We start from the raw sequence: 70,151 nt of genomic DNA, 5'->3' as shown, positions 1-70,151 counted from the left end.
ATTCAGGTTCACATAGGGCCAAACATAAAAATGCAATAGCTCAAAGAAAATTGAGATAAAATTAGATCACGGAGGTCAGGTTCGGGTCTGGTCAGGTTGCCAAGGCCTCAACCCTAACCCAACCCGATTTTCGGGTTGGCTTTTCCAAATCCTAACCCAACCCAATGTGTAGAAATGCCAACCCAACCCAACCCAACCCAACCCAACCCGAGCCAAAATCAGGTTGAATGGGTTGAGCCCGACCCAAGTTACACTACAAGGGGGTGGTCCAGGGAAGAAAAACAGGAGAATATTTTATTTCCCGAAGAATAATACTTCAGTACTTTACGTTTTCTCAAAAAAAAAGCAAAGAAATCGCGCTTACGCTATCTCCCACTCGAACATTTCCACTCGAATATTTCCTTAGAATATTATCTCTCCCTCCATATCTCGCCTATAAAACCAAGGCCATCTTTTGTTACATTACAGGCCTTCTTAACCTTCATTTTTCGGACACAGACCATAAAAACGAGACAGAGATTAAAAACAAAACACTGAAAAATAAATCAATGGAAAAATAGTTCCCCGGAAAAAAAACAGAATGTCCTCATCGGAGTTTCTGTTGTGTTTCTTTGTTGTCATCATCATTTCTCTGTTTTCTAACGTCAATTTATTCGCCGACGGGAAGATTCCGACCACATTAGACGGGCCATTTATTCCGGTGACCGTACCGTTCGACGAGAGCTTACGAGGTCACGCAGAGGATTTGCCATCAAATGATCCGCGCGTGCAAAGACGTGTTAATGGTTTTGAGCCTGAACAGATCTCCGTTTCTCTCTCCGTTAATCATGACTCCGTTTGGATTTCTTGGATCACAGGTTTTCATTTCTTTTCTCTCTCGTTTTGTCTTATTATTCTTTCTTCTTCTTATTTAGGCACTGTTTGGATTGCAAGAAAAACATTTCTCATAGAAAATTTTTTCCTCCGAAAATCTTTTTGGTTTCACAATTTAGAGTGAATTGATATGATTATAGTTAATTTAGAGGGATATTATCATAAAATGATTAGGGTTGGTTCAACTTATCTTTTTTTTATTAGTTAAAAATTTTAAAATGTTATAAGTTAGAATTTTAAAAAATGTTTTCCTTTCCAAACTTTTCCTTGTGAAATTGGAGATGGGATTCAGACGTTGGATTTTTCCTGAATTTTTTATCTTCTTTACAGTATTTATTTGATGTTTACAGGGTTTGGTGAATTTATGGATTTTTTTATTTTAAGGAAAATTCTGTCCAAATGATTCTGATTATTCATCTTGTCCGTTCATTGAGTCGGCCCCACTGTGGATTGATGGTTCTCATAGTTTTTGTCTGATCGGACGATCCTAGTCGACGCATTCATTTGTTTTGATAGTCCATTTGTGGGCCCCCAGTTTGGATTAGCTAAGTTGATAAGGAATAAAAATGTCATGGGAAGAAAAAGTATTGATCAATGTAGCCCTGGTTTATTAGTGAAGTAATCCATTTACTCTGTTTTTGTTGATCTTCTCCATGTGAATTGCTTTGTTAATAGAAGAATTTAAATGTAGAAAATATTGATGTAAAGTGTAGTACTAATACTAATTTAAATGGGTTCTTATTGGCAAAACCTGGAAGCTGTGTTTTGTTTTGAAAAATGTAGTAGTGAGTTTGAAATTATGGATTGTATAAAACTTGGGGGGTCTTTGAATCATTAATGATTCTGCATTGGTCTTCAATTACAGGGGAATTCCAAATTGGGTATGACATTAAGCCCTTGAGTCCTGGAACTGTCTCTAGTGTTGTTCACTATGGAAGGGTACGACAATCGTTGGCTCATGCGGCTACTGGTCATTCACTTGTTTACAGTCAGCTTTACCCGTTTGAAGGACTACAGAATTATACTTCTGGAATCATTCATCATGTTCGTCTAACGGGTATGTTTTTATTTTGCTTGTTTATGGTTCGTTCATTAGCCGACCCCAACTAGTCTAGGACAAAGGCTTAGCTGAGTTGAGTTGACTATGGTTATATTGTGTTTTGTGTTAGTTTATATTGGATTTTTTGAGAATTGCTGAGAATGATATCTAATTTATCAGAAGTGAGAGAATGTATAGACTAGTATCTGCAGAGCTTCAAAGTGTCTTCTCTGTCTTTTGTTTTTCTCCTATAATATTTTCCTTATATTTTGGATTTTTCTTTTCCTTTTTTTCTTAATGCTATTGATAGAGGGAAAATATCTTAGAAAGGAACTGTTTATACTTTATATGTTGCGTGGGTCACTGAAATATTTTGGGTTCAAGATAACTAATTTTGTGTGATATATAAAACAGCTTTAATAAAAAATTCATCTAGTTCTTAACCAAGAGATCGTTTTTTCATTTATTCAATTTCGAATCTGAAGAAAGTGGCGTGATTCTGCTAGAAATTCATAGTATTTGCCAGTTCTTTTCAAAGCAAAATTCAATCCATAATATCAGAAGTAGAATAGCAGAATAGAAGTCTCTATTGTCATGCTCTCTGGATGTATTGTTTTGATATCATGTTCATGCCAAAATTATCATTGTGCTGCTAATTACGAAAAGGATTAAAGAAACTTCTTTTTGCAAACTTTCTAAAACATTTATATTTTTCATTTATGGGTAAGCAATGGCTTACAGACTAAGAGAGGACATTAGTTACTGTAAAACATGGACATTCTTGTTCAAAAATCTCATGGCATAACAATCTCTGTTTCCGAGGTAATCTGAGTGCCCATTGATGTTCTGTACTTTAATTGGATGAGAGTAATTCTATCCTCGAGAAATCAGATATCAAATTATCAATTTGAGAAAGTTTTAGGAAGAAGATGTATTTTCTGAAATTCAAAATCTTTCCTGGTTTTGCACTCCAAAATGCACAAATTTGTTGAGATTATTGACAGTAAGCGCATGTTCGGCAACACTTCTCATTCTCGCCTAAAGAATCGGGCGGAAACGGAGTGATGAGAAACTTTAGAAACGGTTATTTATCGCTTCAAGGAATCCTATTTTTTGATCGAAAAAGTAGCAGAAATTTAGGAAATGGACCTTAGCGGGTCACGCAGCCGAACAAGATTTTTGAGATTTTTTTGGCTTTCGTCATTCTCCACCCCTAAAAAAGGGGGAAATCCCGTAAAAGAATAGTTGCCGAACACGCCCTAAGAAATTTAGGCTTGTACGGAATTTTTCTCCTTGAGAATCCAGGTAATAACAACTTAGGAATTATCTTCAAATTTAAGAGCTACAAGGAGCCTAACGAGGTGGTAGTTGACCTCAACATTTTCAAAAGGATAATATTCAAAGTGATCTATCAAACACTTTGATTCTCAAAAAACGAGCTTCTTCAATCCTTCATAGCCACAACCAATTTCGTTAGTAAGTTGTTTTACCCATATAATTTCCCTCCTTGTAGATGCCATACTCCAGTATTCAAATTCAATACGAGATCTTGATATCATGTCTTGCTTCTTTCTTCTCCAGTGGATTAAGGTCTATGTAGATCAGGTAGCCTGTTGTTGACTTTTGAACTTTTCCGCAGCCAATTCAATCTGCACCATAGTATATTCAAAAAGAAATATAACTTTCAGATTTTTATAGACACTTATGTTTTTGTAAAATTTTATGCTTCTGTAAACATGGAAAACCATTCTCTTGGAGCTAGCTTTAGCCCATATACCTTCTTCATGCATCAACTCATCATCCAATTGCCAATAGTTTCCATGACTGGAGTGAGAGACATGAATTGTGAAGGAGGTATTTTTAGCATCATTCAGCTCAAAAGTTTGGCTTTTAAGTGAATCAGCATAGAGAATGGTTCAGATTGCTTCCTTATTGGCTACACTTGCAAAATTCTCATCAAAATCCACCCATATTCTTAACCATACCTCTAGATTACTATATGAGCTATGCGTTCTACATTTATATACACATGTATATCAATTTCATAGACAAAATCTACATTTATATACATATGTATTTCAATTTCATATTGACTCAACTTCACCTTGTCATCCCAAATATAAGTGGTAGATGTTTTTCCTTATATCCACTCAACAACCATTCATACATTATTTGTTTGTACTGTGTCAAATTAGTCCAGCATAGCTTCCTGTCAGAATAAGATAAATAGAAGCCTCGAAGAAGGAAACATCCATCCTTAAGGAATGAAGAGCCACTACAAAGGATTTATATAATATGTGAACCAACCGAAACAGAAATTTACTATACTCATGTAAGATGACTGGTTAAACTAATGATTTTGACACTCTAGAAAGTAGTAGCAGCTCATTATTTTTCAGACAAGCAATTGGTCAATCTCTACCCAAACGTGGGTCTGTCTGGGAAACAATGGAATGCTTCCTATGTCCTCCTACTACCACCCATTGACCTGGTTGTCGCTCAATCAGTATTGTATGTTTAACTGTTGTTTGGTTAATGCTCCTACAGTCATCGACAGACTCTCCTTAGAACAAAATTGATTAGGTTCTGCTATGGGCTATGACACAATCAGAAGTTTGAAATCACGTGATAAAGCTAAGCACTACACCCATTTTATCTGTATTACATGCTATTTTGTTCATATTTTTGTCAAGAAGAATTCTCAAGATCCATCGCACTGTGCCCTTAATATTTTGCTACTTGAGCATGTGAGATGGGCCCAGATTCTTCCACAACCCAGTCGCATCCCCTATTCAAAAAAATAAAATGTAAAAGATAGAACTTGAATCAACTACAAACACGCTAACTTCTTTCTCATTTTGAGCTCAATAGTTTGCCTATCTTTCAGATTATTTTGTAATCTTCTCCATTATTTCCTTTTGTAGGGCTCAAACCTGGGACAAAATATTATTATCGATGTGGAGATCCTTCTATACCAGCCATGAGCAGTATTCAATCATTCAAGACCATGCCACTCTCGGGCCCTCGGAGCTACCCAGGTCGCATTGCTGTTGTTGGAGATCTTGGTCTTACTTACAACACTACTTCCACAATCGATCATTTGAGAAGTAACAATCCTGATCTGGTTCTTTTGGTCGGTGATGTAACTTATGCAAATCTATATCTCACAAATGGAACTGGTGCTGACTGCTATTCGTGCGGGTTCCCGAACACTCCCATACATGAAACCTACCAGCCTCGTTGGGATTATTGGGGAAGGTGAAAATCCAGCCTTTCATGATTTACTAAAATTTGTTTTCCCTTTCAGTACATGGTTAAGGGGTTTTTTGTATAAAACACTGATAGCATTTTTCAAATTAGAATGTGAATTTTTTTCATACGAGAATTTTGTAGCACAATTTTCCAAGAAGTTTCTTTAGGTTTAACAAGCTCACTTGTTTTTTGAGTATCTAAGTGGCTCGTTTGCCATTTGACTATTATTCATATGTTTTCAGGTTTATGCAGCCTTTGGTATCACAAGTTCCAATAATGGTGGTAGAAGGAAACCATGAACTTGAAGAGCAGGCCGGAAACCAGACTTTTGTAGCATATAGCTCTAGATTCACATTCCCGTCTAAAGAAAGTGGATCTTCTTCAACATTTTATTATTCCTTCAATGCAGGGGGGATACATTTCATTATGCTTGGTGCATACATTTCTTATAATAAGTCTGGTAAATTCACTGCGTGCCACCCATTTTTTTCTTTATAGATTTTCCCTCCATTGCTTGACAGTGATCTATGGTGCTCACTATTTTCAATTTAATTTTACAAAAGTATCACAGTTATGCTTGTTTTTTCTCACCACAATCTTGGACTTGTTTTATATATTTTCTACAGCATTTTGACACCTTTATCTCTTGCACTCTAAATTTGAATTCTTTAAGATTTGTAGTTTTGGACTAAAATGGTATTTGACACTTTCAGATGTTTCAGTATCTTCTTTTTGAATGGATCATGGATGTATTTGGTCACCTTCAATCCCAAAGTTTATCCCTTACAACTTTGGAAGGATGGATTATTTGGGTATTAGTTTTGTAAACCATGGCTTCTGTACAAAAATAACATGATCCCATTTTATTGGTTTAGGTGATCAGTACAAATGGTTGGAGGAAGACTTGGCGAATGTAGACAGATCAGTGACTCCATGGTTGGTAGCTACATGGCACCCACCTTGGTACAACTCCTACCATGCCCATTATAGAGAAGTAGAGTGCATGCGGGTGCAAATGGAAGAATTACTCTACTCTTATGCCGTCGACATAGTCTTCAATGGACATGTAAGCATAATCACAAATAATTTGTCTCGGGAATTTCTCGGGAACGGTTTATCTCAGCAAAATTTATATTTTTTTGTCATTTTTTGGGTTTATATAGAGAAAAACTTCAAAAAATAAAATATATAAAAATATAAGATTTAAGGATAGAATTAAGACAACGACTGACTCGTGATATTTTTGCAGTAAAAATAAAAATATGAAGATATCTTGATAATTTTTCAAAATCTTGGGATTTTGTCGTTGTATCAAAAAATCGCAAAATATCGTGAAATATCAGAGATATTTGTTACTATGCCTGCACATAAATAAATCTAATTGTAAAAACTTATCATTAATTTTCTTTCTGATGTATCTTCATCCACTTGCGATGATTGTTTCTTATTATGATATGAAAGTGTTTATGGATGTTTTTATGCTTGTAAATTAGCTAAAACATCTCACTAATGACCAGCTTCTTTTGTTCTTGTTGGTTATAATTATCAGGTTCATGCCTATGAACGATCAAACCGGGTTTACAACTATACTTTAGATCCCTGTGGTCCTGTTTATATCACAGTGGGAGATGGGGGAAATCGTGAAAAGATGGCAATTAAGCATGCAGATGATCCTGGCAGCTGCCCGGATCCATCAAGCGCAATGGACGATATAGGTGGTTTTTGTGCCCTTAATTTCACGTCGGGCCCCGCAGCGGGTAAATTCTGCTGGGACCGACAACCTGATTTCAGTGCGTACCGAGAGAGCAGCTTTGGCCATGGAATTTTAGAGGTGCTAACACCTCAACCCTCCCCTCTCTTTGGTTAATTAAGTGGTAACACTGTAACACATGCTCATGGATTCTTCTAAATGGGCGACATACTCGTGTCTTACATGTGTCGAATTCCTATACTTTAGGATTTACTGTGACACTTCTATATCTCTTTTATCTATTTTTTTAATAAATACTACAATATATTTACAATTATCACATGCTTTGAGTTTTATCTATTGTAATATAGTAAGTATTTTATATGAAAATATAATATTTTATTTATGTAACGTACTAAAAATTCCCAATATTACATATTATAACCTTACTATCATGTAAAAATTAAAATTAGAACTGATTAAAATATATCAATGCCTTACTCATGCAACATAGAATGTAACTAATTCCAAAACGTGTAACGGTTATATGCAGGCAATGAATGAGACTTATGCTCTTTGGACGTGGCATCGGAACCAGGATCTGTACAACAGTCCCGGAGATCAGATTTACATTGTGAGGCAGCCTGATAAGTGCCCTGTCGAGCCCAAGCTGATTAAGCCTCGGAAAATGCGTTTCTTCAGTTAAGTAAACATGGTCAGAATTTGCATTGCTTAGAAATTTGCCTCTTCTTCATCCCGTCGATGATAATTGACATCATTAGCTCATGATTAACACAGAGAACATAGAGCAGGAATTCCCCAGAAGTATAGAAATAAGGAGAAAGGAGCACACAAATAGGGGTTTTTTGGAGTAAATGTGTATGTGCGGGGAGATTTAAAGGATAGAAGATATTGTATACAGAGAATAGGATGCTATTATAAGGGGCATTTACGTTGTTGTATTGCTTGCTGTTGTTGTAGATTAATTCTGTCTTCACATTAATGAAAATTACAGCAAAGAGTGAGAAAACACTACATTATAAAAATCAAAAGTGGGAAGAAATGCAACCCAAGTGTCCCACTTCTTTATTTATTTTTTGAATGGTAATTGCATTAAATAAAAAGGCAAAGTGATAAGTACAAGGAGACTGAGGGGATCTCTAGACAAAAGAAAGACACAACAATAAAAGTGAAGCATAAAGGAGAAAACTACAATGAGAGACAAATATTCCATGGAGGAAAAATGTAAAAAATTCTTTGTCAACTTGAGAATGAGTAAACCTATCAGCTTCACCTTTGGTAGATCGCCAAACATATTAGATTTTGTGTCCCATGCAGTGTTTCAAAACTCAGGTGAGTCAATGCTTGACAAGGTCGATTTTTGCATTATTTTGGATGATTTGAAAGAGTTTTGATTGACTTGGTAAGGCAAAACCCACCCAGACCTGGACAAAACCTTGGCCAAGTAAAAGAGAGTTGATTTGGTGGGTCGATATTCACCTCGGGGAGTTTCTAAGCAGTCATTCTGTGAAACAATCAATTACGCCAAAAGCTTAAGCTCATAGAGTTGGTGTTATTCAAGGATTTATACCTCAACGCTCCCCTTGAGGCGTAGCCCCTCTTTTTTGGGTTATCCACACATGTGATTTTTTAATATCAAGTAGTTGTTGGGTTTGGAACTCAGGAGTCAGGACCTGCCCCAAGGCAGCAATAACTCTGATACCATATGAAACAACCAATTACTCACTCCAAAATCTTAAGCTGTTAGATTTGGTGTTATTTAATCATTTATACCTAAACACATTCCATGACTTGTTAGGATTGATAATCTGGTGAGATTCAATTGTGTGAATGACCATGATCTAAAAGAGAACTTTTGGAACAGTACTTGTTTAAATTTATATGGGTGGGCCCGTACACGTGTATTGTCTCGGTAATTGATAAGGTCCATTGATGTTGTTGGGTCCCACGCTTCCTGCCCTACCATAATGGGATGATCCTTGCCTCTTGATTTACGAAGTTAAACCATTGACTTTGTAGGCCTTTATTTTTGGAGCATGGCCTGCTAAATGAATAGTCTGATCATAAAATTATAAGGCCCATCATTTTCAAAAAAAAATTGTAAGGCCCATTAATCTGAATTTTGTAGGATGGGGTCATATTCTCCGGCCCAGTTGGGGACATGGAAGTTGGGACAAGTGTTAGAAGTGGCTAAAAATCAGGAAACAAAAACCTCTACTCAAATTAGAATAAACTTTTTCCTTACTTTCACCCACTTTATCCTCGTCTCCACTTGGAAGTTGGGACAATGTTGGGATTCTTTTCCGAGGCTGCATCAAAGAAAAGAGTTGCAATGATTGGCATGGTAAACCATTTATAAAGTCCTCGGAGGAGTTTTTGATTGACACAAGAGGGAAAACTCAAAACTCAGATTGGAACTCGATCAAGATAAAACAGAGTCCACTCAGGCATGTTGATGATTTGAGTCAGGGAGTTTTTAAAAAGAAGTCCTTAAAAGAACACAATTAGGAGTCCTTGAAAGAAGGAAACTGCCTAATTTAAGAATCCCTAAAAACTAAACATGGAAATAAAATTCCATGGAAACGAATAAATTCTCTATTTCTAAATAACATGGAAATAAAAGCCTAGAAACTAAATAACATGGAAATAAATCATAATGGGCAAATATGCCACTTATTGGCCTATTATCTACATCATTCTCCCTCGCTTGAAGAGAACTCGCCTTCGAGTTCTAATCCGCCTAGATCACATATGTAGACGATCAACTGAAGCAGTAGCAGTCGTAATCCGTCAGAGGCACTCTAGATAGCTAAGGCTTGTGACAATCGTGAGAATCGTTTGAAATGCAGGTGGAGCGTCATGGAAGAAATCACCCAGGTAGAATCATAAAGAAACAAACCTCTCCTGGCAAGTAATGCAGCAGGAAATATTGCAATGTACTCCTCCTAGATTGGCATGAGAGCTGCAGCAAGTATCAATCCATGACCATCCTCCAAAAGGTCAACACCCACTGGTATCTCATTAGGCTCAATGGAATCATCAATACAATCATCTGAAAGGGGCGTATCTGGCTCAATGCTGTCGACCAGTGTGGTAAAATCCTCGGTTAGAATATCCATGAGAGACTCAACATTGCCACGATGTTCCTCTGTGTTAACACAAAGCCCGATAATCTGCTCAATCGACTCAAAGATAGGGCAATCCTCCGTAATACAATCTCGATCATCCGTCTCAGGTAATGGCTCAAAAGTCAGGTCACTCGACTGTGACTCAAGATGATGCTCGGGCAACTCAGTCAGTGGACCAGCCTCACGTGGGCCTGCCACAATATTTGTCGCGGAAGTGTGAAGCTGTCTATCTGGATGCTCATCAAATGGTGCTAGGAAAATCTCTGAATCGTCATGCTCGTCGACGTCGGCCTCAGCAATCACTGGACTCTCTGGCTCTAAATTGGACATCTCTAACTCAGTATCTGACATAATCAAGGACTCAACTATAATGATCTCATCAACACTAGGATCTTGTTCCTTAATAATATCATCAACAAGTGGTACTGGGAAGAAGTAGTGAAGTGACTCTGCAAATCTGGCTCACGCATACGACGCTCTTGATATCTGGTGGTTGCTGCAATTTTGGCTTCTAGTGCACGACGGGCTATAGCTTTGCTCTCACGGCGGGCTGCGGTTTCTTGTTCACGGTGTGCTGCCTCCTCGCGTACCAACCTCACCTCATAGCGATAAACAGGCACTGGTGCATAAGCTCTCAGAAAATCATAACGGACATCCTCCCATAGACTGAATGGAGGCTTGCCTGAGTACTTGCGCTCTAGCACAAAAAATCTCCATTACGACTTAGCTTCGCCGTACACTGTATCCTTAACACGGCGAATGGTGATCTGATTATCATAACTATAGTACTTATGGTATGCATCAAGAGCCTTGATCCATTCTAGACACACATCCTTCTAATAGCTATATGGAGTGAAACCATGAAAATATAGATCGTCATACCCATCAAAATATGGAACAACTAGTGGGGCCATTAGGTTCGGTGTCGATGGTGTGCTATTTCTGAAATCGTTGGATTGCTGATAGGCACCAACCTTCATTAATTATAATTCGTCTTTCTTCTTTTTCTTCTTCTAATTTTCTTTCCAACCCTACATCACTTTGTCTTATTCATTTAATTAATCTGAGTTGGCTGTTGCGAAATTGCCTAGCAAATCTCTTTATATGCACATGGAAATGATATTACCCGCATATGCAGTGAAAAGATATCCACAGTCCTTATCTTTACAACTGAATTCTAGTTTATTTACCCAATTTCTGATTGGCTATTGATTGGTAGCAAAACTGAATTCTGTTTCGTGAAAAAAAATATGGATCCTCCTCTATCCATATATGCATAAGAAAACAGGGGAGGTGATGGGCTTGAATCACTAGCAAATGCCAGAAATTTTAAAAATAACTAAATCAACTGTCTAAATCACTTCTTTATTTTCAGAACGGGTTCCTCTTTGGAAGTGTTTGTAAGATTTTTAATGGACTTGCATAACACATATTTTGGCTTCTATAAAAACTAGATTGTAGAGATATTTGATTATAGTAAAAACCAATCTAGATCGACTCATAAACGGTTAGTGATGAGCTGGGAACAACTTAGTCACATGTGTTCATGTTGGAAGCAATACGGTAATGAGTTACTAGTATATGTGTGGGTCCGATGTAAGCCCAATAAGGTAGATGTGCTTACTTGAGGTAATAAGTAGACTAAATTCTTTGTGAAGAGAGTAGAAGACCACACTTCGGGTTCTTTGTTTTGTAGAGGATCAGAATCATCCCAAGATCGAGTATGTTAAAATCACATGCTTATGACTTGATCACTGTTTTCCTTTAACATGTGTAAAGATGGAATGCCATTATTGAGAGAGAGAGAGAGAGAGAGAGAGAGAGATGTGTACTTTTTCCAGTCTAAAATACTTAGGAAAAGAAGGTATCAATAGTTAAGATTGATTCTAAGATTGAATTATTGATGGTTAGACGTCCAAACAACCATACCTTTTAAAGGAAGAGCAAGTAGAGACAGTTCATTACCAGTTCGGCATATTCTCATCACTTATTCTTGAGCACATGTTCCACTGTTTTGTTAGGGAAATGATATCTGCGCCAAGTGTTTTGATAAACATGCGCTCCACTTGTTTGTCGTGTAGTATTTAAAGGGATGTGAGAGGATATTACGGTTCTCAAAAAGCGCTTAAAACCCTTTAAATGCTAGACGACAAACAAGTGGAGCGCATGTTTATCAAAACACTTGGCGCAGATATCATTTCCCTTTTGTTATTGTCCATTGCCATTGTATATCACTTTATCTAAAAGAAGCTGAAGCAATGCCTTTGTTTTACTCTCCTACCTACCATTTCTTTCCTTCACTAATCTTCCCTCTGTCGTTTTATAATAAATGGTTGAACATGTCTGGGTCAAATACTAATTCATGCTCTACTTAAATAGGATCTGCTTATTCAATATTTTCCAAAGGGCAGTGATAAATCGAACCCCCCCCCCCCCCCCCCCTCCCCCCCCCCTCCCCCCCCCCTCTCTCTCTCTCTCTCTCTCTCTCTCTCTCTCTCTCTCTCAGCACTGCCCTATTGGGGGTCGATTTATCACTGCCCTTTCCAAATTAGATTTATGTAGATGTATTTTATGTCATTCCCTTTATCTTTATATAATAATTCATCTGAGGTGGCCATTTTTACGTCGAAAAGTACTCTTTTTTGGTAGCCCCGTGCATCGCACGGGTGTTCCACTAGTTAAAAAAGAAAAGTACAATTATTAAATCACGATAGTGTAAATACCAGTAGCCTGTTTTGTGTCATGGGTATTTTTCCTCCTAATTATATGGCTAGTGATATTACCAGAAGCTGTTTTTGGCTAGTCATAGATGCACTTCGGTGACATGCAATGCAACCAATGGTGGCGCCCTTTCGTCCGATCTTCGCAAGGGCGTCCTTGAGTTTAGCATCCTTATTTCTAATGTTCTTATGGGTGATGGGCATTTTACTCGATCAAAGGATGAGAGAAGATCCCTTACACAAATTATGTACTGGTGGGGCACCCGATTATGAAATGGGAGACAGACATAAATGAAGGTGAAAGAGCTCTTTTTAACATAACTATGTTTCCCTAGTAGCTCTTTAAAAAACCAATTTTTTACTGTGAAATTAATATCTCCTCCCAATTACTGCTCGTGGGTTCTTCAAAACTAACATAAATGTGCTTGTATTCTTATTTCAGGGTTTAGTAGGGTTGAGTTTCTCATAAAAAAAAATGGGGGAGATTTTTTATTTATCTGTTTGGTTGCACGGCATAGACCCGTAGAGTAGTAGAGTAGTGGAATAAGTACTCGACAGTGATAAGGTAGAATAGAAATCTCATCGCACAATGTTCATGAATAATAGTAGCTGCTGTTTGGTTGTCAACCTCGTAGAGTAATCGTACGGGGTGTCATTATTGATAGAGAGAGAGAGAGAGAGATCCAACCAAAATTCTACCCTTCTGTGAGGTTTGGTTTGGATTTCATAAGGTAGGGATAGACGGAGACATCTGTGGTAGCCTCACGCGTTTTCAATAAAATATTGGCAACCAAACAAAGAGTTTTGCTGATGTGGCACTCAAAAGCCAAGCAAAATCTCGAAGCCGTCCTGGCTTAAGAAAAAACTTTTCTATAAAAATAATTTTACCATACAATTTAGAAATTATTTTTTAGGGAAAAAATTCCAACAAATTTTTTTTTACCTATGTGGGCCACCACCTAACTGGCCCACCAAATCAATAGAGTTGCACCTTTGTGTAATATGTCCAGTTGAATACCCGTTAGGAAAAGTTAAAAGCCCGTCCCAATGGAGAAGATTTATGACACTTGGCTGACAAGATGTAGTGGTGAAAATTTTGGGACCACTTGAACATAGATGGTCATGCCCCACCCCCATCGGACGACTTGTACTTGTTACTTTTGCCATGAAATTCCTAAATTGAAAAATGGTCCCCACCAGTACTTTTACTTGACCTTTGTTTTTTGGGAAATGATATTTTCACCCCTCTGCAGTACGCATTCACCCCCTTTTAATGTGATTTGACATAAAAAAGAGTTAAAGTTGCACACTGTTCACGCTGTAAAGGGGCGAATGCGTACTGCAGAGGAGTGAAAATATCATCTCCCTTTTGTTTTTTGAAAGAACAATGCTAGAAAGGGCTCTTCGATAACAGCCACTATTTGGGTCCCACGTGTATGACATGGCGTGATTAGATCCTTTGATCTGATCAGCAACCGCAAGACCTGATCGTTAACCGTTTGATCTAATCTCGATCTGATGATCCTAGCCGCTTGATCTCTCCAGCCTTGTTTGAGGCTTGTATCGAGAAAAGCTAAACCGTTGATTCTTTTCCTTCATCATTGTACCGACAAGATATCAGCTCGGCGTAGGGTTGCATGATGATGTGTACAAAACCAACGGTCATGATTAATATTCTCACTTAGGATAAGCAAAGATTGATCGTCAGATCATTTAAAGGGGCATTTTCGTCAATATATTTTTAATGACGTAGTGTAAGTGAAGTTCAATAATTAAGACAGAGTAGTGGGGACCACCAAAACCCCGTCGTCAATTTCTCAACGCCCCCGCCCCTCACCAAACGCTATCCATCCATTCTCCCAAATGACTAAATTACCCTCATGATCACATATCTACGCAAGGACATTAACGTACTTTCACGTTTCGTTCCGACCGATTAGTTAAAAACCGCTGGTTACCGTTCGACGAAGACGGAGTCTAATGGCTTTCTTTTAAAATGAGAAACGGAGACTGATGTTTCCAGAAAACTCGTTCGGGAAAGGAAAATCGTTTCCAAATCTCGCAAATATCTCTCTCCCTTCTCTTCTCCGTTTTCATGGCCTGAAAAATCTCATTTTTTTGAATGAGAAGAAGAGAAAGACAGGGATTAAAAAAAAGGAGAGAGAGAGAGAGAGAGAAAGGGAAAGCGATAGTTTACGTCCGTTTCAAGCCACACAGGGATTTTGTGGCTTGCTTTTGGTTCGTATTTTTCCTCTCTCTCTCTCTCTCTCTCTCTCTCTCTCTCTCTTTTCTGACAAGGTCTCTGCAAATGTCTACTGTCTTTAATGGCGGACTTTTTTTTGACAGATAACAGAGCGTGATCGACGTTTCTCAATCTAGCGGAAAGGTATCCGATGCGTATTTGGCTTTGAATCTAGAAAGAAACATTATCTCTCTGATTTGAAGAGCGATTTTTTTGGTTTCCGATCTCCATTTTTACTAGATCTTAGGTTTTACGGTTGCTAAATTCTCGATTTCTTTAAAAAGTTTGGATTCTTGATCTCGAGCTTCTTTTTGTGGATCTTGTTTCTCAGATTTGAGTTTTTTCATGATGCAAGAGCTACATGCATTTGATCACCAGTACACGAGGTTCCGATCCGTGAAATCCTTAAGGTGATATTTTAAAAGACTCGGTTCTTAGAAAAAAAAAATCAATTTTGTGGATTCTTTGAGGAAAGTTTGTAGAGATCTTCGAATTTCTCGATCTCCGGAGGAAGGTTCCGATCCGTGAAATCCTTTTGAGAGATCCTTCTCTTCTTCGATTCAGAAGGCTATATTTTCAAAGACTCAGACTCTTAGGAGAAAAAAATATCAGATTTCGCGGATTCTTTGAGGAAACTTTGTGGAAAACCTTTGAATTTCTCGATCGCCGGAGGAGAAAAATGGACGGTAGACGGAGGATGACTTTGTCCGATCAAATGGCGGTGCTGGATTCATCCAATCTCGGAGATCTCCTCAAAGTCCGAGACGAAGACGAGAGGGAAAAACAAGAATCTCAAACCCTAGGTTCCGTTCTAGCCTGTGAAAAACGAGATATCTCCTCAGCTACTCGCACTCTCCACGATATCATCAAAGAAGAAGAATCAAGTGGAAATTACAGAGGCCTCATCGGTAGCAGTAGCAATAACAGCAGCAGCAACAGCAACAACAACAACAACAAGATTTGTTGGAAATCATTCAAAGATCGCATCGGACTCCGAAGAACAAGCGCGGCTTTCACCACTCCTCATCCTATCTCAGATCCCCTTCCAAGATCACTATCCTCAGAAAATTTAATAAATTCCATCCGTTCTTCCAGATCTCCTTCTGAAATCACTGTTCTCCCGCCGGAGAACGTCCTTCCGGCGCCCGAGATGCCTGAATCTGGAACCGGTGAGGCTGTTCCGGTCACCGGAGATGCTCCGGCGGTGGCGGAGGAGGAGGTGGAGGGCGAAATTCCGGCGGTGGAGCCGATTAGGGTTTCGTTGATGACGTTGCTGGAGCAGACGGACCGTCATAGTTCGGTGCCATTGGCGGTGGCGATGGAGAGAGAGGAGGAGGGGGAGCGGCAAGAAGAAGAGGAGGAAGGAGGGGAGATGTTTGCGTGTTGTGTTTGTATGGTTCGGCATAAGGGAGCTGCGTTCATACCATGTGGACATACATTTTGCAGATTGTGTTCGAGGGAATTGTGGGTGAGTAGAGGAAATTGCCCTCTCTGCAATGGGTTCATCTTGGAAATCCTTGATATCTTCTAAACCAGGTAATTTGTATCTTCTTCTTCTTCTTCTTCTTTAATTTCTTTTCTTTTCTTTTGAATCGTATATTGTAGGATGATATTGATTTTTGTCTATGCTTTTGGGAAGGGTAAGATTGAAAAACTCTCATTCATCTTCTTGAAATTGATATTCCTGGTTGGGGAGATGTTGGTTTGAAAATTAAACAAGTTTATAAAAATGTAATTTTTTGTGTATTTATTTTTGGTTTATTTGATCGAGGGCTTCATTGTATCATATATATTCTATGAAAATAACCTAATTTGCAGGAGCCATGGGTGGATAACACGACAAGTCTGTAAGACAAATCCGATTGATAAATGATATTTCCACTCCTTTTTCTTGCAATTTTTACCCCTTAAATCCCATACAACACTCTTAATAGGACCTCTCTTGATTTTTGATCTTTTATTGGCTACTTTTTCATAATCTACTTTCTCAGTCTGATCTATTTTGAGTCTGACCGTCCATCCAAGGGTTTTAGGTCCTATTAACATTGTATCACAGATTTTGTGACGATGCCCGGGTCACGGTCCTAAATAATTTCGGACCTTAGGATATGGATCCAATGGACATGCTTCAGATGTAGCTGTTATGCCCAAGCCCTGATCATTAGCTTTTAGAATGTACGAATCCGTCTATTGACCACCCCAAGGCCCGTTTGAGTTGTGCAGGAAAAAACATTTCTGTTCCCAAGAAAATCTTTTTAGGCTATGATATTGCAATTCCCAAAAAGCTCTGAGAAAGCCAATTTGATTAGAAAAGACAAGATGAGCTATTGCAATTATCAAAATATGGTAGTGTGGATATCAGTTGCCTTTTTTTATTTCTACAATTTAGAGACTCTAGAAAAGACAAGATGATTCAAGTTACTTTCTTTTATGTTAAAGCTTTCTTTTTCAATAATTGACATTTATCTTTAATACTTTTTTGGGCAACCTACAGCCGACCCCATTGGAAATACCAAGTAGGCATTTTCTGGGGCCCTATTGGAATCAAGGGCTCTAACGAAGCGGAAGTGAAGGTTGTTCTCATGGCATTAGAATGATTGCTAGAGAAGGCTTGGATAATATTACTGTGGAGGGTGACTCTCTTAACGTTATCAGATGACTTGATGCCACGCACACTCCCCCTCTTTGGAGCTTCTCTAAGAATCTTAATGAGATTTTAGACTGATTGCTAGAGAAGGCTTGGATAATATTATTGTGGAGGGTGACTCTCTTAATGTTATCAGATGACTTGATGGCACGTACACACTCCCCCTTTTGAGCTTCTATAAGATTCTAGATGAGATTTTAGAAATTGTGGAAGGCCCCTCCTTTTGATTTCACATGCCCGGAGATCGGCAAATAGGGAGGCAGATTAGCTCGTTCGAGCAGGTGTCGATCGCACTGCGTTGAAGATTTTCGACTTCTTGCCTCCTTGATTATCTTTGTTTTCATTGTGATTGTTTTTTGTTTCTTCTCCTTGCTCTACGAACTCCCTCATTTGTGAGCTTTTTTTGTTTTTTTTTTTTGAATGTTCAATTGTGAACTTATTCTCATTAATAAATCTCCTCCATTTTAGAAAAAAAAAAGCAATAAATTCTTAAAAATTCCTTCTTTTCCAATAATTAACTTTTATCACTGATCTTCGGAAATAAAACAAAAAAACATTCAAATGTTTATCATCTTATAGAGGCGACTGATATTGGCACTACCATCTTTTAATAATTGCCCAAACTCCGCCTGTCTTTTATTTTATTTTTATCGGCTTAGAATAGCATTTTGAGAACTGTAATAACCTTTGACCGCTGTTTAAATAATAAAAGACTAGATGTGTTAGTGCAATTATCAAAACATGGTAGTGCCAATATCAGTTGGCTTTATAAAAAGTCCAAGGGTATTCTAAAAAAAGTTTAAGAAATTTGGTGCACTAGTGAGGGCGGCTCGATGGGATAGATAATCTGGAAATGATATTTCTACTTTTTGTAAAATGATTGCTTTTTTTACTTTACTCGCTGGTTTTTTCCGAGTGTCCACCTGTAAATTTCTTCTCAAGAAGAAGAAAAAGGAAAATTTCTTCTGAAGAAGATAGAGATAATAGGGAGGTCTTGGAGATGACAAATTCTGTGCCCTCCATTTTACCCCTTTTACTACTTTTGTTTTTTCTTTCTTTCTCTTTACCTTTTTTTTTTAAATTTTGTCTCTTCTGCCGTTAAAGTGTTTTTACTTTTTAGTGACTGAGACAAGGAGATGATAAATTCGCACCCCCTGTTGGATAATTCCCACCACTTTAACGTGTATTGATGTGGCAGACTTTGACGTCTACAGGGGGTGCGAATTTATCATCGCCTTACAAAATATATTGCAGTAGGGGCGAAAGCCCAAAAAAGGGAGAGAGGAGAGATCTTGAGCATAGGACCTCAAGATAGGATCGATTTTTTTCTTTTTTTTTTAAATGATTTTTCTAGCCACTTCTCACATTCATCTCATTCGTGCCCTTCAAATCTCTCTCATTCTCCCACCCCGCCCGCCACCACTTGGGGATAGGCCAGCAAATGAGCCGAGCCGAGCTCTGGGGTGTTCTGGCTCGGCTCGTTTAGTTTTTATGAAGGCTCGTGTTCGGCTCGGCTCGTGTGGGATTTGAAATCAAGCCCCCTCTAAATCCAATGCCTTAACCACTCAGCTAAACTTTCATCTGTGATAAACAACTCACATTCTTTTATTTTATATATAAAAAACAAACATAATCCAAGCTTTAAAGCTCGGCTCGGCTCGTTTATGAACCGAGCCTAAAAAGCTCGCGAGCTTTTCCGAGCCGAACTATACAAAGCTCAAGTTCACTTGGCAATCCTAATTTTTGGGCTCGGGTTCGGCTCGTTTAGTAAACGAAGGAGCCCAAGCCGAGCTTTTAATGAGCTGAACCCAAACATGTTCGCGAGCCGGCTCGGTTCATTTGCAACCCTACTTTGGGAAACTAATTTATAATGAAAAAAAAAAAATTCCTAGCTGCCAAACATGGCCTCTGGAGTCTTGCCATCTGGCAGCTGAAGGATGTCTACCTAACACAGTAAAAATTAATGTAAAATTTATGATAGAATTCAAAGTAAATTTCCAACGATCTCCATATGTCCTTTTGTGGAGCAGAACATATGGACTCTCCACCTCAGATGCCTTATTTACCTCCAGTCGGCATCAAGCCATCAATGCCCTCCACTTAGATAACGATACTTTTGTCATTTTCCACCATTTTCTTTTGCATTGCAAACATGGTCTTCTTCGTATTTTTTTCTTTTTTTAAAAAAGAATTGAACATAAAAAAAAGTGTCATGATAAATTCGCACCCCTTACAACGTGATTTGCAATTGACGTTATAAGGGGTGCGAATTTATCATCTTCCTAAAAGTAATAAAGATCCCCACCAATGCCAACCCAAGTCTTTCCGCCTAGCCAATACAATGTCAAAGGAGGGCCCAGAAACAAAAAGTAGTTCCCAATCGTCCAAAAATCAATTTATATTTTAATATTAACTTTCTAGAGGCTAATAGACCTCTTCTTCGCTTCATCTCTCCTATATGTGTACAATTTACTTCAGATAGGATTGAGATTTTGCTTAAAAATGAATTGGAATCATCCTAATCCCCACCCCATTTTATGGTAAAAGCTCAACCAGAATTCCCAAAAATACAGCCGAGGTTCCAATTCGCCAATTTGAGTTGTGGTAAATGGTTTTAAATTTCGAACCGAAATCCAAAATTTCGGTGGAGACCGACACCGAAAGCAAACAAAACCGAAATGGTCATTTATTTCGGCCGAAATTTCAGTTTTCCTGAAATTTGACACAAAAAATCTGTTTTTTTAAATATTAATTTAATACTTCGCGGTAATTTTGATCCAAATTACCGAAATTTCGAAATTTCAAGTACTGAAACTGAAATTTTAAACCTTGGTGGTAACTTTCAAATCAGATACATAAGATGAAGGACTACAAAAATCAATGGTTCAGCTTTTCTTGGCAGAACCTCTAAATGAGACTTGATAGATCAAGGACTTAGATCATCTGAGCAAGGTGCCCTCACCCCTAATCTTTTCAGCATTTTTCCCAAGATGTGATTTCTTAGGAGCCCTCCGGATGCCAAAATCCTTTCCTGTTCTTTGATTGTATGTGTTTGATCCCACTGTGAATGGGCCATAGTGGAAAATCTGCTCCATAGTACAATCTCAGCCAATCAATCCATACCTCGCAAATCTAAGGGTCGGAATTTGCAAGCCATCTAACTTTTTCCACCAAGAGAAACTAATGCATTGATTTTTTATCAGCCTTAATCTTACAGATGAAATATTCATTCAGTATGAGATCAAGACCAATTGTGTCACCTCATGATGATCTACAAGATCAAAGGACCAGATCACATATACATCTCACATGTGGGACCCAATATTGATCGTTAGGATTAATCACAATTACACCATTAACAGTTACAAAAAACAAAAAAAGAGAGAGTAAAGAGCCAGAAAAATCTCATTGCTAATACAACAACAAAACCTGGGCATCCTTAAAAAGCCCATGACATTCATTGTAGCCAATTCTTTAGCTGAACTCATTCTTCTTTCCAATTTAAGAAACGAAAGAATTCATACCTGAGTTTGCAATTTTTTTGAGCAGTGAATGGGATTTAATTTATCCAGGCTTAGTCAAACTCTGCTTCTCTCCCTCCCAATATCTCTTCCCCATTTGTTGAATCACTTGCACATTGTATCTTCCTTTTTCTTCTTTTTTTTCCTTGTATCAACTCCCAATAGAACACCCAAGCTCAGTTCCATTGAAGTGGGTGGTGGGTTAAAAATTTATTCGTATACCTTCTCATAAAATAGAATGTATGCCTCCGACTGAAGAACATCGGTGAGGGAAACCTCGCGTACATGGGCGTCACTGGTGTAAAACCAAGAATGACTTCCACCCATATTCTGGGTCTTCTCTCTGCTCTCCTCTCCTCTGACATAGGCGACATAATGACCGCCTCTCATAGTCCCTGAATGCTCCACCACCCCAACAAGACGGTATTGGCAATTATCTTCCAATCCACACCTGCAAAACGAAACCGGATTGGATCGATCGGTTGGTTACTTATATCACATGTATATGAATTCAAAGCACAAGGGATTTGGATCCCTCTAAAATTGTTTGCATACAATCTTGTGTAAATAATGATTTAGTAGTTTTTTTTTAATCTGTGTCAGTTACTTTTATTGCAATATAAACAGGTACAGAAGCAAAATGGGATGAGTCGTCCCTAGCACAACAAAACCATGTATCTTAGCACACACAAATCCCTTGATGTTACACCCAGGGAGACACCGTCTCTAAAGACAACCAAACATTTCCCCCATCTGGTATACCTACACAGTCCCCCCAAAAGTAGTCCCAAAAGCCCATCACCAAAAATGGTGAACTCAGCTCCCACTCCAGTCTACAATGGAAACAAATCGCTGATTACTAGCTCTTCCCTATCTACTCCTTCCTTTGCTGGCCGGTCAGCCATCTCAGTTGCGGATCTGAACTTCTATTGCATCGGTGGATTGATCTTGTTGCAAAGTTCAAGGACCACCACAATAATCCCAGCTATTCTCCACGTCCGCATTGATTTTATACTCGGCCATGGTAACAGATTTGTTGAATCATCTTCAACAAGAAGTTGTTCACTAAAAGATGATTAGATATTGTTTAAGCCGCAAATTAATACCCGTGTTTCTGTTTCATTAGAGTCGCATTCTCTATGAACATCTATGACATTAGTTTTAGTTTTTAAAATGATTGTCTCTATTTAAATTCAACCAAATAGATGAAAGGGGCTGGTACTAATTTACTGCAAAAGGCTCAGGATTAGGCCCAAGATTAATCAACTTGCCGGAAATTTCTAGCTTTTGATTTATTCAATATCAAGATCTATCTCTAAACATAAACACCAGAAATTTAGGCTTTCACGTAGATTATGATTCAATAACTTCAGCACCTAAGCTATCAACGCAGATGCAGATCTGAAGAGTCTCCTCTAAACTCAAGATCTGCCCAATAAATCATAGATCTCTGATTTATTTATTTTTGAAAGATAACCAATTTTAATAATGCAAATAGCAACCATAGTACAAGCAGACGGGAGCAGAAGTCCCAGATTATACAACTACTAAATCCCAAATAGACCTACCCACCTAGCCCATAACCATCCCAAACTCGCAACTTCCTTCTACCAATTAAGGACTTGCAATCGCAACAGCTTCCTTTTGCTTCCTTCTCTGCACCATCTTTCACCAACTTTCTGCTTGGTCATTTGTTGACCGCTTCATATGAATAAAACCGAGGCCGTACAATTAATTTCCGAAATAATGCCACGACTAGGTACCTTATTTGTCCATGCCAAAACATTTGCAGAATCCCCTTCAACGATCGTCTTCTGCTGACTATCATGGTCGGCCTTGTATTTCTTTATTTTTATTAATGATATCTTAGCCATTCAAAAAAAAAATCATCGAAAATGATATCTTAGCCATTCAAAAAAAAATCCCCTTCGATGATTAAAGGACCGCTCATGGAACTCGCAAACCGTCTCAATCCCCAAAGAAGGGCTCTTCCTTCCACTTTGTTAGAATCACCAACCCACGCAGGACTATGTCCATTATCATTGCGGAATAATCCTTCAATACCCGCCCTTCCTAGGTTTCCTTTGGAGCTTCCATCAAAATTAAACTCCACCTATTCTAGAGGACGCCAGCGAGGAGAAATTTTAGTGTTCGCTCCTTAAAAAAAATAACTGCTCTTCAATTCCTAAGAATATCTCCCTCACAGGGGAGATAGTAACTTTTCATTTCTTCCACATAAAACAAGAGCAACTTTAATTTCAGATATTATCCTCTCAACGAGGGCGAGCCATGGTGCAACGGTAAGGTTGCTCCATTGTGACCACCAGGTCACAATGGCGGTCACGGGCTCGAGTCACGGAAACAGCCTCTTTGCAAAGCAGGGGTAAGGCCGCGTACGTCTAGCCCTCCCTAAACCCCGCAATGGCAGGAGCCTCGTGCACTGGGCCGCCCATCCTCCCAACCCACCTCTTTTACTCTTTAAAGATGAGATTGTTCCTCACTTCCCATAAATGCCAAATTGTAGCATAAGGTAACAGCCTCCAAAGAGTTCAACCAGCTTTTCCAAAAGGTTCATTACTCCAATCCGGGATAAGGTTTCTTGATGGTTTTATGGAAGACCCAACAAATACTGCAACTTTTTATGATAGATCATAGACCACCAAATCCAATGAGCACACTAGCAGTTCAACACTACATGATCCAATGACTCTTCTTACTTCTTGCATAAAATAAATAAGCTGGCAAGATGGATCGCCCTTCTTTTGAGCTGATCACAAGTAATGATGTTCTTCTTTGACACAGTCCAAGCAAATGCTGCTACCCGTGGGGGAGCCACTTATTGCCAAATTCTCGTGAAATAGATGTCAGCCATTTTCCCCCATACAAGCAAATGCTGCTAACCGTGGGTTTTTTTTTTTCCACCATTGGCATAATTGTCTTTAGAAAGTTAATATAAAATATAAGTTGACTTTTCGACGCTTGGGAACCACTTTTTGTTAGCTGGGCCGTCCTTTGACATTGTATTCGCTAGGCGGAAAGACTTTGGTTGGCATTGATGTGAATCTTTATCATTTTCCGCTATTGTACCTTTTTCTATCTTTAATTTTGAAAAAAGTACGAAGAAGTCCGCGTTTGCAATACCTTTCAAAAAAAAGAAAAAAAGACCGCATTTGCAATGAAAAGAAAATGGAGGAAAATGACAAAAGTATCAGTATCTCAGAAGACGGCATTGGTGCCAATGGTGAAAAATGACAAAAGTATCAGTGTCTTTGACTCGGATTGGCCCTTCATCTGAGTCATCCACGGCCACAACTTTGCCTTTCTCTAATCCTTCCCTTCCTTTCATCGATCCATCTGATATCGTTGGACCTCGCCTTAGTGTGTACTTCACGATCGATGGTAGGATCAAATCCCCCGCTCTAACGACTTCACTGATCTTGGACCAACCTCCCTAGCTACTCATCTTGTCTTCTCCATGTCTGGCATCTTCGAAGACGCCGAAATTCCAACAGAAACAACAGGGCCACCCACCGGCTTCAGCCCACCTTTCCTAGCTTTTCTAATCTTGGAGACACCAACACGACCACCTCCACTAACCTAATCCGGGCACGACAGCTTTTTCGATGTCGGAAAACCAAAATAAACATAAGAACCAAACTTCAAATCCTGCCCCATTCTCGCAGCATGCATTAATTGATCACAGTCTCTGTCTCTACTCGGGTTTTCCCGCTGCCAACTTTAGCTCTACACCAAATTCACCATCGACTCTAATCGAGTATCAACGATCGAGGACTTTTAACCAAACTGAAGATTTGAGGAAAGCCCAATTGGCCGTGAAAACCAGAGCTCTAGCTTACTCCATGCTTGCCCACTTCTCCATAGTTTTTAAACTCCCCCGCGTCATCGTGGACTCCCCCGAGTTGACTCTATTTTCCCTTGGCCACGTTCTTGCATTTTACCACCACGTTTTGCCCTACAGAGTCAATAAAAACTCCTTTGACTATCCCGAGTTATGACCGCATCAACTGCGTTCTTGGTCGCGTCCACGCTAAGTCAACGAGGATTTTTCTTGGCCACATTTTGAACCGCATCAGCATTTTTAAACACTGCACTTTCTGTCCCCAGTTCAGTTTCCAATACCTGTCCTAAACAGACTACCCAAAGCCCATGGAGGGGAATGCCAAAAATTCTTACCCAAATAGACTTTGTGCCGATTTGATTTGCCTTGTTCCATGGTTCCAGCCACAGGAGCCATTCCCCAAATGCTCGACTGCCCGTTCTAAGATTATCAGATGCTCTTGATTCCGAGTCAAACCTGAATATCGCTTCGCAGTGATTCAGCTGTCTCGATTAGGGAGATTCGGTAAGTCCCAAAACCACATAGCCCATTCATGGAAATCTTCAATCTTCCACATCTCCTTCACATTCCCTGTAAGGCATGATTTCAAAATGGCCACTCTTTGTCGCACTTCCTTCCCAGACACTGTTACTGCGAGATAGTCTCCCTCCGCTACATAAGCAAGGCCACTAACTGGACAAATCCTTCAAGATGTCGTCACACCGGCTCTCTGCAGGTTTCCTACCATGTTTGCTATAACCTGGCTTGACCCGAACCACCTACAGTGCCATCTTTTCTTGAAGTTGTGATACTCATGATTTGCACAACCAATCGCCCGGTAACACCTGAATCTGCGCAATGGGGATTTAGGTGTCACTTTCCTTTGACGTTTGCTTTGTTCCCAAGTGCTCTTTTCCTCCTCTCCTTCGGTCTTGCATGCATTCTCTGTAATATCAGCATTCCTATTGTAAAGTTTCTTCCTTTTGTGTAAAGATTCTCCAGAAAATACAATACTTCTTCAGCAACCTTCTTTGTCCAGCTCTAAGGCATCCTATTGTAAAGTTTCTTCCTTTTGTGTAAAGATTCTCCAGAAAATACAATACTTCTTCAGCAACCTTCTTTGTCCAGCTCTAAGGCATCCAAGGCTTTGGATGCTATATACCCCACCTAAGTAAGATCAAGGAACACTCCATGATAGCTCTCAATGTTCCTCTCGCAACTACAAACTCCCCTCTCCCTCGGCTTGTATGTCTAACTTGACATTTTTTTTATTTCTGAAATTTTAAAACATGCAAAACTATTGCCAAAATGGCAAAGTCTACAAGTGATGACAATCTTGTAAATAGGGAGTCTGGGGACAAGGCTCAGAATACTGCAATTAGTGAAAGAGCACTATTTTCCGAAGGGTAAGTTCCAACACCGTAAGCAGGGAAGGAACTCAGTTCCCAAAGTAGATCTCAAACCCAGGAAAGTTCAGAACGCCGTAAGTGGCCAAAGAACGCAAAGCCAAGAAGAGAAATACAGATCATATTTAAATCTTAGATTGAAACTGAATCAAGTAATCAACAAGCATCTTCAAATAAGAACCATGTGAAGAAGAAGATAACTAGTTATGGCAACAAGTTGGAGAGGGAAAAAATTTAGCTTGATAAACTATGCGCTAAAAATATCAATCTCATGTTAACAATGAGGTGTTCTAGAAAAAGTCCCATAGCCCTTGTTTATATAAAAAATTAACCAAAACCTATTACCAATAAGAGACAAGAGTAAGATCCATAAAACCTCTTAAATTTCTATTTCTAATAACTTTCCTAGGTACGCTAAGGCAAAAAGTGGGATATTCATCCCAAATAGGACACCTCAAACCCATCCTAGCAAACTTAGAAAATTCTACAAAAAAAGCCCAAAAAAATTCTTCACTCAAAAAGGGTAAAGGCACTGAGAAGTTCCAAGTCAGCTTTGACCACCTGTGGGCCCTCAGCTAGCATCAATAATGACATGTGCTGACATAAGCATGATGCCACCAATTCATCCTGATTGAGCCCTCTTTCTTCTGTATATTCTCTTGTAATAGGTCTTAACAACCCTTTGATGTATTTTTGAATCATAAATATTCTATAAACCATTACTCACAATCTATAGCATATTAACTATGAGTAGTAGTATCATAATTAATGATTGATAATTGCAAAATATAATTTAGAGTATGTGCTCAACTTTGTTGGTAAACATATTTTGTCCACTTCGACTTCGTCTAGGACTAACTAGTTGAATGGATATTGTGCTAAATGTTTTATAAAAAACCCCTATGATTTGGCCGACACTTTGAATTTACTACTGACACACGTGTCCTGCCGTGTCCGACACGACACGCGTGTCCACCCGTGTCGACACTCCTTTGGACACTTTTAAATGTATAGCTATTAATGTTAGACATAATGTGAGTGTGTGGACACGTTTTTGTGTCGTGTCAAGTGTGAAATTTTGTTTTATTACTGCATATTGTGTTTACGTCTTTTAATATTAACTATTCTTTGATTATAAACTCTTTTTTAGCTCTTATTTAAGTAATATTTGTTCTTGTATCATATATATCCATCCTATTTTAGCCGTGTCCCCGTTTTTAAATTTTGGAGGTTTGCCGTGTCTGACACTGTGTCTGTGTCGACACGTGACACTCGTGTCCGTGTCCACAAATCATAGAAAAACGGAAACCCTCTCCCTTTGTTTTTTTTCCAACCTCAAGAGCAAGACTGTTCACATTGCGCACATGCATTATGACTGGGGCTGTTTTTTTTCCTTTTTTTTTTTTTTTTTTGAATGGTTATGACTGGGGCTGTTGCTCTAGTCACTCACTACGTGTACAGTTTGAACCCACCAAAATAGCTACATGAAAAAACCTTGGTCAACATATCAATGCCTGCAAATGGCAATTGTCAACAGCTAATGGGAAAGCACAAAAATCCCTTCAGCTGTTAGAATCATCGAACAGCTTCCAGCAGCTGCCATTTTGGCAACTCTTAGACGTAAGCATGGTGGCCTGCTAGATCAACAGACTTAATCACAATACATGTGCCATGTGTCGTGGGGTTAGAGAAGGTTAAGGGAAGCAAGGCTTCCTAGGATACTCCTTGTTTTATAAGCCTATTAACTAGTAAAGGTTCTATATGTTGTTATTTGTTATATAACGTTGCTCTCAATGCTGTATTATTAGTTTCATAGAGACTAAAAGTAGCATATTAGTATAATAAGTTCGAACCAGCTGAATGCTATTAACATGTGACACGAGTTCAAATAGTGTTCCAATTTTGTGATAAACTGTCAGTTCTACATGCTGTCATTCAATAAATGCCTCTAAGGAAGCAGCAGTTCAAAGTACTACAAAAACATATAAAAAAATGTAAAAGTTGCAGGTAAAGAAAGTCAACGCTACATTAAGATAGTATGCCAGATAAATTACCTGTCAGGGCATAAAAAATGAAAGAATACGCACAAAAACTGTTGAATAAGAGATATAAGACATGAAAATATAGTTTCTAAAGAAAATTGCAAAGGATAGAAAAAATAAAGATAGATAGAAGGGTGTAATGAAAGGTAAGGTCCAACATGAAAGACAGGAAAAGGGTTTGAAGAATTACCTGGGATCCAAATATGGTCTGAGATCAAGTGTATCTCTGAAGCTAACATGGCCACTTAGTTTATTCAAACGACAACGGGCATCTTGGCCGAACCTCTTCAAATGAATTGTTAGAATATTAGGGATCTTACTGATGAGAATCCTTTTAGTTGCATCCCTCTTTACCTTCCTGCTATCAAAATCAATTTTGTACGCCCCACTTTCATCCAATTCATCTCCACTATCTGGGAAACTGGACTCATTCTGCCTTCCTCCATCAACCTTGCTAGAGCTATCTTTCTGTCTCGAGTTCGGCAAGATAGTTTCGTAGTTACCTAGAACAACAGAAGGCACATCTGAATCGTATAAAGGGTCTTGCACAACATGGTTTGGCTCATCAAACCCAATATTCCCTTGAGAAACTTCAGTATAGTGAGCCGAACCATTCGACACAGGATTTGGGTATTCTAAACCTCTCTCATTCTGCACTTGTCCAGATTTACATGTAGTGCAATTTGACTCACTGATAGGCCTTTGTAACTTCAGTGCAACATTTGTTTTTGCACCAACGAGATTCTCCATATGAGGATCTAAGCTTTCAGAGGTACTGGCAGATGTTGCATCATTTGTCACTTTCCCAGTATCTGAGGTTCTGAATTCAGTTGAACTTGGGAAATGCTGATCGGTGCCAGATGGACTCTGTTTACTTCTAACTCCACCTCCATTGGCACACGACCTCAATTTCTTCGACTGGTTATCCTTCACAGCAGCTTTCACATTGACATCTCTAAAAATCTTAGAACAACTCTCACAATGCCATGCATGTTCAACGGAAAGAAGCTCCGCTTTTGTGAAATAAGCCAAGCAAGTTTCAATAGAAACTTGCGAATTTGTATTATCAACCTCATCCTGATTAGACTCACTGTCCATCTCTTCATTTGCCAGGTCACCTGACCTAGATTCTGTCATGAGATCAGAAACCGTCTCTCGTTCATTAAATAAGTCGCCGAAGCCATCAAACTCTCCGGCTCCCTCACAATCATTAATAGATGAGGTTCCATCAGCCATATCCTTGGACTGAGCATCTTTGACTTCTACATCCCCTGTATTTTTAGAGCCAGATGTCGTTCCCATCGTCTCCTCAGCAGTAGATCCCAAATCTTTATACGGAAGCAAAATAACTTCGGAATCTTGGACATGTAAAGAGACTTCATCTCCACAATTATCACTTCTTGATTCTGAATTACGATGTATAGTACCGCTAGGCTGAAAGACTTGACTGTCTTCAGAATCTTTAATAGCTGAAATATCACAATTTTGAGAAGTAGAATCAGCAACAAGTGAAACATCATAATTGTTAGAATCTGAGTTGAGGTCGGGAGATTCTGTAACCGGTCCAATGTAATCTATCCATGAATACCCCTCGTCCTCCGCCGAAGCAAGTGTTGGTTCTGCGACACTCACATTAGAGACAAGAGGGAGAGAAGATTCACTGCTTTCTGATGGGAGACTAACATCTCTTGCTGCACACTGAGTCAAAACAGGAGAAGCATTTGTCTTCACAATTCCTCGATTTTTTCCACCTTTATTCCCTTCCTTCAAAGGAAACTTTGTTCTTTTGGATCGAGAGATCGGGGCTTTTCTTGATGGAGATTTCTTCGTAGGAACTGGTAGTGACAGATCTAAAAATGGCTCATAAACTATTGACGAGTGCCCACACTCCACACAACATACGGTACTAGAGAGTTGACCCCCGAAAATCAAATCTACAAAAGTTGGCCCTGTATCTAAAGTAGCATCATCACCACCAGATGAAACAACCGATTTCCTATAACCCAACTCTTCGGTATATAAACCATCAAGCAAATACAGGAGCAATTCATGGCTATCCTGTTGTTGGTAGCCCCTAAACTGTGGGGCCTTGGAACATATGCACCCAAAAAAGGTTTTGGGATTTATCACATTTCTCGAATCTGCTCCTACGCACGTTTCGTTGAAGAGCTTCTTTAAAGCCATAGTAAGAGGTCCAACTGAGTTGTTCAAGTCCATAAAATAATGACGCAAAATATCCATTGCGAGAAGATTCTGCATGACTGAATTAAAAAAGCAAGTGTTCCCAAGGTTAACCAAACCTCTTACCACATATCCCCTCACATCCAAAACAGACGATCCCCGATTCTCTAACTTAGTTCCCTCTCCCACATTTCCACCAAACCAAACATCCTCAACATCCATCACAGCCCCTTTCATCGAACAGCCCTTAATCAGTTCCTGAGCCTCAGATAAAATATCCTTCTTTTCACCTTTCTCCTCTGTTTGTTTAATTTGAATCAGTGAATTGCATGAAAAACACCAGCACAAAAGAGGGTTGTCCAATTGAACCGCACAAGGATGGTGGGTGCGTTTGAAATGCAAAAGGGCATGGCTTCGCGGTACTGATTCACCAACAGCCCCTCCACAGGCAAAATGCCCACACTCCAAACAAACCCAAACACATTTAAGTTCAGACTTGGCATTAATAGCCGATTTCGTTCCTTTTTTCTTACCTTGCTTACCCTTTCCCTTGCTCGCCCCCCTATCCATGTCACTATCCGTTGCCCTACAATCTTCGCACTTACCAATGCCCGATTGCCCGACTTTCGACGAAAGTTTATCCAAATCAGCACCCTTATCAATATGACTACATGATTTTATCTCTTTAGCAATTGAAACTCCCTCCACACCAATCTCAACAGTCGGACTCGACTTATCGGAAACACCATGAACAGAACCAGAGGAAACTCGCTTTCCCTTATGTGCGCTTTGAGCCTTCTTTCTAATCTTCTTCCCCATTGATTACTAAACTAATAAAAACACCAAAATCTTCAAAACCCCAGTAAGCAAAAGACCATCCAAATGGTTAAAAAATAAACTCCCAACCTTACCCCAACAATCAGCAAACAGAAATAAACAAATAAATAAATTAGAACGAATTTGAGATTGTGGGGGAGGGGCCAGTGAAACCCTAAGTTGGTATTACCAGAGTAATCCGATCGTACTTTGCAGAAAGAAATCGAAAACAAGATCGCAGAGAAGTATTTAACACAGAATCGATTCTCTACTGAAAGATCCAGAGATTGGGAATAAACCCACAAAGAAAAAAGACTTTTGAGAAGAACCCAGATCGTACTTTGCAGTAAAAAATCGCAAAATAGAAAGTTGGAACGAATCAGAAGGGAACAAAGAACAAACAAGGAGATTGGAAATACAACAAAAAAGGAAATAGGGTAAAAGAAAAAGAAAAGTAGACTTCCCTGAACTCAACTGTTCAATCGATCTGCATTAGGGTTTGGAGAAATCTTGTCTTTGAAGGACATCAAATCGTTGAGAATATGGAATTTTTAAACCACCCCCATCTAAAAGACGGAGGGGGAAGGACAGTAGAAAAATACAGAAGAGAGAAATGAAGAGCAAGGGTTTTATCTTTCTTGTATGCTCAAATGATATACACACTCTCTTTTTTTATATTGGCACTCCTTTTTTCAATTAACTCGATTAATTAAGAACGACTAATAGAATTCTAATTAAGAATTACTACACATAAGTCATTTTTACGATCAACGGGAGTCCATGAGATTTTACGTTGATGAAAAGGCCTAATAGTCCATTATTTTCAAAAAGTACAGTACGGCCCACACTACTGGATGATCCAAACCGTCCATTAGATGGGGCACAACCTATTTAGGACCATGGTTTAAAATTTAGGCTTCGGTAACCGTTTCGGACCCCACCGAAAACTAAAATTTCGGCCGAAATTTTGTAACACTTTTTTTTTAATAATAAATAATGGCATTTAATTTAAAGTTCGGACCGAAATTACCGAAATTTCGGTCTTTTGGTCCGAAATTCCGTAAATGGCGAAAAAGGAAATTTTGGTAAATTCCGGTTTCAGTCTCTACCGAAATCCGAAATTCCGGTTTCGGTCTCCACCGAATTTCGGATTTCGGTCGAGATTTGAAACCATGTTTAATGACTATAAGGCCTTTCATCATATAAAAGCTCATAAAATATAGACCGTTGATGTTGTGGAGCATTCTGAGTTCAGTGGTTTGTTTATGGAACCAGTATAGCACCTGGAAGATATTGGACTAGAAAAATCAAAGAGTTTGCTTTTCCCATGGAAAACGAATTTTCCAAACTTTGGTTAGCTCAGTCTAAATGGGATTTTGTTCCAACATTAATAAAAATTCTTTATTTTCATGGTCAATCGCAGACTACTTCTTGTAAATTTTTTTCCTGGAAAATCAAAGTAGAAGGGAATATTACTGGGAATTGATCCTAACCCTCCGATCTATATTACTTCCCTTCTAATAGCGTGCCATTTATCAATAATGGGGCTCTAATCTTCACTTTATGTACTTTATAATTGGCCTTTAAAGGCGGCTACAATTCCCAAGATGCTCTTAATAGCCAATAAGAAAAGTGCAATACCAATAAAAGGGAAGTGATATAGTCGATGCCTTTTCTTCCTTGGGCCCGCCCTCTCAAGTGTATTTATGATTACGCTTTTACACTAGAGGGGGTGGCCCAGGGAAGAAAAAAGGGTGAATATATCAAATCCCTCATTTAAAAAAAGTACGGATATAATTTTCTGATTTTTTGTGATTGTTTCTATTGAACATGTGCAAAATATTTTTCATTTTTTCATTTTTCTCATGTTACTTATAATCTTATTACACAAATTATTGTCCAGATATTGAACTAGGGGAAATGATTTCAGCCAACCGTATTTTGATATTTTCTCTGACCCATCTTGTCTTTTAGTCATGGTTTTAAATTTCGACCGAAATCCGAAATTTAGGATTTCGGTGGAGACCGACACCGAAACCCATAAAAACCGAAACGGTCATTTATTTCGACCCAAATTTCGGAATTTCAGTCGAAATTTTGGTTTTCGAAATTTGACCCAAAAACTCATTTTTTTAAATATTATTTTAATATTTCACAGAAATTTCGGCCGAATTTACCGAAATTTAATATTGAATAAAATATTACTTTCGGGTTTTTGTACCAGACTTCGACCGAAATTTTAAAATTACCGAAACCGGTACCGAAACCGAAATTTTAAACCTTGCTTTTAGTATTTAAAGAGATGTGAAAAGGCTAATACATTTTCCAAAAAACTCTTGCCAATGGGAAAAAAGGAAGAAGACAGCTGGGCTTGCGCAAATATCAAAATAAGGCGGTGCTAACAACATTTCCCTTAAACTAGTGGTTCAAAAAATGGAGAAGCTTGAGGCCAAAATCACTCCAATTAACAATCATAATGTGTGGTGCATACAAATGTACGATTAAGAAAATTTCAAGCAATAACCCAAATCAAGATCTCCAATCAATGGTTAGATTTGTCTAATAAGCTTGACTTGACCCATTGAACAAACAATTTAAAATAAATTTACTACGCATGTGAGATCAAAATTGTTTCTCTAAACCCGGAAGGGTGTGGCTCTTTGGCGTAAAGTCATGGGTTTGCTCCCCAGTGAGGAGCGTTCGAATCCCCCCTTGCTTACCTGATGCGCATGGTTTCCGGGTGATTGCGCGCATCCGTATGGAAATAGTCCTACCCCCGAAGGGGGTGGGGACACCCTTCGTTACCCAAAAAAAAATTTATTTCTCTAATGATCACCATCGCTTAAGATCCATTATGCAAAATTTGCACTAACCATATAAGTATATAATTTTAATTGTTTGAACAATATAATGTTGATATGGAGGGCCGCTTGAGGCCACCCACGTGGTCATGGTCCCAACGTACATATTATACTTTAGATGAATGCCTAAACTTATGAAATCGTTTTTACATGGTTCATTTGTTTCCAGAGACTACTACTTAATGCTACTTAGAGATTTTGTCATAGCAATTTTGCCAGGGAACAAGAATTTCCATTTCTATCCTTTAGTAATGGGGCTGAAATTGAGTATCATTTTCGGTATTATTCTTTGTTTTGTAGTTAAGCTAGGATCCAACCTTATTCTTATTTTGGTAGGTAAGCTAGGATTGAACCTCCGACCTCTAAGTTCAAGACAAAGCCTTGACCATTGAGCTAGAGTCTCAGTCCCAGCTTGGTTGAAACTTGTGATCTCAAGGTTGAGAAACAAAGCTTCTCAACCAATGAGAGAGAGAGAGAGTTTGTCAGGCTGGCGATTGTGGGAATTAGGCCATGGATTGACCTACTCCTAAGATCCCTTTGCCTTGATTTACCTAATTTGTCATAAATCCTACAAGAAGTGGAAGCTTGCCTTAAGAGTTTTGTGCGACCTCAAAATCCCTACCAAGTTGAAGGGAAAGTTCTATAAGACAGCTGTGAGGCCAGTCATGTTGTATGGCTCAGAATGTTGGGCTACCAAGAAGCAGGATGTGCATAAGATGAGTGTAGCGGAGATGCGAATGCTTAGATGGATATGCGGCCACATAAGGTTAGATAGAATTAAAAATGAAAACATTCGTAAAAAGGTGGGGGTGGCACTGATTGAGGAGAAGATGAGAGAGCACTGCTTAAGATGGTTTGGACATATCCAATGTAGGCCTTTTGGATGCTTTAGTGAGAAGAGGCGACTCGTGCCAAGTTGATGGAGTAAAAAAATGTAGGGGCAGACCGAAACAACTTGGGTAGAAACAGTGAGGAAAGACTTGATAGCTAGGAACATAACAAAAAACATGACCTTTGATATGATAAGATGGAAGAAAATGATCCACGTAGACGAACCCAACTAGAACTAGGATGATCAAAACCATCTATTAGATGGGGTACAACCTATTTAGGTTGTGCCCAAAAAATCATTTCCATAGGTTCATCCTAACCCTCCGATCTATAGAGCGACTGCACATTAGAGGTTGATCATAACCATCTATTGATAGGAGGTTAGGATCAACCCATGGAAATGATTTTTGGGGCACCAATCTTATCGGCAGTTTGGATCATCTTGTAGTGTGGGCCATACTTTTTGAAAAGTAATGAACTATAAGGCCTTTCTTCATATAAAAACAAAAACTCGTAAAATCTAGACCTTGTAGAGCATCCTGAGTGGAGAGTGGTTTGTATCAAGTGGAAGATATTGAACTCGAATAATGAGAGTTTTTTTTTTTTTTTTTGCATGGAAAATGAATTTTCCAAACTGTGAATTTGTTCCAACATAAAAAATAATTTCTTATTTTCATGGTCAATCGCAAACTATTTAGTCCTTGTAAAATTTTTCCCCTGGAAAATCAAAGTAGAAGGGCACATTTTCCATTCCCTTTGAAATCTGCTGTAAATAAAATTTTGGAAATGCAACCTATTTGACTTTTCTTTTCATTCCTCTTAAATAAATGGAAAGAAAAGTAAAGAAATGGGAATCTATATTACTTTCCATCTAATAGCGTGCCATTATCAATAATGGCACTCTATTCTTCTCTTTAAACTTTATAACTGGCCTTTAATGGGGGTTAGAATTCCCAAGATGCTCTTAACAGCTAATAAGAAAAGGGCAATACCAATAAAAGTGAAGTGACATATTGGACGCCTTTTCTCCCTTGGACCTGCCCTCTCTATTGTATTTATGATTACCCTTTTACACTACAGTGGGTGGCCCAGGGAAGAAGAAGGGGCGAATACATCATATCCCTTAATAAAAAAAAAAGTGTGGATATAATTTTTCCATTTTTTGTGATTGTTTCTATTGAATATGTGCAAAAAATATATATATTTTTTCTTTTTTCTAATGAAATAATTCTCTATCATTATTTATAATCCTATTACACAAATTATTGTCCAGATATTGAACTAGAGAAAATGATATCAGCACAAGCGTATTTTGATATTTTCGCTAGCCCATCTTGTCTTTTAGCATATAACGAGCTGTGAAAAGGTTATTACATTTTCCAAAAAGCTCTACCAATGGAAAAAAAAAAAAAAATAGACAGCTGGGTTTATGCAAATATCAATATATAGTTATGCTAATAACATTTCCCTTAAACTAGGGAAAATGATATATCCGCCCCTTCTGATCACCAGGAACACCCCTGTCAGTGTATCAATAACAAAAGAGGGGCTGGGACAGGGGGTGTTCCTGGTGATCAAAAGGGACGGATATATCACTTCCCACTAGGGGTCCCAAAAATGGAGAAAGCTTGAGGCCAAAATCACTCCAATTAACTATCATCATGTGTGGTGCGTACAAATATACGATTAAGAAAATATCAAGCAATAACCCAAATCAAGATCTCCAATCAATGGTTAGATTTGTCTAATAAGTCTGATTTCTTCGATCTACAGTGTGGATCCATTGGATGCACAATTTATAATTATCTCCATCACTTACGGTCTTCTTGGTCATTTTGAGGAGCTCAATTTTCCACCTGGTAAGCTTTTTTTTGTGGTAGGTAAGCTGGGATCAAACCTGCAGCCCAACCCCGATTTTTTTTTCCAAGAGTTTTTGTTTGGTAGGTAAGATGGGATCCAACCTTATTCTTATTTTGGTAGGTAAGCTAGGATTGAACCTCCTACCTCTATGTTGAAGACAAAGCCTTGACCATTGAGCTAGAGTCTCAATCCCAGCTTGGATCAAACTTGTGACCTTAAACGCCTCTACCATTGAGAGAGAGAGAGAGAGTGTCAATATAGGCTGAGGATTTTGGGAATTAGGCCATGGATTGGCCTACTCCTAAGATCCCTTTGCCTTGATTTACCTAATTTGTCATAAATCCTACAATTCGTTTGAATTCCTCCCTTCTTGATTAGCTAGTTATGATCTAATTGTAAGATCTTACGTGGGCAATCATTGATCTAAGATTGACAGTCTAGATTGAAGAATAAGAATAAGGGTTAAATTACTGGAGTTACCCGTTTTTACCGTGAACAATAAAGTGTATAAGGGTAATCAGTGCATCTCATCCCTATTGAGACATGAATGATTAGTGTAGCCCTAAAGTCAACTACATTTGTTGGTTAAATAATAAGCCAATTAGAGTTCTATTGTAGGTGGAACTCTATGTGGTCTTTTTCTATACATAAAAGGGTCGGTCTCTGCTGCCATTTAACTTGACCAAAGAGTTTTCCCCCAACAGAGATTAGGTAGACTAGAGAGGAGGTAGAAGACCCAGACTAATCAATCACAGCCATAGCTGATCAAGGTGAGATTCTTATTCTAATCTCTTCTAGATTCAATGCATGGTTGAATCTCATGATCCTAGGTTTTACAATTAGTATCAGATCCAGCCATGCAAATCTAGGAGCAACAACATGATTAAGTGTTAAAAAAAAAATTAGTAATCAAATTTTGGTTTTTTTGCCAGATGGTGTCCGGGGCAACAAGTGGCCATGCTCCTTTTACCGACGGCATCTATGAGCTATGGCGGATTCCTAGGCTCCTTGTCGTAGGGTATCCGTTTTCCATTTGCAAAATCGAGAGGAAGTGAAGATTTTATAAACCCATTAGCCGACTACCTCTTCTCTCTGAAACATAATCAGAACAAAACCGATACCAAACCCTAATTTTCATTCATTTACTTCCCATTCTAGAGGGCCAGCCTTGGCGCACAGGTAAGGTTGCTCCATTGTGGCCTGGTGATCATGGCTTCGAGTCATGGAAACAGCCTCTCTGCATAGCAAGGGTAAGGTTGTGTACATCTAGCCCTCCCCAGACCCCCACCATTCGCAATGTCGGGAGCCTCATGCACCCCCACCCTAACCCGCATCCCCCCAACTTTTTTTCCTTCCCATTCTAGATGCTAATTTTAGATCATATTTAGCTACAACGATAACGGATAACTCGACCCGGCCAAAAACCGGAAAATGTAACCCATGGGATGGCATAACAATGTGGTTGTAGCCATGGTTTTAAATTTCAACCGAAATTTGAAATTTCGGATTTTGGTGGAGACCGACACCGAAATCACTCATACCCGAAATAGGATTTTATTTCGTCCGAAATTTCGTTTTTCCCCAAAATTTCACCTAAAAACCTGTTTTTTAAAATTATTTTAATATTTTACCGAAATTTAAGAAATTTCGGCCAAAAATTTATATCAAATAAAATAATGTTTTCTGGTTTTGCCGGATTTTGCCGAAATTTCGACTTCAGTGGGGTCCGAAACCGGTATGGAAACCGAAACTTTAAACCATGGTTGTAGGCTTGTAGCTAAACATATCATAATACTAGGGCTGGCAACGGGGCAGGTCGGGGCCGGATGTTGGGGTCCCCTACCCCTTCCCCTTTGCGGGGAATTTCCCCCCTCCCCTTCCCCTCCCCTCTGCGGGGATGATGGGTGTCCCTAATCAACTTGATGCAATTTCAATATATAAAAATGTTATAAACTAATATACTTGTAGACGAAGGAGATATATTTCTTACTCTTCAAAAGATAGCAAAATTCCTTGAAGTACTGACTTGACGCTTGAGTGTTCTCGCAGCAGTCGCATCAACAGGCGTTATAAACCCAAATAGATGCTTGAGCAATGTTCAGAGGCTTGGGAATCACCAAAATGCAAAAAGTGAACTGTGTCCCTAACCTGAGCAATGTTTCTTTCGTGGGAAGGAATTAAGGAAATCCTAAGTCCCTAACCAAAATAAAAATGCAATTTATTTTTTTATTTTCGCCACCGATGTTGGCACTACGATTTTTTGATAATGGCATACACTCAGCTTGTCTTTATTATTTCAACATCTGTCAAAAGGTTATTATAGTTCCCAAAATGCTCTCAGAAGCTAATTAAAAAGAAAAGACAAGCTAAGTTTATGTTTGGGAGAATCTTGTAGCCGATCCACAGAGTTTCTAGTAGTTTTCCTAAAAAATAAAAACTTAAAAATATAAAAAAAATGGCATTGATTAAGGGGGCGAGCGGGGTGGGGCGGGGCGGGGAGGGGACAACTACATCCCCTTCCCCTTCCCCTCCCCGCACCGGGGAATTTTTAAATTCCCCTTCCCCTTCCCCTATCAAATCGGGGAAGGGTGGGGCGGATCCCCTCTTTTTCGGATAAAATTGCCAGCCCTACATAATACAGAGTGAGACTTTTATCTCACACACAACAGGTTGTCTTTACAGCATTTTTCATAAAAGTGCCCAAACATGGAGCCCATCAGTTAATAGACGTAAGCAGATAGATGAACGGTCCAGATTAGAGTAACTCACATGGGCACATTAGAGGAATCTCAATCTATAAATGGTAATATTCTGTCAATTTGAAACCATATGAACGTAATCTCCTTCAAGATTTTGTAACGTCTTTTTTCTGACGATGAAATTTCCTTTTTTGTCGTGAAAAAAAAATCAGTGGAATATATCTTCCATAAAAAAAATTAAATGAGACTAGGTGGCAAATTGGAGAGTGTAGCTCCTCTCCTTTATAAGTAAGGAGGTGGAGAGGGGGAAAATAGGATTTCTTTTTTTCACAGGAAAATGGCTAGTTTCTCATTTCTTTCAGCTTCCTTTCTCCTTTTCCTTGCTTTAGTTCTCCTTGTGGAACTCTCCAATGTAAGCTCTCTCTCTATCTCTCTCTCTCTCAAAAAATCATGTAATCCTTTTTTGAGGAAGGATAGATGCAAGGGCCCTCTTTATGCAAGGGCTAAAGAAAGGCCCTTGAATAGATCACGTCTTTAGGTGCACATGCATCATTCCTCTATGGATGTGCGCAATCAATCCTAATATCTGATAATATGTATTTTTTTTTAATCCTTGAATCTGATCTTTGGACCATAGGAGATCCAAAGCATGATCTATCAAATGGATGATTCAGATCAATGAAATGTGGGACCCACTATGTCCTCTTGGCTATGGTTCATAGCTTATTGGGGTGTTATTTGATATTATTTTTCCAGTATTCTTCAACAGTCCAACAACCATGAAAGGTCTGATCATTTACATCATCCATTTTGGGGTCCCATCCATGATCCCCCTTCTCAAGAAAATTTTCAAAGGCAGATGTTGGGTTAAACATAAAGGTAAATTAAGGGAAATGATATCAGCGCCAAAGTGTTTTGATAAACATGCGCTCCACTTGTCTGTCGTGTAGTATTTAAAGAGATGTCAGAAGATATTATAGTTCTCAAAAAGCTCTTGAAGCTCTTTAAGTACTACACGACAGACAAGTGGAGCGCATGTTTATTAAAACACTTTGGCTCAGATATCATTTCCTTAAATTAAATTTAGGGAAATGATATCAACACAACCATATTTTGGTATTTTCGCTAACCCATCTTGTCTTTTAGTATTTAAAGAGATGTCAAAAAGGTTATTGCATTTCCCAAAAAGCTCCATGAGCAAAGAAGAAAAGACAGCTGGGTATGTGCAAATATCAAAATATGGTTGTGCTGATAACATTTCCCTAAAATTTTAGATAAAATATTTGGTTTTATTCTATGTTTTTTGCCAAACTATAAATTCTAAAATATTGAAGATTATCAAAACCTTACGAAAGGTATAGAACTTGAATTAGTGTATTTTATTTTCACTATTTTTTTATTTTTTTTTTGGGATTTCTCATGGTCTCTCCATGCTTTCTCCAGTCCGTCCCTCTCAAGTTTCTCTTCACTCCCTTTCTGCTCCTCTCTCACCATTGGGCTCACTAATATTTCAGGGAATAATTTTTCATGATTGCCAAACATGCCCATAAGAGGTAGTTTAAGCTCCATCGCTACTAAATGCATCTCCTCAATCGTGAAAATGCCAAAAAAAAAAGCCTGGTTTTTGGTATATTCCATCGCTACTGAAAAAAACCTGTTTTTTAAACTCATCCCTTCATAGGAAAGTTTCATCGGAAGTGAAACCATCTCTATGTATAAAAGATTCTTTTGGCTTATTCTAAATAATTAAATAAGCAATTTCATATATTATGCAGGCGGAAACAACGATTAATGGTGGCGCAACTTATCACCCGGTATGTTTCAAAACATTATTAATTTTGCATGTCCATTTGTTAAAAGGGAATTGCTAGCGTCCATCTCAAAAGGCATTTCGCCGCTGGTCTGTCGGATGTCGGACCAACCAGCTCATGAATGGAGAGAAAAGCTGTCGTCTTCATTAATGAGGTGGCTGGTCTGACATGCGACAGCTAGCAAATCCCTTGTAAAAAAACTAGATAAAGTATTTTTGAAAATTTCGTCTCTGATCATCAATTATTTCACAGGAGGGCGGACCAGGATCTGTTCAAGCCAAAGGTATTATTTATTTTTCTTTTTCTTTTTTAGTCAACAACAAATATAATTCAAATGCCGCATTTTAATGCAAATGATGCAATCATATTGATCGATCTAGACCGTCAATTAATAGAACAGTCGAAATCATCTGATCAAATATATATATATGAGAAAACGGTTCCAACACATATGTGTAGAACTCTCTCTACACACTAGCTTAAAATACAGTGGGGGCCCACATTGTTTGGGTGATCCAAGCCATCCATTTTAAAGGCCCTCACATAGATAGGGTGTCTACAAAAAATCAGATCCACAGGATCATCCCAACCCTACGATTTGTGGAGGTAAAATGGATGTCTTTAAACCTTCATAAATTAGTCCATTTTTTGCCTCCACAGTTCGAATGGTTAGGATGATCCTATGGATCTGATTTTTTGTGGACACTCTATCTATGTGAGGGCCTTAAAAATGAATGGTTTGGATCACCCAAATAATGTGGCCCCCACTGTATTTTAAAATGAATGGTTTGGATCACCCATATATATGTATTTGTTTAATTAAAGACCATATTTATTTATTTATTTTGCAGATTGCCCGAATAAGTGCGCGTACAGATGCTCGGCTACGTCACATAAGAAGCCATGCATGTTCTACTGCATTAAGTGCTGCACGGAATGTTTGTGCGTGCCATCCGGCACGTACGGACACAGGGAGGAGTGCCCATGCTACAATCAGTGGAAGACCAAGGAAGGCAAACCCAAGTGCCCTTGAATTTTTATTTTTAGTGTGAGGAATAATGGAGAGGGAAGGGATTTTGAAATTTGTTTGGCCCTTGTTTGTCCCTGCTCTCTTTTTTCATATAAGGAATAAAGTATTGATATAGATGTGCTCAATTCTTTGATTGATTACAATTAACCCTAACTGGTGCTTATATAGAGCACTTTAGGAGATAAACAAGGAAAGAGAGAGTACTCTGAGATATCCTAATCTAATCCAATTACTAAATCCACCCTATCACTCCAACAATCAGATCTGATCTTATTCTCTAACACATTTAGGCCATGTTAATTTAAGATTATAACAATTGACTGTGAGTGCCAAAACTATTATTGGACTCAAAATTACTTTTGAATTTTGAACGGGGCCGTGGGAGTTTAGATCTATGAAAGAAGTTGAAGGAATTTAATTATAAAGAAAAATATCTATGCTAATAGAATAAGATTACCATAATTTTGGAGGGATTCGCTAAGCAATTTTGCGGAAAGCCATTTCAAGGCTGTGCTTTTGCATGAATAGCCACATAAGCTGAATTAAATGAATAAGACAAAATCTCCAAAAAGTCAACCTGTGTGTGGCAGTTCTCACTTGCAAAAGCCAGCACTTTCCGCAAAATGGCCTAGCAAATCCTAATTCTAGATGATAAAAAAAGGGCAGTGATAAATAGATCCCCTAATATCTTAAATCATACCCCATCTCTCTCTCTCTAAGCACTGCCCTATACGGGTCGATTTAAGATATATGGGGGTCGATTTATCACTGCCTACAAAAATCATCACCCAACTTACAAACAAAGCATTACCTATTTTATGTGCCTTAGATCATAAATTTTGAAGAAAGGATTTGATAGCAATTGGAGATGGATCATCTTACAAATCACGCTTTGGACATGACATTACCCAAGAGCAAAGTTGGTAGCTATCAGAGATGGGTATTCAAATGGGTGCCACCTTGGATTTCACATTGCTCAAAAGTGAAGTAAATAGTACCTTTGATCATTCCTTGCCTAAGACTGAATTTTATAACTATTGGACATATTGCTGCATGGGATTTACTAGGATATTCCGCGGAAAGCCATTTCATGACTCAATTTTGCAGAAGAGAACAGCCACCTCATATAAATTAGATGAATAAGACGAAATCTGCTAAAAAGTGAACTTGTAGTTGTTCTCTCGTGCAAAAGCAAATCAGTTGGAGTCGATAGCAATTGGAGATATAGATCATTTAATAGCTCACAACTTGTACCTCACACTGCCAAAAGTAGAGTTGAGATAGAACATCGTTCAAGAGTAGACTTGGTAGCCATTGAAGATGGGAGTTCATGTATGGTGTCGGCACTAAAGCTATCGGTATTTTTTGTATACAGTGGAAGAACCCGTATACTTTGAAGATCCAAGCCATTTGATCCTCCCCGCGGTTTGTTTTAGCAACTTATATATATCCTACGCTACTAAAAATACCTTCGGATTTCGAAACTGCACAATCTAATTAAAATCTTTACCCTGAAGGTTCAGAACTCTTTCATAACAGTCGGATCGTGCACCAGGATTTCTTCCTTGGCATCGATGTAGTGTTAAATGGATGGATGAGGCCTTTAGATCAAGAGGTTGAGATCATCCACTCCTGGTCGAGCCAACATCAAAGGACTAGACCTTTTTTTTTTGATAGGTAAGCTGGGATTTGTCGGGGACCCCTACCGGTTTATTAGAATGTGAATGATAGTCAGCATACAAAATACTAACCCTATCGCACCCTTGAGTTATATGAGACCTCATGATTTCTACCAATGAGCAGTAAAGTAAAGACAAGGTAATAGGGTGCACTGTGTAAAATTTGACCGCAATGAGAAATGTTTGAATCAAGCCATCGCATCTAATTATCTAATCTATCTATCTAATACAATAAGCTGGGATGAAAAGAGGAGAGTTTTTTTTTTTTTTTTTGAAAATTATGTGAGAATTACACCTCACATTTTTTTGACTTTTTTGAACAAATGCACCCATTCAACTCATATAATTTCAATCCTACCCCCTCTTTATGCTTTTAACAAAGGCACCCATTAAATCATATAATTTCAATCCTACCCCTCCTTTATGCTTTTAACAAAGGCACCCATTGAAGCCATATAATTTCGATCTTACCCCCTGATGGGGTGCAACAGCGCAGCAGCCTGTTAGCTTCCAACACGTGGCTAGAGGAGGGCCCACCGCAGGACCCTCACCAGCGGGGGTAGTTTGGTAATTACGCAGAGTAGGCGAGCTTGAGCCTATAGCTGGTCGACACCTGTCTGGGAGCATTAACTCCCCAACTACCCCAATTTCTCCCTATAAAAGGGCCTTCAAAGCTCATAAATCAGGGTAATGAAATTCTCACCCACCACTCTTAAAAACACCCTCTTCACTCCGGCTCATACTGACTTGAGTGTCGAAGGGCCTGTCCGGAGTACACTCCGGGTCGGTCATTCTGACCTCGTTTGCTCCTGGGCAGCACACAGCTCGTCCGGACTCTACTTCCCTCCAGCTCGGCTCTTACGTCACTGCCATATCTGTTAACCGATTTTGGGCCTAACAGATTGGCGCCATCCGTGGGACCCCAGAACTAAAGGCTGTTCCAACCACTTCACAAAAATGGCAGGACGCAAGAGTGCGCGGGTGCCAACCGCACGTACCACCCGAGCCGTGCTACCCGGCAGGACTCAGAGTGAGCGACTCGCCTCGCTGGTAGTGGCAGCCTCCGCCACGGCTGAACAAAACCAGCCTCGCTCCGTAAATCTTAACTCCATGCCGACTCCAGAGCAAGTCCAAGCTCTCTTCCACCAGATGACCGCTCTCGTTGGCCAGTATCAGCAGCTGCTCCAGGCACCTCCCCAACCTCCTCCGGAAGCTCCACAACCTGTCCTCGAAAGGTCAGAAATTCACAGGGGAGGGTCGTCGCGTCGTAGTGAAGACCGGACTCGCCATTCCCCCGAGCAAGTCCGTCACCCCATAGCCAGGCATGCTCAGACAGAGCCGCACCGCCGTAGGAGGTCTAGGTCTCGCTCTGCGCAAAGGCGCCGAGCTCATGAGGAGCGCGCGCCACGGGCGAAATCAGGGTCCCGTCGTCGGAGCCCGGAGAGCCACTCCGGCTCTGCCGCAGGCCAATCCGTGGGGAGAAACAGGTCGCCAGAACATAAAGACGACCCGGTGATGCGAAGGATAGAAGAGATGGGTCACAGAATCGAAGAGCTGGCTAAGGATCAAGGCCGGCCTGTGTCCAGGGCGTTCTCGAGCAGAACGCCGTTCACCGACGATGTGATGAGTGCTCCAGCACCAATGGGGTTTAAAATGCCAGCTATCCCGCAGTATGATGGGACCACTGACCCCGTCGACCATTTGGAGACGTTCCGGACGTTGATGCTCCTCCACGGTGCGTCAGACGGTTTCCTCTGTAGAGCATTCCCGACAACCCTCACAGGTGCAGCTAGGGATTGGTACTCAAGGATCCGACCGAACTCCATCAATAACTTTGAGGACTTCGGAGAAGACCTAGTTCGTCACTTCATGAGCAGCCGCAGGCCAAGGAAAACAGCAGCATCCCTGATGACCTTGCGGCAGGAGGATAATGAACCTCTCAAAGCCTTCGTCAGCCGCTTCAACAGGGAGGCGCTCCAAGTGCCAGATTTGGACCCCTCGGCCGCTACGAACGCGCTTCTCACGGGCGCTAAATCGAATGATTTCCGCCGAGCAGTGGCCCGCCGGAATCCTCATTCCCTGGCAGACCTAATGTCCGGGGCGGAGGAGTACATATCAGTAGAAGAGACACTGGCAGCTCTGGACTCGAGTCGGAGGAGAACCTCTGACGACAGGAACCAAGACAAGCCCCATGCTAAGCAGCGCAGGGACGACAAGGTCGTCAGAAGGGACAAATCCCCTCACAGGAGGGAAGAAAACTTCACCCCTCTCAACACCTCGCGGAGGCATATACTGGCGGCCATCAGCGGAGAAGAGTTCATAAAATGGCCAACTCCAATGATCTCCAAGGGAAACAGGAGAGACAAATCGAAGTACTGCCGGTTCCACAGGGACCACGGACACGATACAGACGATTGCCGACAGCTGAAGGAGGAGATCGAGCAGCTAATCAGCAGAGGCTACTTGAAAAAATATGTCCGGAGTGACACCCGCGGGAGTGACCCCAAGGAGAAGGGTCCCCAGGGCCGAAGCCCTCGGCGGTCTCAACCGCCCCCAGTCCGAAGACAGTCTCCATCGCCGCCCAGTCCACCACCAGAAGCACACGGCTCCCAACCAAGAGGAGTCATTGGCACAATCATGGGAGGCCCGGCGGCTGGAGGCACCTCCTCTGCTGCTCGGAAAGCATATGCGCGCCGGGTCAACGCCGTGCATACATGCAGCAAGAAAGCGAAGACGGAGAATGAGATCTCCTTCTCGGACGCGGATCTGGACGGCCTGATATTACCACATGACGATGCCCTAGTCCTGACTATGCTCGTCGCGAACTGGGAGCTGAGGAAAATCCTGGTAGACAACGGGAGCTCAGCCGACATTCTGTACTATCACGCCTTCGAAAGAATGATGATAGGTGACGACCGCTTAAAGCCTGCAAACTCAGATCTTTTCGGCTTTTCAGGAGAAGTGGTCAAGGTTGAGGGACAAATCGAGCTCCCTGTCCTCGTCGGAGAACCGCCCTGCCAGGCCTTCGCCATGGTCAACTTCCTAGTAGTGAGGGCCACCTCGGTCTATAACGCTATTTTAGGACGGCCTGGCCAGAACCTGATCCGCGCCGTCGCGTCCGCCTATCACCAGAAGATGAAGTTCATAACGCCCAGTGGCGTGGGAGAAGTTCAAGGAGACCAGCCGCAATCTCGGGAATGTTATGCAATGGCGCTTAAAGGCAGAAATGCGATGGAGTCGTTGCCAATCGAACTACTGGACTTGAGGGACGAAGCTCAGGGAACTCAGCCCGCCGAAGACCTTGTCCCCGTTCCCCTGTGCGAGAAAGATGACGAAAAGGTAGTCCAGATCGGCTCCTCTCTTGACGACGACGTCCGGCACAACCTCACCCAGTTCCTCCAGGACAATGCGGATGTCTTCGCATGGGCCCCCACCGACATGCCCGGCATCAACCCGGAGGTCAGTTCGCACAGACTAGGTGTCGACCCGACCTGCAGGCCGGTGAAGCAGAAGAAGAGACACTTCGCCCTCGAAAGGCAGATGGCGATCAGAGAAGAGGTGGAGAGACTCCTAAGAGCTGACTTCATCCGAGAAATCCAGTATCCGGACTGGCTGGCAAACGTAGTTCTGGTGAAAAAGGCCAATGGGAAATGGAGGACCTGCGTCGACTTCACGGATTTGAATAAAGCCTGTCCAAAGGACAGCTACCCGCTCCCAAAAATCGATCAGCTCATCGATGCCACAGCGGGTCACGAAGTGCTCAGTTTCATGGACGCTTTCTCCGGATATAACCAGATCAGAATGTATGAGTCAGATATCCCGAAGACCTCCTTCGTAACGGATCAGGGGACTTACTGCTACCGTGTCATGCCCTTTGGCCTGAAGAATGCTGGGGCCACGTATCAGAGGCTTGTAAACAAACTCTTCCGGAATCAGATTGGCCGCAACATGGAAGTGTACGTCGACGACATGCTGGTGAAGAGCCTAAGCTCGCAAGACCATGTCGCCGATCTAGAAGAAACGTTTCAAGTCCTGAGAGACAATAAGATGAAACTCAATCCCACCAAGTGCACTTTTGGGGTCAGCTCGGGGAAGTTTCTGGGGTTTGTGGTCAGCCAGAGAGGGATAGAGGCCAATCCGGAAAAAATCAAGGCCGTGGTGGAGCTCGCTCCCCCGAAAACCATCCGAGAAGTGCAACGACTGACAGGGATGATAGCCGCGCTGGGGCGCTTCGTCTCAAAATCTGCAGAGAGGTGTCTCCCTTTTTTCAACGCAGTCAAAGGCCTCAAAACCTCGCCCTGGACAGAGGAATGCCAAACCTCCTTCGAGGAGCTGAAGCAGTATTTGTCCTCTCCACCGCTGTTGACAAAGCCGGAGCCCGGTGAGGAGCTAATCTTGTATCTATCTATAAGTACCCTGGCTCTGGCTGCGGTCCTAGTTCGTGAAGAGCGCAGCCAACAGAAACCGGTCTACTACGTTAGCAAAGCCTTGCACGACGCCGAAATAAGGTACCAGCGGGTCGAGAAATTGGCTTACGCGCTGGTAATGGCAGCCAGGAAGTTGAGACCGTATTTCCAAGCTCACACGATAAAGGTCCTAACTGACCAGCCGCTTAGACAAGTCCTCCACAAGCCAGATACTTCGGGACGATTGGTTAAATGGGCCGTGGAATTGAGTGAATTTGACATCCGGTACATGCCCAGGCCCGCGATCAAGGCTCAAGTATTGGCAGATTTCGTAGCTGAGTGCTCCATCCCCCAGCAGATCGCCGAACCTGAAATCGCCCAGGCCCCAGCAGCGAAAGGTACTACCACAGCCGGAGAACCGGCAGAAGATGAAGCCAGAGCAGGAACCATCCCCATGCTGCCAGTTGAGCATGATTTTTCAATCGCCGAAGCACTGTGGGAAGTGCACGTGGACGGATCTTCAAACAAGGCTGGTTGCGGAGCCGGTCTGGTTTTAACCGGGCCCGACGGTTTCACACTAGACTACGCCTTGAGGTTCGGCTTTCGCGCTTCCAACAATGAGGCTGAGTATGAAGCACTCCTCGCTGGAATGAATCTTGCAGTCCAGACCGGAGCCCAGAGATTGAAAGCTTATTGTGACTCCCAGTTGGTCGCCAACCAAATCCAAGGTATATACGAAGCCCGCGATGAGCGAATGATTAAATACCTCTCCCAGGTCCGGCAACTATCCTCCAAGTTCAGAAGTTTCGAGGTTGTCAGAATCCCCAGAACGGACAACACAAAGGCCGATGTACTGTCCAAGCTGGCCGCATCCGGATACACGACTCTCGGGAATATATGCATGGAGTTCCTACAGGCCTCCAGTATCGAAAGAAAGGCTGCTGAGATAATGCAGGTGGAACACGAGCCCTGCTGGATGGATGAGATCGTCGACTACCTGCGTAGTGGGAAACTGCCTGAGGCCAAAAGAGAAGCGCGCAAGGTGATCCAAAGAGCAGCCCGTTTTTCACTTGATGGCGAGAACTTGTTCAAAAGATCCTATACTCTCCCATACTTAAAGTGTCTCCGGCCCAGCGACGCCACGTATGCCCTGCAGGAGACACACGAAGGTATTTGCGGGGAGCACTTGGGGGGCAAAGCCCTGGCAATCAAAGTCCTCCTTAGAGGTCTGTACTGGCCAACGTTGAGACAAGACGCGCTGACCCTGGTAAAGAGATGCGAGAAATGCCAAAAGTTCTCCCCCACCATTCATCAGCCCGCCGTGTCTATGGCCCCAATTGTCAGCCCGCTACCCTTCGCTATTTGGGGAATGGATATCTTGGGCCCCTTCCCACCGGCCTCCGGAAGGCGCACCTTCGTAGTGGTGGCGATTGATTACTTTACCAAATGGGTGGAGGCTGAACCTCTAGCCCAGATCACCGAACAGAATGTGCAGAACTTCTTCTGGAAATCAGTAGTCTGTAGATTCGGGATTCCTCGCGTCCTGATAACAGACAACGGCAAACAGTTCGACTGCCGAAACTTTCGGAAGTTTTGCTCCGACCTGAAAATTGAGCAGCGGTTCACCTCTGTAGCACACCCACAGACCAACGGGCAGACAGAAGTCACAAACCGAATCCTGCTACAAGGGATCAAGAAAAGACTAGACGAGAAAGTTGGTCGATGGGCAGATGAGCTGTATCACGTCCTATGGGCCTATCGCACCACCCCGCGCACACCAACGGGCGAGTCCCCATTCAACCTGTCCTTCGGAACAGAGGCGGTAATACCTGTCGATGTAGGCACCCCGTCCGCTAGAATTTCCAACTTCAACGAACAGCTCAACGGTGACGGGCTCCGCGCGAATCTTGACTTATTAGAGGAGGCCAGAGAAGAATCCCGAATAAGAGTCGCCGCCTACAAGCAGAAAGTATCTCGCTACCATGACTCGAAGATACGTCCTAGAGAGTTTCGGCTTAGAGATCTTGTCTTAAGGAAAGCTGCTATCTCCCAACCCAAGAAGGCTGGAAAGCTTTCCCCAACCTGGGAAGGGCCTTACCGAGTAAAAGAGGTGATTCGCCCGGGCAGTTATAGACTGGAAACACTCGAGGAACAACTGTTACCACATGCCTGGAACTCGAAGAACCTTCGCAAATATCATCAGTAGCAAAGTAGCCGACACACAAAAAAAAAAAAACTTTGTAAATATCTCCTGAATGTGAATGAAAGAACCTTCTCTTTTTGCAAATGCCTTCGTGTCTGTCAGATTTCTACACCCAGTTCACTAAAACTAGGGTACTCAACGTTTGGTTCGCCACGGCTCGTCTCCGCAAAGACCGGGAGCCCACTCCTGGTCCGGAACCAGCCCGGATGCAAAAACCAAAGCTCCTTCGAAACCCGGTTCACTAAAACTAGGGTACTCAACGTTTGGTTCGCCACGGCTCGTCTCCGCAAAGACCGGGAGCCCACTCCTGGTCCGGAACCAGCCCGGATGCAAAAACCAAAGCTCCTTCGAAACCCAGTTCACTAAAACTAGGGTACTCAACGTTTGGTTCGCCACGGCTCGTCTCCGCAAAGACCGGGAGCCCACTCCTGGTCCGGAACCAGCCCGGATGCAAAAACCAAAGCTCCTTCGAAACCCAGTTCACTAAAACTAGGGTACTCAACGTTTGGTTCGCCACGGCTCGTCTCCGCAAAGACCGGGAGCCCACTCCTGGTCCGGAACCAGCCCGGATGCAAAAACCAAAGCTCCTTCGAAACCCAGTTCACTAAAACTAGGGTACTCGACGTTGGTTTCGCCATGGTTCGTCTTGGCAAAGAATTAGGAGTCCACTCCTAAGTCCATGACTCCTACCTGGAGTGATAGTTACGCATCATACAAAAAGAAAACAGTATAAACTAGAGACGGACAAGCATTGAAGAGTTAAACAAACAAAAACTCTTTCCATTCATATGTTGGGGCCTCAGAGGACCATTACAAAAGGGAGTTGGGCCTCCAAGGGGCCATTACAAAAAGAAATCACGCAATCGCCAAAAAAAAAAAAAAAAAAAAGAGGAGGAGAAGAACTCAGGGCGCCTCATCGCCCCCATCCCGCGCTGGATCTGCCCCCGGGGGCAAGAGTGCGTCAGCTGCGGTCGGCTCCTCGCCAGTGAGCGTCGGTGGATCAGGTATAACCATCCTCGACAGGTCAACGCCCGGATTGGAATCCTTGACCTGCCCAAGGCAGTCAAAGAACCCTATCTTGTAGGCCTCACTGGATAGAAGAAGGAGTTCGTCCTCCTTCTCCTGAACGGCAGTCGCCTGCCTCGACAGGGCTCTCTCCCTCTGATCGTTGAGAGCTTCCGTCGCCTCCTCCTTCTGCGCGGCCAGCTGAGCGGCAAATTCTTCTCCCAGCCGCTTGATCTCTTCGGCAGATTTTTCCACGGACCTCTTCAGCTCCTTCGCCTCCTTCTTCAACTTCCCATTCTCCTCCTCAGACTTAGTTATAGCATCGGAGAATTTCTTACTCTTCCCCCGCAGATCATTGAAGTACACTCCGATCTGTAAAAATGCAGAGGAGCAAGTGTTAACACAAGCAAACAAAGCAGAAGGGAAGCAAAGAGTAAGCGTACTCGTCAGCCATCTTACCTGATAAAGAGAAGAGAATACGGCCTCTTCGGCCGTAGTCGGCGGCTCGTGGAGAACCTGCTGCTTGTCTTTGTCAAGGATGCATTTAGTCTGAATCTCTACAGCCACCCGGCTCTCTCCAAGGCCGGAATCAGTCTTTTGGACGGCCCAGTTCGGCCGAAAAACGTTATCACCGTGCCTCGACGGGGGCGGAAGGGTGCCAGCAGACGTCGCCACGGTCTTCGAGGATCCTGCGCCCCGGCCGGATGAACTCACCAGTTTCACCGAACTCTTGGGCTTGGGCTGGGGCGGTGCGTCCTGGGTCGGAGCCGGACTCGCCGTCTCTGGAGCCTTCCTTTTCTGGCCCTGACGGACAGTCCCGAAGGCCCCCTTCCTCATCTTATCCACTAGCGACTGCTGCTGCATCTCTGAAAGATAGCCAAAAACGAAACCAGTCAGGGACAAAAACAAAAAAAAAAAGAAAAGGGGCGGAGAGACGAATTTTAAAGGAGGCTATCTACGTACGTGCCCGGGTCGCAGTACTAAGGCCCAACCCAACCAAAACCTCTTCCCCTTGGAAGTCTGAACAATCAACAGGCCCCTCACGGTCCAGCACATCCCGAAGTAGAGCGAGGGTTCTCGCATCCTCACCCTCGAGAAACGGTTTGCGACTCATCGCGACTGTATCCGGGGTTCCCCATTTCAAAGGGACCGGCCAAGGCTCGCTGGACTCCGTGTCCTCAACATAAAAGAACCTGTTCCTCCACAGGTGTATGGAGGTGGGAATGCCAGTGATCATTTTTATCTCCGGACGCTGGCTAATGTAAATCCAACCCCCACCCTTGTGCTTCTTCAATTGCGCACACGCGCGGAACAACGGTACTGACAAGTCCCTCCGAAGCCGGCCCCGAATGAGGTATACAAACCCCGTAAGCAGCCTCCACGAGTTCGGCGCCACTTGGGCCGGAGCTAGCCCGTAATGCTGAAGCACCGAAGCGAAGAAGGGGTGTAGAGGAAATCGGAGTCCGGCCCTCAGTGACTCGTCATATATACAAATGTCGGAGCTCTCGTTACAGGCTCTATCTCCCTCCATCGCCTCCCTCAGTCCAAACCTGGATGGGATGCAGTACTTATCCCTAATCACTGCCATGGCGGACTCATCCAGGTAGTTCTCCTCATTGAGAGCCTGTATGTTGTAGGTAGGGTTGGCATCCATACGGGCCCGTGCTACGACCTCAACGGCCCGGCCTGGTTGAAACGTTGTGGACGCCTCGCCGGCGTCACTACCAACACTCCCCCCTTGTGGAACGTAACTATCCGTTAGAAGCGGAGCGGTGTTCAGGTCTAATATCGCCTCGTCCTCCCCCTCCTCATCACTACCTATAACAGTCACACTCGCCATTTTCGGGGCCGGTGACCAAGTAGGCCTATCCTCGATCCTAATCAACGATCTAGACCCTGAACTACTAGAAGACGATTCCCCCGAACCGGACTCAGAACTAGAGCTACTAGACATGAAAGCAGGAAAAGAAATGAATGAGACGCGCTCAAGAAAAATTACCGGATCACACTGAATGCTCCCGAATCCACCGCCGTTCACAAAAACTACACGGCCCGAACTGACCCTCGCCGAACTGGACTTCGCCGAACCGACAGAGGAAAAAGAAGGGAGAAGGAGGAAAAGTAAAAAGTGAAAGTGAGAAGGCAAAACCCACTCTTATATAGATTTCTCTGAGGCGGTTTGCATTAAATGAAGGGCGCACGTCTCGAGGACGCCCGAGGGGTGCCACGTGTCTCGTATTAACGGCGGGCACAACTTTCGAGATAAGTTCCAAGCAGCCCGCCCCAAGCCGGACTGGATATAAGGCGTTTCGCAAAACGACAAAAGCAGCCCGGCCCAAGCCGGACTGGATATGACGCGTTTCGCTAAACGACAAAAGCAGCCCGGCCCAAGCCGGACTGGATATGACGCGTTTCGCTAAACGACAAAAGGCAGTCCGGCCCAAGCCGGACTGGATATGACGCGTTTCGCTAAACGACAAAAGGCAGTCCGGCCCAAGCCGGACTGGATATGACGCGTTTCACAAAAGCCGGACTGGGTCGCTAAACGACAAAAGGCAGTCCGGCCCAAGCCGGACTGGATATGACGCGTTTCGCTAAACGACAAAAGGCAGTCCGGCCCAAGCCGGACTGGATATGACGCGTTTCACAAAACGACAAAAATCAGTCCGGCCCAAGCCGGACTGGGTCGCTAAACGACAAAAGGCAGTCCGGCCCAAGCCGGACTGGATATGACGCGTTTCACAAAACGACAAAAATCAGTCCGGCCCAAGCCGGACTGGGTCGCTAAACGACAAAAGGCAGTCCGGCCCAAGCCGGACTGGATATGACGCGTTTCGCAAAACGACAAAAATCAGTCCGGCCTAAGCCGGACTGGGTCGCTAAACGACAAAGATTAGCCCGGACTGCCTCCGATTTCCGGACTGCTCCATTTTCCGGACTGCCTCCCGATTCCGGACTGCCTCCGATTTCCGGACTGCCCCATTTACCGGACTGCTTCAGATTCCGGACTGCCTCTAAAATCCGGACTGCCTCTAAAATCCGGACTGCCTCCGATTTCCGGACTGCTCCATTTTCCGGACTGCCTCCAGATTCCGGACTGCCTCCGATTTCCGGACTGCCCCATTTACCGGACTGCTTCAGATTCCGGACTGCCTCTAAAATCCGGACTGCCTCTAAAATCCGGACTGCCTCCGATTTCCGGACTGCTCCATTTTCCGGACTGCCTCCAATTCCCGGACTGCCCCATTTTCCGGACTGCTTCAGATTCCGGACTGCCTCCAAATTCCGGACTGCTTCAGATTCCGGACTGCCTCTAAAATCCGGACTGCCTCCGATTTCCGGACTGCTCCATTTTCCGGACTGCCTCCAATTCCCGGACTGCCCCATTTTCCGGACTGCTTCAGATTCCGGACTGCCTCCAAATTCCGGACTGCTTCAGATTCCGGACTGCCTCCAGATTCAGGACAAGCCTCGACCACTCTCGATCGGAAGCGTACCCCACCATATTTCCCCAAGTCACCATAATAACTTGGAGAACTGGGGGGCAACTGATGGGGTGCAACAGCGCAGCAGCCTGTTAGCTTCCAACACGTGGCTAGAGGAGGGCCCACCGCAGGACCCTCACCAGCGGGGGTAGTTTGGTAATTACGCAGAGTAGGCGAGCTTGAGCCTATAGCTGGTCGACACCTGTCTGGGAGCATTAACTCCCCAACTACCCCAATTTCTCCCTATAAAAGGGCCTTCAAAGCTCATAAATCAGGGTAATGAAATTCTCACCCACCACTCTTAAAAACACCCTCTTCACTCCGGCTCATACTGACTTGAGTGTCGAAGGGCCTGTCCGGAGTACACTCCGGGTCGGTCATTCTGACCTCGTTTGCTCCTGGGCAGCACACAGCTCGTCCGGACTCTACTTCCCTCCAGCTCGGCTCTTACGTCACTGCCATATCTGTTAACCGATTTTGGGCCTAACACCCCCCTCCTTTATGATTTTTTAATTAAAAAACTATAGGGTGATCTTGACCATCCGATTTAAGATAAGAGGAATTATAGAAACATCTATAGATTGGAGGGCTAGGATCGGCCTATGAAAATGATTTTTGGGGCACAACCTATTTATGTTGTGTTCCATCACATGGACGGTTTGGATCAACCTATGACATGGTCCCATACAGTTCTTTGTCGGCCCGTGCATCGCACAGGTTTTTTACTAGTATATAATAAAGAGGAAGGGGGGTTTCTGCTCACTGCTGATGTGGCAGCCCTCCCTTTCCTCCCTCGAATCTACGTGGATTTCTAGGATATCGCAACTCCATATATACGTCTACCTTGAGCGGAAATTCCAACAATTATGGAGATTTCATCAGACAATGGTCGATTGTGAAAAGAGATGCAACTGTAGAAGAAGTCCGATTCCGATTGTAACCCGATTCCCTCGGTTTGATTTTCATATGTACTGCACTATTCAACAGCAGACATAGATCGGGTAAGAGGATATAAGGGGAGAAGATGATGACCAGAAAATCAGGGTTTACTTTTTCAGTAAGTGGTTTTGAGTGGGTAAAGAGCTAAAAGATTTCCCTTTGATAGGTTAGAGCGCCTGCGAAAGATAGTGGAAGAAGTGAGCTTGAAAAGCTTCCTTGCATTACAGTTAAGAAGCAATCTACGATTTTGTTTGTTTTCCTTGATTTCCGCTTTATAGGCAAGGATGCAGATGATCAATGCTTTGAAGAAACCTCATTCAAGGCTGAAATGAAAAAATAGAAAGGGTAAAGAGGAGGAGGTGGGATTAGATTTTATCTTGCCGTTTTTGGATTTGATTTTCCGGAATTAAATATATGTTTCCGACCATGTATAAGGATTTGGCACCACTTACATGCTAACTGACCTTCAAAGGATGAAAGTTCCGATTCCCACCATGTCTAAGAAGTCCGACAACAACGGTCCATCCTCGCCGTCGTCCGGCCAAGAACGTTAGCATTTTATTTATATTTTGAACTCTTGATGGATTTCTAGGATTTGGACCGCTTCATATATAGATTGTAACGGCTATTATATATTCAGCTTATGAATAAATTCTTAGAAGAAATGTCCCCCGGCACCGATGCTTTTGTCATTCCATGTCATTTAATGAATCCTAACAATCTGTTGAGAACAATTTTATTAAAAAAAAAAAAAAAGTAAAAACCTGCTACATTGATGTTTTATGCCAGTTGTTTCCAATCTACTTCTGTGTCTTTCATTTCTTCCATTTTCTTTTCAATCAAATTTACTTTCAACCCGTGCAAGTTGGTCCCACTAGTTATCTATATCTATATATCTAAGTAAAGCTGAATGCGGGAAGCTGAGGCTGCGCCACGTGTCACCTCCACTGCATTCCGAAATTTAATAACGCATTAAGGGGATGTGGCACACCGTTTCACACGTATTCCTCTATCACGTAACCTTAATAACAAAATTTAAAAACGTGTTAAGAGGATGTGGCACCCGGAATTTAAAACGCCTAAAATCAAGGATTGATTAAAATAATATCTCTCCACAGATTAAATCTCCTAAAATAGTAAAATACGCTTCTTATTTTGGATTTGAAAAAAAAATGCTAAAATCAAGGAATGGAAATATCGCCTAAAATTAAAGGTCTATATACAGAACTGGCATGTATTTTTTTCTCTCTCTCTTAAAAGAGACGATACATAGAAGTTGTGTGTATAGATTAGATACACGCTATATTTATAGAGAGTAATGCCTATTGGACTTCTATGAATAAATACACACGAAATTAAAAAAAAAAAAATGCAATTCCGTAGATAGGGAGAGGGTTATAGATAGTTTTTTAGAATACTAATTTTTCTTCGCCCCGTGCATCGCACGGGATTGCAACTAGTATATATAAGTAAAGTTGAATGTTGCACAACGGATGCTGCCACGTGGCACCCCTCCTATACACGCAACTTCTGTGTATAGACCCTCTTTAGAGAAAGAAAAATATACACGCAACTTCTCTGTATAGCCCCTTTTAAGAGAAACAAAAATATACACGCAACTTTCAGGAATTTCAGGATTGTTTCCTATTTCTAATCTCTTCCTAATCTCCTCCTAATCTCCATCTCTCTAAAATATGTTGTTATAATATCGAGATTCCTTCCCAAAAGGCCTAGAAAATCTCTGGGATTGTTATTTTTTTATTTATTTTTTATCTCTTGCTAATTTATTTCTCTAAAACTCTAAAAAAACACATAACTTTCAAGGATTTATTTTTATCTCTTCCTAATCTCCCTCTCTCTAAAATATGCTCTTATAATAATATCGTGAGGGTTGAACATTTTTCCAACCTGCAGAAATCATTTTCAAGAGAAACCAGAAACCTATACTGGGTTTCAATTTCATGTTGCAATTTCTAAGACACCCATGATTACATTAATTTTTCTCGATTTCATATTCTTTGTTTTTTCCCACAATTTTCAGATAAGAAATGCTACTACTTATAAAATTATTCCACAGAACCCATACAAGGTTGGTTTTTTTCCTGGCTCATGGATAGAGCCTCAAAATGGGACTGTGGATATGTGCTTCATTTACCTCTGTGATCACTCGCCGCGAAGACGTGAGCTTGGCATCTTAGTTATTGGGTACATTTCTTTATTATTATTTTCTTCCATTAGGATCCATTTCTCTTTAGAATATCTCATTTTCTCTTAGGTTGTACTAAATTTAATGTTTGGTATTTATTCTTTTTTTTTAGAAGGGGTTCAATGTATTTTTTTTAATCATTTTCCTCCTCGCCCCGTGCATCGCCACGGGTCTGTAACTAGTTGTTATATAATGTGGCAAGCCCAGTACTCCTATAGTTGTACTAAATTTGACTCATCCGGACCGTCCATCTGAAGGATCCTACTTTGGATTGTCAAAGGCAAAAAAATCAGGACAATTGGACAATTTTGTAAACAATAACATCTGTTTTTGGTTGTTGAAGCTAATCCAATGATTATGTTTATTCAATGACCGTCTTCATTCATCAACCCAAAATATATTTTGATTGATGCTATGACTGTCCAATCAGAATGAATTTTGGATCATTGGAGATCTAATACAGTGCCTATCAAATGGACGGCACAGATCAACCACAAGTACAAGTGGACCTACTATGAATATCATGAGATAGAGAGGGGGGAGGGTAATCATGTCATTTTAAAAATTTTAACGTAGATGTTAAAGAATGACTTTTTAACAAGAGAAAACTGTTGGTGCGCTTAAGCTCACCATTTTTTGGTGCGCTTAAGTTGTTATAACGCCTCCCATTCGTTTAAATGTTTGGGTCCCGCTTAAGCGCACCAATGGGAGGCGTTATAACAACTTAAGCGCACTAAAAAACTGGTGCGCTTAAGCTCACCAACAGTTCTCTCTTTTAACAAATATGAAATTTATGAGGACTGTTTAGCAATAATTTTGAAAGTCAGGGGCTATTTGGCAAAAATCCCTTTCTGTTTTTTTCCATGAAAAAATCGGTGGAATGTATATGTATGTAAGCAAATAAGGAAAGAGAGTAAAACGTCCAGCTAAATCTTCCTTCCATAATAACTTGCAAATTGGAAGGACGTGTAGCTTTTCTCCTTATAAAAGTATGGTGTTGGAGAGGTGAAAGTAGGAATTCTCTTTTCACAGAAAATGGCTAGTTTCTCATTTCTATCATCTTCCTTTCTCCTTTTCCTTGGTTTAGTTCTAGTTGTGGAACTCTCCAATGTAAGTACTCTCTCTCTCTCTCTCTCTCTCTCTCTCTCTCTCTCTCATCTGTTTTACAATGGGGGACTCAATATGTTACAGTGGCTCCTGCCTTTGGTTGATCTGAACCGTCCAATTGATTTGCCTTACTTTGGACCCCAAAAATCATGTTAATCATGTAATCCCAACATTTGATAATATGTATTTTTTGGGGGGAAATGATTTCAGCGCTCCATTGTTTTGATAAAGATGCGCGAAGCATCCTCTCATGTAGTGTTTAAAGAGCTTAAAAGAGATTTTTGAAAACTGTAATATTCTACTGACAACCCTTTAAATACTACACAACAAAATATGCTTCACACATTTTTATCAAACATTGGAGCGCTAAAATTGTTTCTCTTGTTTGTCGTTGAATATGACTTTTGGAGCATGGGAGATCCAAAGCAAGATCTATCAAATGGATGATTCAGATCAATGAAATGTGGGACCTACTATGTCCTCTTGGTCTGTTCTGGGATGAAAAAATATGGGCGATGATAAATTAGCACCCCCTGTACCATAATTGACACTCCTTTAAGGAGGGTATGTGGCAGACTTTAACGCGGTCTAACCTCAATTCCCGCTAAAGGGGTGTGAATTATCCTACAGGGGGTGCAAATTTATCATTGCCCAAAAATATTCTATGAAATATTTGTGGGGCCAGGTTGTGACTTGTGAGAGATGACCCAAAAGAGGCAAAAGATTGAGATGAGCATGAAAATTCCTTGAAAAACAGGAGGAAAAAAAAACCCAATTTGAAGTAGTGTATTGTTTTTCACTATCTTTTGGGATTTTGCATGCTTTCTCCACTCCCGCCCTCCCAAGTCTCTTTCCCCATCCCTCCTTCATAGCTCCTCTCTCACAATTCGGTTCACCCCAATATATTCATGGTTGTCAAACATGCCCAGGAGAGATTGTTTCGGCTCCATCGCGACTAAATTCATCGCCTGAAATCAGCATTTTAACTTTTCTATGAAGGGCTGAGATTAATCTCACTAATAAAAACATGTTTTTTAATCTCATCCCTTCACAGAAAAGTTAAAGGCTGATACATCTGGCCAATACCCATAATCGCAAGGGAGGTGAAACCATCTCTATGTATCAAACATTATTTCGCCTTTTTAAAAATAAATAATAAATATCATATATTCTTGCAGGCGGAAACAACTATTAATAGTGGCGGCCCAACGTATTCCCCAGCCCCGGCCCCGGCCCCGGTATGTTCATATGTTGGAAAATATATTTAATATTTTTTTGAAAATTTCTTCTCTGATCATCAATTTGGTAAATTAACAGGAGAGTGGACCAGGATCTGTTCAAGCCAAAGGTAGTATTTATTTCTTTTTTAGTCTGTATTTTGTTCGTATCGTAGAACAATAAATAATCCTAATGATGATACCATATTGATTGATCTAGACCGTCGATTAATAGAACAATCCTAAGTTCCTAACCATCTGATAAAATATATATTTGTTTAATTAAAGACCCCTTGAATTTGAATTTTTTTTTTTTTTTTTTTTTTGTAGATTGCCCGAATAAGTGTGCATACAGATGCTCGGCCACGGCACACAAGGAGCCATGCATGCACTTCTGCGTAATGTGTTGCACAAAATGTTTGTGCGTGCCATCCGGCACGTACGGGCACAAGGAGGAGTGCCCATGCTACAACGAGTGGAAGAGCAAGAAAGGCAAACCCAAGTGCCCTTAAATTTTTATTTTCGCTAATGTGGAATAATGGAGAGTGAAGGGATTTGGAATTTGTTTGATAGATGTCCTCAATTTGTATCTGGAATGAATTATTAATATGAGTGAACATTTCCTACACACTTGTGTAGGTAAGTTACCTACACACTACCTTAAAATACAGTGAGGGCTCACATTGTTTGGGTGATCCAAACAATTCATTTGAATGGTCCTCACATAGATACGGTGTCCACAAAAAGGCATTGTTTCAAACCCACTTCTTTCGCATTCTGTTTTTGCAGTTTTTGTTTTTCTATATATGTTTTCATCTATTTTTTTGAGCAAGAGAAGTTTTACATCGGTCATTATGGATTATCATTTCTTTGTATTTTTGTCTACTATATGTTTTGCTAACTATAATTTTCAAGCTTATGATTGAAATTTGGGATTTGGGAAATGATATCCCCCCCAAACAGTTTATGTGAGAACGGCTCTCTGCTTTAGGATAAATTTACCTCCTTTAATGTTTTTATTTGCCTTTAAAACTTAACGAATAATGTCAAGGGGGTGATTTTATCTGTCAGTGGGGGAAAATATCATTACCCTGAATTTAATTTTTTTTAAAAAATAATCTACGTTAAAAAACAACAACTCCCTCAAATTTTAGAATTTAGATGATAAACAACACCATCATCAAACTTAACAAAAGTGGCATTACAAATTTGCGATTTAAGCAATTTTGGTTGAGAAACTTGGGTTAATTAGCGTTTTGTGGAAGTTGTTCTATCTTAGGTCACCATCAAACATGCGTGCAGTGCCATTGGAAAGAGATCATCTAAAGGGAAAATCTTGGATCTCACATTGTCCAAGAAAGGATTTGGTGGACGTTGGAAATTCATCCTCAAACGGGTCCCACATCGGATCTAAAATTTTCCAAGAGGGGAGTAGATAGCCATTGGATATCGATCATATGTGCCTTAGATCTTAGATTTTGAAAGAGTTGATTTGATAGCAATTGGAGATAGTTCATGCGACACATCCAACCTTGGACATCACATTGCCTAAGAGCCAAGTTGATAGCCATAAGAGATGGATCACCAAATGGGTGCCAACTTGGATTTCACACTGCTCAAAGGTGAAGTTAATAGTCATCAGAGACAAATCATCCAATGGTGAACATTTTTTATCACTCATTGCCTACGACTGAATTTGATAATTCTTGGACATATTGTTACATAGGATTTCCTAGGAAATTTCACGGAAAGCCATTTCGCAGCTCACTTTTGCAGATAAGAACAGCCATCTCAGATGAATAAGACAAAATCTTGTAAAAAATAAGCCTGTGTCGCAGTTATCTCCCGCAAAAGTGAGCTGCAAAAGGGCTTTCCTCGAAATTGCCTTGCTGTCATCTCCCACACACCCGCGCGCGAACACACACACCTCTTTTCTATTCTCTCTAATCTATTTCATGTATAAATGCAAAACAAGCTTAGAAGTGAAAAGATAAATGGTATTGCTACTCTTCTACTTTCTATGTTTAAAAATTACAAACTTACAGAATAGGCTTTCTTTGTATAAATGCAAAACAAGTTTAGAAATGGTATTGCTACTCTCCTACTTTCTATGTTTAAAAATTGCAAACTTACAGAATAGGCTTTCTCTGTATAAATGCAAAACAAGCTTAGAAATGAAAAGAGAAATAGAATTGCTACTGTTATGGTTAAAATTTACAAACATACAGAATAGGCTTTCTCTGTTAGCACTTTGCATGTAAACATCACAACTAAAACATTTACAGAATCCATGCTTGTTGTAAATTACTAAACAAAGAAGAAACTTACCAGAAGGGAATGAAATGAACATTGAGATAGAATAAATCACCCTGAAGATTTTTGTAATCATTCGATTTGCTGAACAAACTGTTTCAATCCTGTGGTTCAATTTCCTTTGGGGCAGTTTAAAGCCTGTATAAATAATGTTTTTGAAGTGATTCACTATAACCCATGTGATTCCAAAGTTAATCGACCGAATTATCAAGCCTTTGGGTAAGAGAGGAAGCGGCAAAGGCAAAAAAGGAAACTTGAAGAGCAGTACATATCAAAGATGAAACGAAAAGAAAATGATGATATGGTGGCAGAGCAGAGATTGTGAAAACAACCAGTGCTTGATCACGAACTAGTCATTCATGGTTCTTCTCTCTCTGTAAATCAGGCGCCTCGAGCGGGAAGCACATTCTTGGTATAGTGCAGTAGACGGAGTCCCTCAAGCACGAGATATCAAACAGCTCGATAAACCTGAGGTCAGATACCCTGACTTTGGCAGCAGCGAAACATTGGTATTCCTCAAAAATAGAAGACAAACACAAATTCTGCAATTTCCTAAAACAGCCCACGAGGCAACCCGTCCGATGCTGTAGAATGTAAATAGCAATAGATGAATATGTTATGCAAGTATTTGAACACATATGTATACTTAATCCACATTGAAGAAATAATGATATGGAGTTGCAGAAGTTGATCCATACCTTTCCTCGTTTGCAATGGATCAGAACTGGATGATTCCTGACATCTGGAGACACCAAAAGAGGATTTAGTATTTGAACAACTAGAGGATTGGAATCAGAAGTAGGAAATGTTTTTTTATTTTTTATTTATTTAGTACCTAATAAGACTGAGAGAGCCTCCAAGATGATATCCTTGGGTATAGTCACAAAAGGCTCCTGCGGATGCAGGCATTTAAGGTCAAAGAAATGCATACAACACCACAGAGAATACAACAGACATTAACTAAAGATCCTTGTAGTTTTTAAAAATGAAAAGTTCTTCCGTGTCGACGTCTTGTGAAGAATTTAACATCTTCTAGCGATGTGAAACAACCCATTATATGCATATCATCAATGACAACCTCTAGTTCCCTGATTTTTCATTTCTACAAAAATCTTCATGAAAGTCAATTTCTTGTCCCTAATTTTTAAGAGAAGCGAGCCAAGTCTTGTCTACATTTTCATAGAAAGGAAATAGTTTTGTTAAGATATCCTTCCTCTTCAGGCTTTTCACATGTAGATAGAGAATGCTATATACTACTAACATAATACCATCGGGTGTTGCAATCTTAGAAGAAATATAATAATTAAGCAAAGTAAGACGTGAACTGCAATACATTTAAAATGAATGAGTCATAGTACAGTCGCCTATCTTTTTTGGCTAAAAAATCTTATTAGTCGGATCAGCATCAGCTATCCATGTTGTTCTGTATTAGTAGAGCACATATTTATTATAAGCTGCTACAAAATATAATGTAATAACCGCATTGTCACATGAAGCAAACATAAGTTGCATGAAAATCGATTGAAAAAGGACATCACAAATGCCACAATTGAGACTCGATTTGCCGAAATCTGCATGAAGGCACCATGGAAGTACACATTCTATATCCAGGGAAAGCTAGAAAGTATAGTCAGCCATTCTCAAGATTGAGGAGTGTTATAGTTGGCATGTTCACGTATGTCCTTGCAGCAGCATTTGTACCATCCACCCTAAAACTAGTTACTTCTGTTACCCAAAGAATCCAGTGTAGCATCTCATATCACATGCAAAAAGCATGAGTCTCAGATATGGAAACGAATGTTGAAAGGCGACTACCCCGAAAAATCCCACATGTTGACATGTCATATTACATAATATTAGTTCATAAATGTGAAAGATTTAATATCCAAAAACACATAAACAACCATCTAAGTAGTATATAGATGGTACCTGAAAATAACATAAGGTTCTTCCCCAACATCTACCATGTATATCCAACAATATAACCTTCTTTAAAATGGGGGTGTCGTTGTTACATGGTGCAACCTCCCGGTACTATCTGATCGTGGTCGCAATATTTAAATGTTATAGATGATGATTAAATAACAAGAAATTCACATGCTCCTAAAAATTGATGAAACATTGTATCTGCTTTCAGATGGCAGTAAAATTATTTTCTAATCCACACACTATGAATGCATAAACCTGTGGAAATTTAGCCTAGTCCTATCTTATGCGTATCATCATTGCACATGTACTTGTGGATGAATGTTCCAGAATGGCTTGGATTGTTTTGTTCAAGCACGTGAAAACATGTAGCCTCGTCCTCAATCATATGACTTCCAACTTTACTGGCCAAGAAAATCAAGCTCTATAGGTCCCAACACAGAGAAAAGTAAATCCAAAAAGGTACCAAAGCCAATTTTTGTGCAGCAAGGGATCATGATAAGTTTTCATGCATAAAATCCACAAAGTGAGAGATCCATATCCACGTACATCCAAAGGTCAAACCAACGTTTAAAAACTTGGACTTTGATGAGATCTCGGGAAAAGGTAAAAATGACTTGACTCAGGTGAGTCAAGAACTGACCTTGTCAAATTTCCATTAACTCAGGCAAGTCATGACTTTTTAGTGGTGTTGGTGGGGCAAAACTTGGAGGAGAACTCAACCAAGGTAAAAACAAGTTGACTCAAGTGAGTCGATGATTGACTTGTGGAGTTTTTTAGCAGTGGGTTAATGCTTGAAAGAATACTACTACAACAAGAACGCACCTTAGGCACCAAGAGAATTGTCCTATGTGAACAAATTTCCTCTTGAGGCATTATCTGTTTGTTTGAATTTTGAATAGAAGTGGATATCCCAGTTGAAAGGATTTTCAATTTCCATGATTATATGATGGCATATGCATCATTAAGAAATCCAAATCTTAAAAGGAGTCAATTTTTCTCCTCTGCTTTTGTGCTGAATACCATTATACATAAAACATCAGGATTATGACTGATTTACATAGTAATTTTCTCCCACATTAACAATAAGTAAGCATTAAAGCATCAACAAAGAAATCCATATATAAATCAGTAAAATAGAAACAAAATGAAAGAAAATAGAAAATTACCTTGCTTCCTTCAATTCCAAACTGGAAAAGCCGAATTCCACGAGATCGAAGAAACTCTGAATTCGCCTCATGGTATGGTTCAGGACACAAATATCTGTCCAAAATCTCATTAAATCAAAATCAAAATTATCTAATAAGGAAATGTTGAAAAAAAATAAATTAACAATCGATCCAAAACCCTAACCCTAGAGACCTAAAAATCTAAAATAACATAAAAAAAGAAGAAGAAGTGAGAAACCTCACATGATGGATCGAAGGTCTAGGGTTTCAAGAAACTCGAAATTGTTAGGGTTTGGAAAACCAGATCTGTAAATCCCAGTCTCGATCATGCCGAAATTTAGAGGCGGAAACAAAACACATTCTTCATCCTCTTTCTCCATCACCATAATTCCCATCAAACTCTTTTAATTTCTCCTTCAATTCAAAAAGATAGACTAGGGTTTAGGAGAGATGTGTCTTTTTTATACTCCTAAAAGTCAGAGTCGTTGAATAAAAAAAACCAGAGAAGAGAGAGACTAGGGTTTAGTAGAGACGTTCTTGTCCGTACGGGTCGCTGCATCTTTGGGAATATTTCTAATTCTTGGATAATCGTTTTCTTGTTAAAAAGGAAAGTTAGAATTTGGAGGAAAGTGGAGCGGAGTTTGAATCTTTTATCCGTCCTCACTTTTTTTAAATTTATTTATACGAAAAGTCCGAGGTTTTCCCGGGTCTTTTCTGAGGGGTGTTATTGTCCTCGTCAAAATTTAATTTAATACAGCCTCTCCTCTGACTTCGGATTCCTTTGTTTTTTCTCCTCCTGGACTTCTAGAGAACGGACTATCTAGCCACTGTTTGGAATCGTGGCTAACAGCACCAGAAGAAATTTATGTTAAATCTAGACCGTTGATCTTGGAGAGCATTTGGATGACTCATCCTGACCATGGTTTTAAATTTACACAGAAATCCGAAATTTCAGCAACCTGAAATGGTACCGGATTTCGGCCGAAATTTGTTAATAAATAAAATATTATTTTTTAATGGTGTACCCTATTTCGGCTGAAATTTCGGTTTCGGTGAGGGTCGAAACCGCATTCCGAAACTGAAATTTAAAACCATGATCCTGACAGATCAAAAATTGTAGATTTCGGATTGATCAAAGGTCTACAAAAAATCAGCGGATTAAAAATGAGAGTAAATCACCAACCCAAAATATAAAAATTAAGAAAAAAATAAAAAACAGCCCTGATCCGGACCCACCAAAAAAACTTTGAGAAACTCTACTTTCCAAAACCCATTCAACCACAAATTAGCAACTAAACTAAAAACAAAACTTGTTTTCTAACTAAAAACAAACTAAGACTAATTATACTATTTTCCTTTTCTAAGTAAAATTAGAAACTAAATAAAGAATAATATATGGTAACCGATCTGGTCTGGGGACCAAGAGTGGAACCGAACAAATAGCTTCTCAACACATAAGAAATATTTCCCTTGGCTTTTCTCTCCATGAAAACGGCAAAACTACCCATCCATGTCATGTGGCATGTGGGGATTTGTTAGTTCATACACTCGGTTCCGCTCTCGGTCTCCATAGCAGCAAATCTAAATAAAATGACTCTTAAACACAATTAAAACCTTCCAAACCAAGATCCTAGTTTAACTAGGAAAGAGCCATGTGTGCGGGCTCGCACCGGCCCCTCCCCGGCGGGAGAGTCGGCGATGACTCTCAAGTCTCAACGATACATACCTACTATTGGATCCAAAAATTGACTTTTACCATAGAGTGTAAAAGTGATTGTTCTCTTTTTTAAGCAAAAATTAGGCCATGTTCGTTTAAGATGATGGCAACCGATTGTGAGTACAAGACAAATTATTGGACTAAATATCGAGTCCAATAATTGGTTTTATATTGAGTCCAATAATTGGTTCTCGACTCACAATCAGTTGTCTTATTCTTATACAAACAGGGACCTAATGTTCTACAACTTTAATTTCTTTGCAAAATGAGGCCCTCATATTCAGGAGACATGCATACGTGTCTGCTGAAAATGCACAAATTGTGGTCCAACTCCTAGAAAGTCATGAGATGTGTTTCATCATCATAGTAATAAGGGATTTGCTAAGGACCATAGCAGGAGGCATTTCGCAGCTAGGCTGTTGCATGTGAGACCAGCCACACATGCTCAGATTTTGTCATATTCAGCCCAGCCTCGAAATGCCTTCTACGATGGTATATAAAGAAAATGACGTTTACCTTTATTGGTGAATGTCACCGAATGCAGAAAACAGATGAAAGGGCGCCCCATTGGTGAATGTCACCGATTCCATTTATTGTTCTTTGACTTATACAAGTTATAAATGCACATTGGTCCCGTTCCACCGGTGGGGTTTGCAAGAGAATTTAACATTCCACTTTTTGACGAATGATAGACTGAAGGGCGCCCTTGCAAAAACCAGCTCCGACATTGGTCCAATCTTAAGAAAGTGATCCACTTTCTCACTTTCTTAAGATTGGACCAATGGAGGCACCCTTGTAGCTGGTTTTTGTATGCCGCACTTCATTCTATCATTCCTCACTTGAATATGTTTTGTTCTCCGGAACAAGATTGAAATATATAGCCATATAGCCAAGGGCATATTAGCCGAAGTGATGTTTACGCCGCGGGTGATAGAATATATGGAGGGTTTTTTTTTGGAAACTATAATATTACTTTCATTTGTTTGGAGAAAAAAAAAGGAAGTGATATTTACGCCCCTTTTGATCACCGGGGACACCCAACGTCAGTGTATCAACGGCAAAAAGGGAGACGATGTACTTTATGTCAAAAAAATCCAGTGGCTTTGATTGCAAAGTACACTGGCAAATGGGTGTCCCTGGTGATGAAAGGGGTGTAAATATCATTTTCCAAAAAAAATTACTATAATTTTTGCCCCCCTTGTGCAAAGTTTCTGGCATCGCCCCTGAAGGAACGTGTTCTTTATGATAAATTAATGAGATAAAAATATCCTAAGTAACAATACAAGTTTTCCAATCTTATAGATTGCATGTGACATTAGAAAATCATTTTAATTGTATGGATAGCTTAGGGCCCAAACTATCTATAAGCACAGACATTTGAATATCATTTTAATTGAAGGAGGGTCGCTTTTAATATAGTTCAGATAGTAATGGATACGTAACTAACTCTGATTTTAACAAAAGATAGAGAATCCAAGCACATTTGAATATTTCATCTCCGCACGCGAAAAGCAACACATGTCGTAAGGGATTGCGCATTTCATTTGTTGGGCCACCGCCCCGAAAATCATATGCATATAGAAACATCTATAGATGGGTGGGTTAGGATCAGGAACGGAGGCCAGGAATTTGCTCAAGGAGGGGCAAAGAATGCTTGCTGTAGCATGTTGGGTCCCACCATTTTACACTTCATGTTTTGATAAGTGGGGCCGACCATCGCCCCAACTCATGCATTAGGTAGAGCCCACAATTTACAGCTCATATTTTGATGTAGATCGGAGGGTTAAGATTATCCTATGAAAATGATTTACAACAAATTGCAGCCTATTTACACATTAATTGTGGCCCGAAAAATGAACGGTTTAGATTCATGTTGTGACTAGGTTGTGACCCAACAAATAAATGGTTTGGATTGTCCTATGAACTGGGCCCCACTGTACTTCTTTAATAATACTGGACCTTATGCGCACGCAACATATAAAAATTTCTCTAAATAATTGTTAGACTATGACTAGACCTAACTTTCCCACGCTTGTACTACGTAAACCATGTATGATTAAATTATCTAATCTTATCCCAATCCATAATCCACCAACATCTGTGCCTTGCCTCGTCCAAATCTCATTTTTGTAATAGAGTTTTACTAACTTAGGGATAATCCAAAGAAACGTAAATGAAGAATCATTGAGATTAACTTAGATTGGGGCATTGATCTAAGGGTAATCATGGGGCAACCCCACACTATCCCAATCCAATCTGTGACTAAACATT

General features: G+C 40.8%; 7 protein-coding genes across 10 annotated transcripts; 5 read left to right on the top strand and 2 right to left on the bottom strand.

The window, feature by feature from the left end:
* Window positions 1-421: 421 nt before the first annotated feature.
* On the top strand, window positions 422-7,816 carry PAP15 (purple acid phosphatase 15). Its single transcript, XM_077372935.1, has 8 exons — window positions 422-857; window positions 1,739-1,930; window positions 4,837-5,170; window positions 5,407-5,624; window positions 6,040-6,230; window positions 6,714-6,995; window positions 7,408-7,555; window positions 7,653-7,816. Exons 1-8 carry the CDS (start codon window positions 581-583, stop codon window positions 7,727-7,729), a joined length of 1,719 nt encoding a protein of 572 aa, XP_077229050.1. The 5' UTR covers window positions 422-580; the 3' UTR covers window positions 7,730-7,816.
* Window positions 7,817-14,680: 6,864 nt separating this feature from the next.
* LOC143860496 (uncharacterized) lies at window positions 14,681-18,090 on the top strand. 3 transcript variants are annotated; one of them, XM_077371174.1, is made up of 4 exons: window positions 14,681-14,961; window positions 15,070-15,109; window positions 15,297-16,501; window positions 17,460-18,090. In XM_077371174.1, exon 3 carries the CDS (start codon window positions 15,645-15,647, stop codon window positions 16,494-16,496), a length of 852 nt encoding a protein of 283 aa, XP_077227289.1. In that variant the 5' UTR covers window positions 14,681-14,961; window positions 15,070-15,109; window positions 15,297-15,644; the 3' UTR covers window positions 16,497-16,501; window positions 17,460-18,090. The 3 variants fall into 3 exon arrangements, with proteins under 3 accessions (XP_077227289.1, XP_077227290.1, XP_077227291.1); XM_077371175.1 differs by having other exon boundaries at window positions 15,070-16,501; XM_077371176.1 differs by lacking the exon at window positions 14,681-14,961 and having other exon boundaries at window positions 14,971-15,109.
* Window positions 18,091-20,879: 2,789 nt separating this feature from the next.
* UBP2 (ubiquitin-specific protease 2) lies at window positions 20,880-32,015 on the bottom strand. Its single transcript, XM_077370693.1, has 2 exons — window positions 28,610-32,015; window positions 20,880-21,584 (listed from the first exon to the last, which is right to left on the bottom strand). Exons 1-2 carry the CDS (start codon window positions 31,417-31,419, stop codon window positions 21,344-21,346), a joined length of 3,051 nt encoding a protein of 1,016 aa, XP_077226808.1. The 5' UTR covers window positions 31,420-32,015; the 3' UTR covers window positions 20,880-21,343.
* A 7,974-nt stretch (window positions 32,016-39,989) lies between these two features.
* On the top strand, window positions 39,990-42,625 carry LOC143862350 (gibberellin-regulated protein 12-like). 2 transcript variants are annotated; one of them, XM_077373376.1, is made up of 4 exons: window positions 39,990-40,079; window positions 41,443-41,481; window positions 41,731-41,761; window positions 42,330-42,625. In XM_077373376.1, exons 1-4 carry the CDS (start codon window positions 40,005-40,007, stop codon window positions 42,509-42,511), a joined length of 327 nt encoding a protein of 108 aa, XP_077229491.1. In that variant the 5' UTR covers window positions 39,990-40,004; the 3' UTR covers window positions 42,512-42,625. The 2 variants fall into 2 exon arrangements, with proteins under 2 accessions (XP_077229491.1, XP_077229492.1); XM_077373377.1 differs by lacking the exon at window positions 41,443-41,481 and having other exon boundaries at window positions 40,004-40,079.
* A 6,107-nt stretch (window positions 42,626-48,732) lies between these two features.
* LOC143861654 (uncharacterized) lies at window positions 48,733-50,799 on the top strand. Its single transcript, XM_077372539.1, has 2 exons — window positions 48,733-49,860; window positions 50,212-50,799. The coding sequence occupies exons 1-2, from the start codon at window positions 48,733-48,735 to the stop codon at window positions 50,797-50,799; spliced, it is 1,716 nt and encodes a 571-aa protein (XP_077228654.1).
* Window positions 50,800-59,466: 8,667 nt separating this feature from the next.
* LOC143862466 (peamaclein-like) lies at window positions 59,467-61,358 on the top strand. Its single transcript, XM_077373516.1, has 4 exons — window positions 59,467-59,541; window positions 60,717-60,776; window positions 60,856-60,886; window positions 61,086-61,358. Exons 1-4 carry the CDS (start codon window positions 59,467-59,469, stop codon window positions 61,265-61,267), a joined length of 348 nt encoding a protein of 115 aa, XP_077229631.1. The 3' UTR covers window positions 61,268-61,358.
* Window positions 61,359-62,923: 1,565 nt separating this feature from the next.
* Window positions 62,924-66,867, bottom strand: LOC143860630 (inositol diphosphatase DSP1-like). Its single transcript, XM_077371369.1, has 5 exons — window positions 66,407-66,867; window positions 66,164-66,257; window positions 63,904-63,961; window positions 63,767-63,810; window positions 62,924-63,652 (listed from the first exon to the last, which is right to left on the bottom strand). Exons 1-5 carry the CDS (start codon window positions 66,556-66,558, stop codon window positions 63,422-63,424), a joined length of 579 nt encoding a protein of 192 aa, XP_077227484.1. The 5' UTR covers window positions 66,559-66,867; the 3' UTR covers window positions 62,924-63,421.
* Between the last annotated feature and the right edge of the window lie 3,284 nt (window positions 66,868-70,151).

Source organism: Tasmannia lanceolata, unplaced genomic scaffold (assembly GCF_043159265.1).
Source record: "Tasmannia lanceolata isolate RefF3 unplaced genomic scaffold, GAP_Taslan_0.1 ptg000037l, whole genome shotgun sequence".
NCBI classification, from domain to species: domain Eukaryota; kingdom Viridiplantae; phylum Streptophyta; class Magnoliopsida; order Canellales; family Winteraceae; genus Tasmannia; species Tasmannia lanceolata.
This window is presented reverse-complemented; position numbering and strand designations above follow the sequence as displayed.

Excerpts from the sequence above, each read along its gene's own strand:
- LOC143862350 (XM_077373376.1), top strand. The coding sequence starts at position 40,005 with ATGGCTAGTTTCTCATTTCTTTCAGCTTCCTTTCTCCTTTTCCTTGCT. Across the intron at positions 41,482-41,730 it reads GTGGCGCAACTTATCACCCG|GAGGGCGGACCAGGATCTGT; the intron begins GTATGTTTCAAA and ends ATTATTTCACAG. Across the intron at positions 41,762-42,329 it reads AGGATCTGTTCAAGCCAAAG|ATTGCCCGAATAAGTGCGCG; the intron begins GTATTATTTATT and ends TTTATTTTGCAG.
- LOC143861654 (XM_077372539.1), top strand. The coding sequence starts at position 48,733 with ATGGCAGCCAGGAAGTTGAGACCGTATTTCCAAGCTCACACGATAAAG. Across the intron at positions 49,861-50,211 it reads GACAAGACGCGCTGACCCTG|CGGTTCACCTCTGTAGCACA; the intron begins GTAAAGAGATGC and ends AAAATTGAGCAG.
- LOC143860496 (XM_077371174.1), top strand. The coding sequence starts at position 15,645 with ATGGACGGTAGACGGAGGATGACTTTGTCCGATCAAATGGCGGTGCTG.
- LOC143860630 (XM_077371369.1), bottom strand. The coding sequence starts at position 66,558 with ATGGGAATTATGGTGATGGAGAAAGAGGATGAAGAATGTGTTTTGTTT. Across the intron at positions 66,258-66,406 it reads CTAGACCTTCGATCCATCAT|ATATTTGTGTCCTGAACCAT; the intron begins GTGAGGTTTCTC and ends GATTTTGGACAG. Across the intron at positions 63,653-63,766 it reads TCCATTGCAAACGAGGAAAG|CATCGGACGGGTTGCCTCGT; the intron begins GTATGGATCAAC and ends TACATTCTACAG.
- UBP2 (XM_077370693.1), bottom strand. The coding sequence starts at position 31,419 with ATGGGGAAGAAGATTAGAAAGAAGGCTCAAAGCGCACATAAGGGAAAG. Across the intron at positions 21,585-28,609 it reads AGACCATATTTGGATCCCAG|GTGTGGATTGGAAGATAATT; the intron begins GTAATTCTTCAA and ends TTCGTTTTGCAG.
- LOC143862466 (XM_077373516.1), top strand. The coding sequence starts at position 59,467 with ATGGCTAGTTTCTCATTTCTATCATCTTCCTTTCTCCTTTTCCTTGGT. Across the intron at positions 59,542-60,716 it reads TAGTTGTGGAACTCTCCAAT|GCGGAAACAACTATTAATAG; the intron begins GTAAGTACTCTC and ends ATATTCTTGCAG. Across the intron at positions 60,887-61,085 it reads AGGATCTGTTCAAGCCAAAG|ATTGCCCGAATAAGTGTGCA; the intron begins GTAGTATTTATT and ends TTTTTTTTGTAG.
- PAP15 (XM_077372935.1), top strand. The coding sequence starts at position 581 with ATGTCCTCATCGGAGTTTCTGTTGTGTTTCTTTGTTGTCATCATCATT. Across the intron at positions 858-1,738 it reads TTGGATTTCTTGGATCACAG|GGGAATTCCAAATTGGGTAT; the intron begins GTTTTCATTTCT and ends CTTCAATTACAG. Across the intron at positions 6,231-6,713 it reads ACATAGTCTTCAATGGACAT|GTTCATGCCTATGAACGATC; the intron begins GTAAGCATAATC and ends TATAATTATCAG.